The sequence below is a fragment of the Apium graveolens genome, unplaced genomic scaffold (genome assembly GCF_009905375.1).
Source record: "Apium graveolens cultivar Ventura unplaced genomic scaffold, ASM990537v1 ctg102, whole genome shotgun sequence".
NCBI classification, from domain to species: Eukaryota; Viridiplantae; Streptophyta; class Magnoliopsida; order Apiales; family Apiaceae; genus Apium; species Apium graveolens.
In genome coordinates this window covers 78,488-149,075 of record NW_027417068.1, presented here as the reverse complement: position 1 = coordinate 149,075, position 70,588 = coordinate 78,488, and the positions used below count along the sequence as shown (strand labels likewise).

The 70,588-nt window shown below is 35.0% G+C and overlaps 4 protein-coding genes across 9 annotated transcripts; 2 read left to right on the top strand and 2 right to left on the bottom strand.

Annotated features, from left to right (window-relative positions):
• The first annotated feature begins 11,985 nt into the window (after positions 1-11,985).
• On the top strand, positions 11,986-15,168 carry LOC141699680 (pentatricopeptide repeat-containing protein At1g74900, mitochondrial). Of its 5 annotated transcripts, none has more exons than XM_074503531.1 (2): positions 11,986-14,262; positions 14,917-15,168. In XM_074503531.1, the coding sequence occupies exon 1, from the start codon at positions 12,071-12,073 to the stop codon at positions 13,571-13,573; it is 1,503 nt and encodes a 500-aa protein (XP_074359632.1). In that variant the 5' UTR covers positions 11,986-12,070; the 3' UTR covers positions 13,574-14,262; positions 14,917-15,168. The 5 variants fall into 5 exon arrangements, with proteins under 5 accessions (XP_074359632.1, XP_074359636.1, XP_074359635.1 ...); XM_074503535.1 differs by lacking the exon at positions 14,917-15,168 and having other exon boundaries at positions 11,986-13,840; positions 14,027-14,902; XM_074503534.1 differs by lacking the exon at positions 14,917-15,168 and having other exon boundaries at positions 11,986-13,840; positions 14,022-14,902.
• A 1,645-nt stretch (positions 15,169-16,813) lies between these two features.
• On the top strand, positions 16,814-20,003 carry LOC141699673 (E2F transcription factor-like E2FE). 2 transcript variants are annotated; one of them, XM_074503523.1, is made up of 11 exons: positions 16,814-16,987; positions 17,078-17,145; positions 17,343-17,395; positions 17,479-17,556; positions 17,673-17,726; positions 17,859-17,973; positions 18,156-18,220; positions 18,312-18,384; positions 18,473-18,534; positions 18,615-19,020; positions 19,279-20,003. In XM_074503523.1, the coding sequence occupies exons 1-11, from the start codon at positions 16,881-16,883 to the stop codon at positions 19,371-19,373; spliced, it is 1,176 nt and encodes a 391-aa protein (XP_074359624.1). In that variant the 5' UTR covers positions 16,814-16,880; the 3' UTR covers positions 19,374-20,003. The 2 variants fall into 2 exon arrangements, with proteins under 2 accessions (XP_074359624.1, XP_074359623.1); XM_074503522.1 differs by having other exon boundaries at positions 18,461-18,534.
• Positions 20,004-20,585: 582 nt separating this feature from the next.
• LOC141699677 (uncharacterized) lies at positions 20,586-26,320 on the bottom strand. The gene is made up of 15 exons (XM_074503527.1): positions 25,794-26,320; positions 25,469-25,566; positions 25,245-25,345; positions 25,065-25,143; positions 24,864-24,924; positions 24,651-24,697; positions 24,445-24,537; positions 24,253-24,343; positions 23,602-23,650; positions 22,415-22,531; positions 22,187-22,334; positions 21,468-21,560; positions 21,321-21,389; positions 20,973-21,015; positions 20,586-20,875 (listed from the first exon to the last, which is right to left on the bottom strand). Exons 1-15 carry the CDS (start codon positions 25,849-25,851, stop codon positions 20,775-20,777), a joined length of 1,248 nt encoding a protein of 415 aa, XP_074359628.1. The 5' UTR covers positions 25,852-26,320; the 3' UTR covers positions 20,586-20,774.
• Positions 26,321-28,315: 1,995 nt separating this feature from the next.
• LOC141699676 (aminoaldehyde dehydrogenase 2, peroxisomal) lies at positions 28,316-35,012 on the bottom strand. Its single transcript, XM_074503526.1, has 15 exons — positions 34,793-35,012; positions 34,236-34,378; positions 33,716-33,796; positions 33,487-33,635; positions 32,698-32,790; positions 32,485-32,608; positions 32,308-32,373; positions 32,146-32,212; positions 31,917-31,993; positions 31,070-31,183; positions 29,783-29,860; positions 29,545-29,696; positions 29,359-29,419; positions 29,093-29,199; positions 28,316-28,620 (listed from the first exon to the last, which is right to left on the bottom strand). Exons 1-15 carry the CDS (start codon positions 34,905-34,907, stop codon positions 28,530-28,532), a joined length of 1,518 nt encoding a protein of 505 aa, XP_074359627.1. The 5' UTR covers positions 34,908-35,012; the 3' UTR covers positions 28,316-28,529.
• Positions 35,013-70,588: the final 35,576 nt, after the last annotated feature.

Below are 70,588 nucleotides of genomic sequence, written 5' to 3'. Positions count from 1 at the left end.
AAATCCTGGATGGGTAGAGGTCATAGTCAAGGTAGAGGTCTCTCATCAAAAAAGCTGAAATCACAAGTCACAGGACAAGTTCTGCTACTGGTAAAAGGATAAGTTCTGATGAACTTTTAGATCTTGATGAAGAAATGTCAAGACAGTTATTTCTTCAGGAAAATCCAGGAATGGACTTGGAGAGTTTAATGGAAGAAGAAGCCAGACTTAAATCAGAAAAAGTCATGTCTAAATCTGAAGCTTCTGGTAAAAAGACACTTCCAAAACTCAAAGGCATTGTGATAAAAGAAAGGACAAATACTGAAGCAACAATGGCTAATTCACAACCGCAGATATATCCAAGATCCAAGGGTAAAGAAAAAGTTGGTGAACCTATCAAGGTTTATGTGCCTCCTGTGAATGAAGAAATTACTGATGAAAAGGATGATCTTGCTCTGACTTCAAGAAAAGTTTTTAAGACAACCTCTGACATGACTCAAGTTGTTCAGAGTCAAGAGACAGTAATTTCTGATATTTCGAAGAAGCAAGTAACCTCTGACATAGCTCAAGTTAACTTGATATCAGAAGATAAATCAAAGAAACTCCTACCAGGATTCACTAAAGCAAAACAGACTCAACCTTTGAAGACTTCTACAAGTGGTTTTGAAGCAAGAGTGGTTACTGGAAATGAAGCAAGAGATAAAACTGGATTGGGAAGTGCTGATGAAAGAAGAATACAGAACACTACCAATGATCCAACTTCCTTGAGTGAACCGGGTATTGGAGCAACTCCTGAGAGATTGAATCAACTGGAATCTGTACAAATGGTTTACCATACCTACTTGAAAGAACACATCTTGTTGTACTTCATGACAGATGGTAGGGTTTATCATATAAGGCAAAATGTCATTCCATTGAAGTATTTTGAAGAACTGGAGCATGTACTATTCTTACTTCAAGTGAATGACAAATTAACAGAAAGTGCTGCAAACTATTTGAAGGATCAGATTCAGAGACAGAAAAGGCTTTATTCTGTTAAGTCTGACAACACATATCTTCCAAAGTACAGAGATCACAAGGGTGATATAGTTGAAATGAAGCCCAACACTGCTAAGATTATAACTACCTTTCTGGGTTACAGGGCTGTGGAATTCAATCTTGAGTCTGATAAGGCATATTTGATCCTACTGGATCAGGATATAAGAAAAGTTAAGATTAATGATCTCAGGGCTGCAATCTTTCAAATTGGTGAAGATACTGCAGAACTTAAAGATGCTAAAAGGAGGATGATTGATGAACTCAGATATGTTGAGAGATGTTTGTTGAAGAACTATCTCTGAACAACTCCTGACATCGGAGAGATCAGAAGATGAAGCCAAGTCAAGATCTACAACTGCTTAAATTCTGATATTTGTACAGACTGAAGTTGTTATCAGAAGTTAAAGATTGGTAAAGCTTTAAGGACTGTAAGTTATAGTTATCTTGTCTAAATCTCATGCATTTGTACTTAGTGTTTTTGACATCATCAAATATTTGTTAAACTTGTATATTATGCTAATTTACAAGTTGGGGGAGATTGTTAGATATATTTGATAATGTCATGGCTAATATGATTTATGTTTAGTTTTCAGATCTTACTTAAACAGAATAAATCAGTACTTACTGGAAGTCAGGACTTAAGGATATCATTACTTATATTATCAGGAGATAATCATCAGGATATGGATATCAGAACTTAAGTACTGAAGGACGTTCAGATAAGGACAACAGCTGATTAAAGGAAAGAAGATTGAGACAAATATAAGAAGAGATATGCATGAAGAAGGAATTCTATGAAGAATAGAATACTTGGAAGAAAAGATATGTGATTGATATATTTTAGGAAGCAGAATTATATTCCATATCAATTAGCAATTATCTTGTAATTGTGTAGTATATAAACACAGACATAGGATTTACACTATAAGTGTTATCATTATCGAAAATATTATTCATTGTAACCTTAGCAGCTCTCGTGATATTTGTTCATCACTGAGAGGTAACAGTTCCATACTGTAACAGAGTTTATTGTTTCAATAAAGTTTATTTTCTGTTACTTGAGTTATTAAAGTTCGATTTGATTGTACTTTACATTGTATTCACCCCCTCTACGATGTGTGTGTGACCTAACAACCCTGCCGGAGAATTGGAGAAGAAAATATCGAGTGACGGTTTTCATGTATGAAAAAATTGAATGCTCGTGTAAGAAGTTTGAACATTCCGGGATGATTTGTAAACACATAATCCGTTATCTTGACAAAAACAAAAAATCAAGATACCGGAAAATCTCATCATGGGTAGGTGGACAATGAACGACAACAAAATTGCGGGGCCTCTTCCATATGCTCCTCCCGGTATTGGTAATGATGGTGCATCACAACCATTAAGGTATGGTGCATTGTGCAAATCTTTTCAAGATTTAGCTGCTTCCGGTAGTTGTTCTATTTCACGGTATAAATACTTAATGGGTGTGATTGATAGAGAGAAGAGATACTTGAAAGATGCTTTTGCGGATGAAGAGCGTAGAGAAAGAACCCATGAGGCGAAAACTCAAGAGAACTACCAACATGATCCAATATTTGATCCTCCAACGACGAAAACTAAAGGAAGGAAGAAAACAAAAAGATATAAAAGTGGAATTGAGACGACAACTTCAAAGATCAAGATCAAGCCTCGAAAGTGCAATTATTGTGGGGCGATCGGAGGAGAACATGATGCAAGAAACTGTCCCCTAAGGGAGGAGCATGATCGAAGAACTTTTAAGGTTTTAACCTAACAATTGTTGACAAGTAGTACATTAGTTCTTTTTACGTTATTTAAATTTACACATAATATTAATGTTGCTTATTAATGTTATTTTTTAACAAAAATATTATCCAACTCTTATTATTAATATTAATATTGTTTAAAATATTTTCAACACCAAAACTCTTATTATCCAACTTAAAATATTGTAAGAGAATTGTGACAGAGCACCCAGCAATGAGACATGGCTAGAGGTCTCACTGCGGCAATGACTCATTGATGGGTACTCTGCTCCATCCAAAACTCACTGCCTTTTTTTGTTAACAAAAGTGAGTTTAGTAATATTAATATTTTTAAAATATTTTCCAACACCAAAATTCTTAAAATATTTAAAATATGCAGTATTAATGTAAAAATTTGAAAAAAGTGATTTAATCAACAAAGTCAACTAGATATTAAATTAGTCAATGCGAACTAGTGACGGATAACTCAATGGATAATCCTTTTGATTATCCGACGAATGCTCTCCCGCAATGATTCAATGCTGAGGTCTTCCGCAATGATTATTCGACAGATGACTCTCCCGCAATGATTCAATGCTGAGGTCTCCGACGGATGAGGATTTATATCACTCGACGGATAATCATTTTGATTATCCGACGGATAATCCTTTTGATTATCCGACGGATGACTCTCCCGCAATGATTCAATGCTTAGGTCTCCGACGGATGAGGATTTATATCACTCGACGGATAATCCTTTTGATTATCCGACGGATGACTCTCCCGCAATGATTCAATGCTGAAGTCTGTGACCAGTTTTCTGCAGAAAACTGACAAGCAACCTAGTGCTTGCCAGTTTTCTGCAGAAAACTGGTCACAGACCTTTATATTGCTAACATCAACATTGCGGGTGATTTACATAGTTTAAGAAAAAAAACGGCATGGTTCCGTTTATTTTTATAACGTACCAACCTGTTTCAACTAAATCTAAATCAACCAACCAATCAACATCAAATCTAAATGCAACATCAATCCAATAAAAATAATCATAATCAATAACAAAGAAAACACCGGAACAAATCCAAAATATAAACTATAGTCCCCTGTTCCTCTGCTGGATCCCATAGTCACTTATCCGTCTAGCGAGCCCTTTTAAAAGCTCCCAAGCTATGCGATACCGGAATGTCCAAATACCCAATACAGGCTCCCAAACATCATCTCTCAACGATATTCCATTAAGTATAGCATCTATGTACTTGCACACGTACACGCCAATCATGGGTATTGGACTGCATCGGTCGTTCCTGTACGAAATGAACCTTCAACTTATGTCCATCAAATCTGGAAGGATCCAAGTAATGCAACGTAGCTGGCACTATGCACTCCTAGAAAGGTTTGGTTTCATATAATTAGTAACCGACAATGACAAGTATATGTAAATTGACTAGTAATTACGAAGAACATAGAATACCATGACATATATATATCGAGAGTAAATACTCTTAAGACTATCCCCCCATTCAGCTAGAGGATCAATTAAAAGGAGCTTCTGTTGTTTAATGTCCAGAATGAACAAAAACCAGTGAGCATCATTACAGCAAGGGTAGAAAGCAAAGTCACAATCCAATATTGATGGCCCAATCCGCTGGACTGCATATGAATTATATAAACTATGCAGACCGGCCAACTGCACATCTAAAAGTTCAGCTTCGGGATGGGCCTGCAACATTGAAACAATTATAAAAGATCAAATGAACTACAAAATCAAAGAGTTATCAATTATCATTAACTTAGTAACACATGAACTAAAAAGTACTTTTTGTTTTACCTTCAAGTTATTGCAATAATCTTTTAACAGCAGTTGCACGAAAAAGCTGAAGTTAAAGAAGAACTTCTTAGTCGTGGGCTCCAGACCCGAGATGGACTCCCTAACCTTCAACAACTCTATGTAGGCATCCACGACATTGCTGTCTAAATCACATTCGGGCTTTAAGGTTTGGACATAATCCCAAGTAAGCTCAGCAGTGCCTCTATGATCTCTCCAAATAAAATCATTCTTATTACCCCACCAGTGCTTGTATAGCCAAAAAATCTTCCTTTTTTTCAATGGCCTCGTCATATCAGCATGTCGCCCAGGACCACCCCGCCTCAGTTTATCCTTCAACTTGTCTTCCTCAGTGTCCATCTGCAAATACATTTCAAGAGAATCAAATCAAACACATATTCAAAATACGTACTGCAAGAATCAAACATAAAAAATGGAATGATTCAACATACGTACATCAAGAATCATCCTCAAACTATCAGGAATAACACCACTACGAATACCGAATTTCACCATGCCACCTACAAGTGGAGTCAACTCAGTAGCAGGAGTCAACTCAGAACTCCCAGAAGTGCGTCGGTAGTAGGAGTAACAGGGGTAGCAGTAGTAGCAACCTACAAATGCATTGAGTATCAAACATTATATACACCTCTAAATCTAAAGAGTTAGACTACTTGAATAACATACTCGAATATGTATAAGACACACAATAGTAAAAAAAAGTAAAGCTCTAAAACTAAAGAGTAGTACCTCAGACTGAACAACATCAGACTGAACAACAGGGGGGCGGATAGGGGGGTCGACTGTGAAGCAGAGGGAGCAGTAGCAGCAACCTATAAATGCATTGAGTATCAAACATTATATACACCTCTAAAACTAAGGAGTTAGACTACTCGAATAACATACTCAAATATGTATAAGACACACAATAGTAAAAAAAAAAGTAAAGCTCTAAAACTAAAGAGTAGTAGCTCAGACTGAACAACATCAGACTGAACAACAGGGGGGGCGGATAGGGGGGTCGACTGTGAAGCAGGGGTAGCAGTAGCAGCAACCTACAAATGCATTGAGTATCAAACATTATATACACCTCTAAAACTAAAGAGTTAGACTACTCGAATAACATACTCGAATATGTATAAGACACACAATAGTAAAAAAAGTAAAGTTCTAAAACTAAAGAGTAGTACCTTAGACTGAACAAAATCAGACTGAACAACAGGGGGGAGGATAGGGGGGTCGACTGTGAAGCAGGGGGAGCAGTAGCAGCAACCTATAAATGCATTGAGTATCAAACATTATATACATCTTAAAACTAAAGAGTTAGACTACGCGAATAACATGCTCGAATATGAATAAGTACCTCAATCTGAACAAGATGAGAGACATGTACAGGGATAGCCGCAACATTAGGGACTACAGTCTCATCCTACATTAGATGTCAATAACTCGATCAAACTACATATAATTCGGTGTAGTAGACTACTCGAATAACTTACTCGAGTAAGTACCTGACGAGGACGTTTACTGGCTGCCTGTGTAGGTGAATCATGAGAATCAGAAGCAAACTCTTGCAATAACACGATAAGATAACGATCATACACACATTCACATTCAATATAGTAGACTGGATTTTAGAATGACTTAAATGAAACGCACCTCACGTGTACGTTTATGTGGTGAAGGAGGAGCACTTGGATCAATATGCATATCCTGTGCACGTGAGGGTCTATCAAAATTGGGTCTACTGAATGCAGGACCCCTCCACTCAGTGTTGACTCGATCATGAGGAATCAGAAACTCAGGAATGCACTCATAGAACCAGTCTGGGGGATCATGGTTGTGAATAACATGCAATGTCCTCATCCCACAGTCAAGCTACACAAATCATTAACTATTAATCATCTACCTAAACACCCTATAAAAATGCAACAATGAAATAAATGAATACATGATTCAAATATTAATTTAAACTCTAAAACATACCGCATCAACCATGTCCTGCTGAGAGTACCAGTCACACGGCACTATCTTGCGTGAATCAACACCCACAAAACGAGCAATCCTCAGCTTACTATGGGTCCTATGCCAATACATATAGTGGTCAATGCTCACATACTGCCCCTCTCCAACGGGCTCTATCTGGCCATCAAGATAAGCATACCACTCATCCCGATACTGTCTCACAGTAGTCATATGCCGGTCCCTCTGCCAACGAGATAACCTGTCCCTCCGCAGAGCAGACATATCAATAGGATCATCTGGAATATGCTGCAGCATACCGAACTGTCTCAAGACTCTGTCCGACATGACATACTCGACAATCTCGAAGCAAATAAGTGGAATACGGCCGAGACTCATATACGAAGCATCCATCAGCTCGACATCATACTGCTCCTCAGAATAGTCCACCGCATCAAAGAATAATCGATAAGGCTCCCATGTCAGCCAACTCATCTCAAATCGGTCAAAATCCCCTCGGTACTGACCTATAAGCAAAACAATAAGGGAACATATGAAATTGGATAGTTCAAAAGCATGCAAATGTTTATTCGAAGGAGAGTTCAAATAGTAAATATGCAAAAAAGAACAGTACATATATGGTGGTGAAGGTTCTCCCTCCGATCAGGGTTCGGCTCAGCCCATGCCAAAGCCCTCGGCCAAACAAGCTCCACCCCAGGTGCAATCTTAGGAGCACCAGGTAACAACCTCTCGTGTGCCCACAACATTAGTAGCATCGTGCATCCATTAAGTGCTGTTGCACTCTTATGAGCAGCCTTGGTCAAACCTCTAAACAAATAGCTCAATACGGCAACTCCCCATGCATACGATTTAATCCGAGGTGAATCCTGGATGAGTTGTAAGTACCTGCGACAAAGGAAATACAGAGTAAGTAAGAATACAGGGCAAAATAAGGGCATGATAATAAATGAGAATACAAGAATTATAGTGTCAAATTGAAAATAAATGAGAATACAGGGCTTCATATGCAAAATCAACAAAAAAGGACAAGTGAAGGACTAAGATGCTATAAACAAAAATTTAAAAACTGAAATGCAACAAATACAAGTAAATACCTCGGATGCACGGTATATCGACTCGATGAAGGAAACAATATGCCCTCAATGATGTATAAAAGATAAGCTCGTATGTAAACCACAAGATCCTCTTCTAGCCCCCCTCTGGTAGCTCCGCATATCGTTCCCTTAATTTGTAAAGCTTGACCCCGTCCCTATACATATCTTTACGCCCCACCTCATCCAATCTTGCATCCTGCCATTCCCTCATCCAATACGCCTTCGGAGCGTCAAGCTCCCTATGAGTAACTGGACGACCCTTAACAGGGAGGCCCATAATCATGTATACATCCTCGAGGGTGATGGTCAACTCACCAAATGGAAAGTGAAATGTGTTAGTCTCTAGCCTCCACCTGCAATTGCATTCATACACAAACATCACAAACATTGCCAGTGACGATTCAAATAAATGAGAAAATTGATTACAAATTAGTACATTTCCACTAAGGCCGTTATCAAACGAATATCGTTTTGAGGAACTGAACGATTGTTCATGAAAGCCGAGAAACCCCATTGGCTCAGCAACTCACGCTGGGGATCCGAAAGTATCCACTGCTGATGATTAGTTGTGTACTGCCGTACATCCAGCTTATCCTGCACACATCCCGCCCATATGGCAGTACTAATATGATCATCCTGCATCGTCAGGAGTGATCCAACAATAGGCCCGCACTCATTCTCCATAGTAACTGTAAAGTGCACAATAAAAAATACTATATAAACCCAACTTAAACATGAAACATTTATAGAACCGTTATTTTCTATTTTAAGTCCTACCGAAAAATCGGCATGACTCATTCGTTTATAAGCTAGCCACAACCAATCAAATATTTTATGTGTGAGAGGAGTGCAGAGTAAATCACTTCGTGTACCCCACAAATTCGAAACAACAGTAAAACCATCAAATACACATAAAACTCTTTAGCAATAAAAAAAACATAACTCGAAATTCAATAATAACAAATTCTCATCTACCCTTTTAGCAACCAACCAAGCATAAAATTGCAAACATATAAACACCCAAGAAATGAAATACAGTAAACAATAATCTTGATAATTATACCTAAAGAACAACCACATTCAACCTAATATAACATCATTTATCATAAAAACACATGAAATTAAAGCATTGAGAATTAAAGACCGGGGAAAAACAAAGGAAGCAGTATTCAAGCCCCTGTTCCAGACAAATGATTCACTTATATCTAGGGCTCATTGCGGAAGCAACAATGGGTCATTGCGGTAGTATGTAACTATGTGTATGTATACGTGTATGTATACGTGTGTGTAGATGATGAGAATCATACCTGAGTAGCTGAATCACCGGAGTAGATGTTGAAATCGCTCGAAATCGCCTGAAATCGCCGGAGTAGATGAGAATTAGGTTTTTGTTATTATGAAATTAGGGATTTCAGGAAGAAACGGGTTAAACCCGGGTCTCGTCTTCCGCAATGACTCATTGCGGGGGTTGCAATGGGTCATTGCGGAGGACGGGGTTATTCTGTAATTTCGCGAATTTTAAGTAATAGTTTGTTAAAATAAAGAATTTATTAATAGAAATATATAAATACAAAATAAAAATATAACAACCAAATAATAAATATATTAGGAATTTATGCATCAATTAAAATTATTTATATATTTATTATCTATTATTTTATAATTATTTAAAAATAAAACTAAATTATTTGCAGCAATGAAGTATTGCGCAAGCCGCATTGAGTCAAAGCTGGTGAGCTCCCGCAATGTAACAATGCGTAACCCGCATTGAAGCAAAGCTGCTATGCTTCCGCAATGTAACAATGTGGCAGGTGGTTATCAGAACCACCTGTGGCTGTGGAAGGGCACCCTATATATATATATATATTGTCTGCTTACATGTTCTTAACTCTTTAGTAAGTGACTATTCGTTGCTCCGTTTTTGTTGTGTAACGTATCTTATATTGTTTGGTTCGTGTGCTCGAATATTTGTTTTGAAAATCGTAAGTGTGATAGTGATATGTGATTGATAAGGAATGAATTAAAAGAAAATCCCCAGTCTTAGTCATGTATAAGAATTAGAACCCGATCACTAAGTAGTGTGATACATAAAAATTAGAACTAATTCGCGCACATTCCGGAACCCATCGATACCTTGTCAAGCTTCGATTTCACTTGACGAGGGACGTAAACTAGCCCCCTATTGAATAAGAATTAGAACCTGGTCACTTGGGAAGTGTGACATAAAGTGTTAGATTTCGGTCACTGACAAAGTGTGGATAAAGTGTGATTTAGCACTATGGGACTAAATATAAGAATTTGTTATTAAGAATTTTGATTATGTGGATTATAGAATGTGTCGTGTGCCTCGTTTTGATAATAGTTATTGATTATATTGTGTGTATCTTTGTTCACCTTGTTATCGAATATATGTGTGATTTTATGTGATCTGTGTTATGTGTCCATGTTTAAATTGTGTTTCAAAAAACTTAAAAAATATTATTTGAGCCGTTGGACGGTAGTTACTTGTTGATTTTCGCAGCTCATCCTTTCAATTTCCAAGTTCGATGTAAGAGTTAGAGTTGGATAGCATTCAAGTTTGAGGACTTAGTATTTGAGTAGATTGACTTTTGGACTTCCGCTTTTAGCTGCGTTTTTGTAGTAGTCAACTCTGTAAAAGAATTTTGAATTAGTAAATTGTATTTTGTATTAGTTTCGATTTAGAATTAATAGTCCGGAAATGCAGGCTGTTACAGTATATACAAAGGATAATTTACATCGATAATAGTTGTAGAAGATGAAGTCGCCATTGGAGACGATACTGGTGAAGCTTGATCTGAATTACTAGGATCTGGACTTGAATTGAGTACAGCGGAATACGATCGAGTACGAGTTATTCATGAATTAGAGATCATACCTCTAAATCATCAAACAATGATTCTGATACCATGACAAAATGTGAAAAAATATGTACACGATTGTAGATCTGTATCTTGTAGAAAACGATAGTAAACCAATTATGTAAAATGTTGAGTTCAATATGTAATGTAATTCTGTTACATTAGAGCATCTCCAATAGAGGTTGCCAAATTTTATGTGGCATGACACCCGTGGTTGCCAACCTATTGGAGTTGTATGGTTGCCAAGAGGTTGCATACCAAGGTTGTCAAAACTTGGCAACTTCCTAAAATGGTTAAAATACATATATAAATGCAAAAAGTTTATATCAATAATACCTTTTTTAGTTTATGAGTCATTTACCATTTAATTTAAGGGGCCACATAGGCAACAATTAGAGATTGCTAAGTATTGTAGTAAAATGTTGCCAAATTAATATAAAATTGAGTGAAAATAAAATATTACTCCCTCCGTTCCAACCATTTCTTTACACTTTTCTTTTTGGGATGTCCCTTCCAATTCTTTACATTTCAAAATTTTCCAAAAGTAGTTAAATTTTTATAATATAAAAAGTAAACTCATCCACTACTTACCTCCACTATACCCACTTTATATATAAAATATTAATCAATCCCACCACTTTACTCACTTTTTAAACTTTCCACCACTACTTTATCATTTTTCTTAACCTCCGTGCCCAAACCAAATGTAAACAAATGGTTGGGACGGAGGGAGTAATATATATGATGATTTGGCAAAGTTGACAACTAGCTTGACAACCCTTATTGGAGATGCTCTTAGAAATGAGAATAATATTCCACTTATATTCTAAACTCCATCTATTTTGTAATTAACTTTGCAAGCTCGTGACAGCTTATTCTATTATCTTGATCCACACCACATGTATGTTGACTTGAGTTGTACATACTGACTTGTATATTGAGTAACACTTTCCAAACTCCGGGCTTAGTTTACGGACTCCGCAAATTCAGTAATATAATGAAAATTGAAAAATCACAAAGCTCGATTGTACCTGAGACAACAGAGGATAAACTCTTAACCAATTAAGCTATCCAACCGTGCTCAATTCTTAAAGCAATTTAATAGCAAACACTCACGAAATATTAGTATAGTGATTGAATTCTTGTCATCAAAATATGCTGTGTAATTTAATTATAAAAAAAGACCTTGATAGCAATCCAATGACTTTGGGAATCAAGTAAATTTCAAGCTAGAAGATAAAATCAAAAAACTATTCATGTTATCACAACATTCAAATCCGACAAATTCAAATAAAAAATCCAAATCCAACAATATTTTAGATATTTTAGTATCCATGTACAGAATTATAAATCAAATATTTAGTTTTCATTGTGAACCCCCATAATATAAATTAAAATATATAAATCATTATAAATTAAAATTAATTATAATCGATTTTAGTCTCAACTCACCTGTAAACTGCCAAATTCGAACACTTCAACCGTCAAACAGAACATCCCACAGTTCCATGTCCAAAACACAACATGTTGTTACCTAAACACAACAGATTCCTCAAACACCCAAAACTCCTCACCTCCCACTTCATCCCACTCTCTCTTCACGCGCCACCATCCCATTATTTCACCACCACATCACCACCCTCTCCCCCACCACCACCACCACAAGACCTAACTATAACAAACCTCATCCTCACCACAGACTCAAAAGCCCTACCTCAAACCCTACAAGCCCACAACATAAACTGGACTCAAGACTTGGTCCACAAAACCCTCAAACGCCTCTGGAACCACGGCCCAAAAGCCCTTCAATTCTTCAACATCTTGGACCGCCACCACTCTTACACTCACTCAGCTACTGCATTTGATCATGCTATTGACATTGCTGCTAGGTTAAGAGACTACAAGGCTTTGTGGATTTTAATGACCCGAATGAAGACCCGAATGCTTGGCCCCAACCCGAAGACTTTTGCTATTGTGATTGAGAGATTGGTGGCTGCTGGTAAGCCTGATAGAGCTGTTAAAGTATTTTTGTCAATGCATGATCATGGTGTTATTCAGGATTTGCATTGTTTTAATATGTTTCTTGATGTTTTGTGTAAGTCGAGACGCGTTGAAATGGCGTATAATTTGTTTAAGGCTTTTAGGGGGAGGTTTAGGGTTGATACTATTACTTATAATGTGCTTGTTAATGGGTTTTGTTTGATTAAGAGGACGCCGAGAGGGTTGGAGATTATGAGGGAGATGGTTGAGAGAGGTGTGGAACCGAGTCTTGGTACATATAATACGATGCTTAAGGGGTTTTTTAGGGCGGGCCAAGTGAAGGAAGCTTGGGGGTTTTTTTTGGAGATGAAGAAGAGGAAATGTGAGATTGATGTTGTTACGTATACGACTGTGGTTCATGGATTGGGAGTTGTTGGGGAGGTTAAGAGAGCACGGAAGGTTTTTGATGAGATGATTGATGCGGGGGTGCTTCCGTCTGTTGCAACTTATAATGCTTTTATTCAGATTTTGTGTAAGAAAGATTGTGTTGAGAATGCTACGTTGGTGTTTGATGAGATGGTGAAGAAGGGGTATGTGCCGAATTCAACGACTTATGGTGTGTTGATTAGAGGGTGGTGCCATGTAGGGAAGATGGATAGGGCGATGGAGTATATGGATAGAATGAAGAGTGACGAGTGTGAACCAAATGTGCAGACATATAATGTTGTCATTCGATATTATTGTGATGATGGTGAACTCGAAAAGGCGTTGGAAGTGTTTGAGCGGATGGGTGGAGGTGAGTGCTTGCCTAATTTGGATACTTATAATGTACTAATAAGTGCAATGTTTGTCAGGAAAACGGCAGATGATTTATTGGTAGCTGGGAAGTTGTTGATTGAAATGGTCGATAGAGGGTTCCTGCCTCGAAAATTTATGTACAACAGGGTGTTGAATGGCCTTCTGTTAACAGGTCATCAAGAGTTTGCCAAAGAGATTCTTAGATTGCATAGTACATCAGGCCGTCTGCCTCGGCATTTCAGACTGTAAAGCCTATCAATGGTCTTAGCTCCTGAACCTTGTGAACTGGCTTCAATCGATTGCGTGTTGCACAGCTTTGTGTCCTTTAATCAACAATGTGTGACACTGGTATAAATAGTCCTACACGTTAATGGCTTAATTTTTTGCTGTTGTCAGTGACATTTTGTTCGAGTAACAACTCTCAAGACAAAATGTTGGCAGCTTCATCGACTTGAGTTGGCTAAATTGAGAGCAGAAGAACTGCAGAAGAAATATAAAATTTTCCCTCTCAGACAGGTTTGCCATGAGACTTAGACACTGTCATCAAATTTTCCCAAACTCTGTAAAGCTCCGATATGGGGGAAGAGACATCTAAACATATTGAAGTTATATATAAGTTTATTTGATCATATGTTATTTAGTCAGAAAGGCTCATTAGGGTGTCTCAAATACATGGCTCATTATAGCGAATTTGCAGTGCAGGATCTGTTTAAAAGTTATGCATCCGACATAATCTTCATGATTAGTTTTGCAATATGGGAGATGATATTTCCAGGTTGTTGACTGTCACATGGCATCTGACATGGTCAGCCACCCTCAATTCAAACATCAAAACCACTCAAAGTTTCAAGATTTAACACAACACAATTACAAACAGGAGCTTCAAACAGCCAAAGGATCTACCAATTACTGCACGAAGTGTAGGTTGTCATACAGAGGTTAGTAACAATAATCAAAACTTGCTTTATGTTGAACTTTAAAGTCTATTTCGGTAAATAATCTGATATCTAGTCTTTTGTATGCTAAGGTTGTAAAGCAAGCATATTACTACAGATAAGGATGGGCAGGAGCAAGAGTCAAAGGGACTCAATGCTCCTATATAATTGTTCAAAGATGGATGCATTGTGGTACTAAAGATGAACATAAAGACAAAATAGTCACATTGTTGTGGAATTCTTCTTTGCTACCTGTTGTGTTGTCTACTTGAAAAAGAAAGATTTGGACTGCTGATGTTGAAGTAAAGTCATTATTAGGTTTTCATAATATAAATTAAATAGGCCGAGTGTTCTTAATTTAGGTATATAAATATGCCAGAGGTGAATCATGCAAATGACTGAAGTTAATATCCTCCTAGCTTTTGGGACTTCAATATAGAATAGTGTTGATTTCATGAAATTACTATAGTAATAGATATTTTGACTGTTGTGACAGCGTTAATAGACCATCAATTCTGGAACAAAACAACAAAAGATTAAAGATTAGACATGCAGCACTCAACTTCTTTGATCGTCAACAATTTGGTATCTAGATTATAAACTCTAATTTAGAAAACTCAACTTTTGACTTCAATGTTCATAAATGTGTTGTATCAGGTGAATCGAAAGAACCCTTCGTCCTCACGCTTACACTAAGCATCCTTCAAGAGAAGAAAGGCCACATGTGTCTTTTTCATTGTAGCGAGTGGGAGGCTGATGGAGAGTCTCAAAGTTGACAACAGCTGCATGCTTTTGAGCCATCAATTTAACAAGAAAATTGTTTACGGTCCAATGAATCCGTTTTATTTTCTTTCCTTTGGCAGTTGATATTCACTGTTACTACTTCACACAGAACTTATTTGTTTTCAACACTAAATCGCTAATTACTTTCTTTGTTTTAAGAAGCTAGAAAATATCTATTGATGGTTTTTGCATTCTGTCTTTGCATTTTACTAGGTTTATAAAATTTGAACATCTGTAATAATTTTTTTATTCTGTTAGCCAAAATGATATTCGTGTTGCCAAGGGTGCCAAATTTATTTGTTAGGTTTTCGGCAATGAGTCATGTACCTTGTTGCCTGAACCAAAAATTGAAATTTCCTTTGTTTGTTTTAACTCTTAGCCAAGGGAGAATTTGTGATGGGTGGAGGTTTGCTTGCAACTAAATCATTTCCTCACCCTAGTATAATTTCTGGTGATATGGATCTCAGAGCATTTCTAATTACATATTTTGAAAAAGAAGAGCAGATGTTGACCTGGGAGTGAGTAAGAGATAAGGGCATTTCTTGCTGTCCTTATTGCTTGAGCCAAATGTATTTGGTTTTGCTTATGTAATGAGTGCGACCATTTGTGCAAAGGAACAAAGGCTAAAAAATAAATTTTAATAATTTTTTAAACTCTTGCAAATAAAAAAACAGAGTAGTAGATAAGTGACTGATTATGTGAATAATTTGAATGGAAAACTGTAAAATTTACATGGGTATTAAAAATAGCCCCTTGAAAAGTTAGTAATCATTCGATTTGAATATTTTTTTGAAAAACATTCACTTTCTTCGGTTTAGATTCTAAAAAATTCATTAATTTTTTTTGATATTTTAATAAAGATTTTAAGAAGTTTTTTAATTTTATTATATTCAATCAAGATTTCATTTTATACTTTAAATATCCAGAAATATATGATTAAGACCACATAATATCCGATAACATTTTTTAGATTTAGTCGGATAATACAATTTTAAGTACATATCATACTTTTTGGAATCTGAACAAAATCCATAAAAAAAAATAATGTCAAAAAACTATCACACTTCACGTTCCTACGTCGGATTGCGAAAAAATCAACTTAAAATTGTAATCAAATCATAATATTTTGAAATGTACACTCGTCAAATGAAATGATTAGAAAGAGAATATAGACACCAAAATTAAATAATGAAGACAAAGTAAAATTGGGAAAAAAATTGAATTCAAAACATAATTTTTTTGATAACCCTGAAAAGCTAAAATTTATTTATTTATTTTAAAATAAACGAGAGTGTCAGAGTATTTGGGTTAAGGGAGATGTGTTTGAAATAAATAAAAAGTGAAACTTGGCACGTGGGGGGAGGAGTCAGCTGCATGCAACAAGGCAGATAAGGTAAATTAATTTAAACACAGTTGAGCGCGTATATGAATTTACCCTTTTTTAAATTAAATAAAGGGGAGTAAAAAACACAAAGACAGGTAAAAAGGGGGTGAATGGGCGGTAGAAAATTAGAATTTGAAATTTCAAAGAGGCGGAAACGCTCGCATTATTATCCCTCCCTAAACTCCATCACCGCGCCAACCTCAACAACCCCTAATCTCTCCCTCTTTCTTAACGGCACCACCCCCAAATCTCTCTCTCTCTCTCTCTCTCTCTCTCTCTCTCTCTCTCTCTCTCTCTCTCTCTCTCTCTCTCTCTCTCTCTCTCCTCTCTCTCTCTCTCTCTCTCCTCTCTCTCTCTCTCTCTCTCTCTCTCTCTCTCTCCCCCATCTCGCTCTCTCCCCCATCTCGCTCTCTCTCTCTCTCTCGCGAATTTGAATAGATCTGTAGGTGTAGAAATGGCGCTGGTTTCATCGAATTCAAAAGATTCATCTTCATTCCCTTCTGGATCCAGAGAATCCAATTACTGCCGCAAACAGAAATCTCTCGGCCTCTTATGCTCAAAGTAATCTCTCTCCCCCCCCCTCCCTCTATATCCACAACATCCTCAATTTAATTCTATATGCATCTGATTTTTTTTTGAATTTTATTATAGTTTCTTGAGCTTGTATGACCGAGACGGTATCGATACTATTGGACTTGATGATGCTGCTGCCCGTCTAGGTATTCTTCCTGATACCCCCTTTCTTTATTTTGTTTCTCCATTTTATTTTTAATTAAATTAATTCAGAATCTTTTTTTTTTTGATTTTTTTACTATAATTGGCGAGGCCTTATGTGTTGAATTCTCGAATTATTGTGTATATGTGAATTGTTTTGGATATTGCATTGATTTTTTTTATGCAATTGGTGATATTTTAGGTGTTGAGAGGCGAAGGATCTATGATATTGTTAATGTTCTTGAAAGCATCGGTGTAAGATCTATCGTTCCTCGCCTTTTCTTCCGTTTATGTTGTTTAGTTTAGGGGAATTTTCTGATTTTTATACTGATATGCAGCTGCTTACAAAGAAGGCCAAGAATCGTTATTCATGGAAAGGGTTTGGAATCATTCCGAAAACTCTACAGCTGCTTAAGGTGTTTACTTTATCCAACTTGTGCTATTTTTAAAGAACTTGATTATTGAAATTGTGCAATTTAGCTATTAGTTTATTTTACGATTGGGTGATTGTTAATTTGTTATAATTTACCAGCAAGAAGGTCTGAAAGAAAGCTATACCTCCTTTGAAGATCCTTTACCCTTCAAGGTGTGTTGGTTTTTCGTGTCTTCGAGCTTCAGAGAAATGCTTTTTATCTGTTAATGTAGAACTTTCAATTTCAATTTTGTGATTCTGGCAATATTTTGTAGCATTGTTATGTTAGTTTTGAATATGTCATAGATTTTAGAAGAGGAAGTAGATGAGAAGATGCAAACTTCCAATAATTCAAGTCAGAATGATAAGTCAAATGCAAGTTCTGCCTCTAAAGTTTCAGGTTTAGGAGCATCTAAATCTGGTATGTCTTTGTTTTTTTTCCTTATTATTATTACAATTTACAATTGTACCTCGGCATTTGTATTGTTAAATTCATATGACCTACAAGCATGTTGTCATTGAGAACTCACTTATTATAGCTTTTATGGGTAAATATATGTTTCACTGAGTTCTTGGCTTAGTTTTCGGTTTTAATCTCTGCAGAGAGGAAGGAGAAATCATTGGGATTGCTGACACAGAATTTTGTTAAGCTCTTCCTGTGTTCAGATGTATGCTAGCTTTTCCAAATTCATTTATTCTATATGTTTTGTGGGTATTTGTGTGTCTAACCAGCTTGATTACTTTCTTTTTTCGTTTTAGGTGGAGATGATCTCACTGGATGAAGCTGCAAAGATTTTGCTTGGAGATGCTCATGATCTGTCACTGATGAGAAGTAATGATTTTTCTCTGTGCCCCTCAAATATCATAAGTTTTACAAAGAACTCTTTAACTAATGTTCTCTTCTTAAGACAATTCTACAGCTAAAGTTAGACGGCTCTATGATATTGCAAATGTTTTGTCTTCCATGAACTTTATTGAGAAGGTAAGACTTTAGTTTACTGTTCTCTGGAATATGTTCAAAAACTACTTTTTGTTTAAATTCTAACTTAATAAATAATGCAGACTCATCACCCTGAGACAAGGAAACCTGCCTTCAGGTGGCTGGGAATGAAAGGAAGATCTCAAGTGTCATTAACTAACGATCTGATTCTTGAGAGCAAGAAACGGACATTTGGTACTGAGCTCACAAACTCTAGTCTCAAAAGATGCAGGATGACTCCATCAGTTAAAGCAATTACTGATCAGGCAAGGATGACACCATCACAAACACGATCTGACTGCATGACTGTCAAAAAGGTTGATGCAAGTGACTTAGAAAAAGGATCAATACAGAATGTCCAGAACTATCACTTTGGTCCATTTGCTCCTATAAGTGTGCCTAAAGCGAAACCTTCAAGCAATAACCGGAAGCAGATCCATGATTGGGAAAGTCTTGCCATAACACACAGTCCTCAGTATCATAACCAAGGTATTGCTTCATTCTCTGATGCATCATTTCAATGTCTTTGAATTATTGTTGACTCCAATGGCGATTCAGACAAAAATTGGCATGCCACATGTAAATTGACTTCAGCTTTGAGACTACTAACGCCACAAAAATAGTCTCTAATGCAGCAACTAATATTTTAACTTCAACAAAATGTACAGTGTTTTTAATTTGTATTCTGTTCTAATTTAGAGCAATTTATACTGATAGGAGACTACTATCTTTTGATGTTTCTTTCAGCTTTGAGAGATCTATTTGGTCATTATATGGAAGCGTGGAATTCTTGGTATTCTGAAGTAGCTGGTGGGAAGAATCCAATACAACTACAGTCCTAATTGCTGTATCTGCTGCTAGAAACTCCAATCCGTATTAGAAGAACACAGGTGCCTACATTATTCTTTCTGTTGAAGATGACAAAGAAGAGATGGAAAGATGTTGGATGCATATGCTCTATGTATCAGCTTCAAATGGCCATCCTCTAGATACTATGAATTGTAATATCTTACATCATTCATCTGCTTCCGTTCACTGTCATAATACACCCCATGTAGGATTTTTCTGCTTTCTTCTACTTTTAACAAATTAGTTGGGATTTTAGAAATTTATACATGCTTGGAAGCCTCAAGCAGTCAGACTTTACATGAACAATTAAATGTCTCTAACATCTTTGTTGCATATATGGTAGCTTTACTTGGTGAACATCATAACCATAGGGTGTCAAGTTCTAGTCGTGTTGCTAATGCCTAGACCTTCCAGGAGCCCAGGACCCATGGCCATAAACAACAATAAATCTTGCTCAAACCTTCATATTGGCCTTCAACATTAGACTATGTGCCTATACTTATAAACTTTTAATCCATCAGTATAGTCTTGGTTACTAGTGATTGTCTAGTTTTTACATCATACTAGGGATTCTCTTAAATTTTTGTGTTTGTGCTGTATATTAAATTCCATTTCTTTTGCCATTCTACTGGTTTCCTTAACAAATCTCGTCACATATATTTTGACACTCTTGCTTAAATTTAAGAGTAAACTATTCTTCTCTTCTGCATTTTCATTGTTTCATATCTTATTGCAACCAAAAGGAGCATTATATCTGTGACGGCAAATCTCCAGAAAGTTTAAAAAAAATTGCGCAACCTGAAATGCTGCACATGGTAATGCAGATTGTATTGTTGACCGATTAATTATTTAATTCTTGCGTAATCAAGGTTAAACTATAGTTGGGAAGTGCACTATTTTCAGATCCAAGTAAACGACTCTGGTAAAAAAAAGAACCTCCTTATGATGCCTTATCAAGTTTTAGTTGGCCACATATTCTCCAACTTCCCCTCTTCATTGCTTTCCTTTCCTCTTAGACTAAGATTTAAACTGAAACAACTCTCTTGCATACTTTTAACAACTGATTTCAGAATCACTTAAACTACAAAATCGTAAAAGGCTTTGTTTGTCGTATTCAGTACAAGAGCTCATTGCTGTCCGACAAACAGAAAGCTATCAATTAATGACATAATAAGTGAAGATGGGACAGGCTAAAAGAATCAAACTTGATATAAATAAGAAGCATTTTATTAACCTTTAGAAAAAGTGGTTTACAGAAGGGAAACCCCAAAATTACAACAGTGTTTATGCTGCGTTCGGTAGCACATAGTAACAATGTTCTAGATCTTTACAAATAAATAAACGAATAATGACAGGGTAGATACAGTGGAATTTCCTCCTATTTGGCTTTCCGGTTACAGTATTATTTCTTCTTGAACGCTTATGTTAAGAGTTTTGTTCGGAAGAACAATGCTATTGACCACAACGACTTCATCTTCAACATGAACAGCTTCACCTGGATTAATGAATATTATCCCAGATATGAGTTTAAGACGCTTTTTAAAAAATATAAGTCTGTCAAAAATTAACACGAGAAGGCATCAAGAAAGTACCAAGTATTGTAATTCCAAGCTTCGCTCTATAATCTCCTTCTCCCTGAAACCAATTTGGCAAGATATTTAAGTAAAAGCTTTTCATAGCATATTAAGAATCCAATTGTGTAACAAGTTCTGTTTTTATGATGATTGAACCTAGCAGACAGTGGCTGCTGTCAGAACTTAATGAAAGTGAAATGCTATATGCAAGGCATATAACAAAGGTCAAGAAAGTCTATGGAAAGACAGATATAAATTCAGATCTCTCCTAGTTTGAGTTCGATATAATCTAAAATGAGTCCGTAGTTAAACATCCATATTATCTCGTCGAAAGCAACAACAATTGATATAATACTACAGATTTACCTGGACACGAGACCACTTTCCTACAGAAGATTTCCACCCGACAATTGCATGAATAACAACTGCATTTTCCTATAGAACAAAATTAAAAAAAATATTGAAATTCTGTGCCAACTCTTTATATGCTATGTAAGTAATTCAGTCACACACCTTAATCTCCACATCATCCAGAATGATACAACTTACGAGCCTGGCACCAGCTCCTATCCGAGCATTGGCAGAAATTGAGACATTGGGACCAATCTGCTTAGAATTTGTAAAACAATCAATATTTCTGTAGAACATGACAGGATAAGAAAGGCACAAGACGTTGAGACTAATCTGTTCAGAAATTTGTGATACACAAAATCAGGTTAACTAAAAATATCATCTTGAGGCCGCATAGGGTTCTCAAACTAGTGACCAGGCACTTATTATACAAGATAAAACTCTAAAGTAGAAATAGTCATGGAGAATGGTAGAAACCAGAAAATTAGAAAAGATGTCTGTATAGATTAACATACTACACTTCACATGTCATTTAATGGGTGCATGAGACATTTGAGTTATCCTACAACATTCAACTGATTATGAAGAACTATCTTACTTGCCTAATCTTTTTTCTTGACATGCCATCATTAGTCAGCATTATTTATATATCCTCTCAGGATTAAATAAATTTCAACAACCCAACCAAAAGTAGATTCCAGTCTTAGGGTCGAGGAAATTTTATTATAAAGCTGGCACATACTTCTTGATATTATGCTCGAGTAAGAATGCCAAAAGGAATAAATCTATCAAGCACTTCATCTGATAATTTAAGACAGGAACTAACTAACAATTAACATGCAAGTTTAATGCTAGTCAGAAACAAAGTGGAAAAGAACAACCTTAGAACTTGGATGAATTTTTGCTGATGGATGCACATAAACATCACCAACAATGGTGGCATTTTTTGTACCATCTCCACTTGCCAAAAGATGGGGGGAGTTATGTCGGAATTGGTAAAGATACAAGGACGAGCATTTTAACGACATACTGCAGTCAATGGAAAAAGAAATCAGATTATTCCCCATGACAAAGAAAAAATCTTCTAAACCACTGGAAATTTAGAATACCCGGGAGTTTTGATCTGTTCCCAGAAGTCCAATGTTTCATATGTATATAATTGTTTTTTCCCTGCTAGAGGTGATAGGATATCTTGATCTAATCTCACAAAATCTGATGGAAGGCTCCTGTAAATGCACTTGTGTCAGGAAATTAATTTTAGAGTTTTTCCTTAATTGCCATAGAAGCTACAGCATAATCCTACAATGCAACAAGTAACAAGATGAAGGCTAATTTGTAAGAGATTAATTTTCAAAGAGTAAAGACTAGTCACTAGTTCAACTGGGTTTTGATAGTAAAGGAATTGTTTATTGCGCCTCATGATATATGTTTGTTCAGTTGTATATGTTTTCGGAAGCTCAAGTGCAATGGCTAATAGTCAACTGAGGCATAAAAAAATGTTCATTAAGTTCTACGTCAAGCACAGCCACTTCGTCTGCATGGTCTGAGGTTAGGATACAACCAATTAGACACTTAGAATAGTACAGATTACTTGAGGAATATCTGAGAGACGAACTTCAACACTTAATTGTTTTTATACTGGACTAGAAAACCTAAATGCTCAGATCCCTCATTATATATTAGTTTGGCGATTAAACCAAGAATCAAGCTTAGTTCAGAATGAAAGGAGGAGCACGAAAGCACATGCTACGAATTACTAAGCATCGCATTATGCTGTTCTATAATATCCAGGCAACACCCACTACTGACACTGCGTTGGTAATTTCTATCTAATCTTCATGAAACTTGCGCTACTAGAGTACTAGAATCTCCAATGCCAGACACGTTCATAACTACATACCTATTTTTTGAGACATCATAGTTTCTACTTCAAAAGATGCAGCAAATGGAAAATAATAGCATTTCACACTTTCAGAGTATAATTATGAAAAACTATAGAAGTTGAGCTGCAAACACTACTGTATACAGAAAGTATTATTAGTTTATTATCATATAGCCTGTAGACAATAATTTCTAAAAATTAAAAGTCTTTATCTCTTTGGGATAACACATATTTTAAAATAGCATGCTCATACTTCTAGCAAAAGGTTACTATTTATACTCTATCACTTAATGGTACCAAAGAATGCACAAAAAATGTCCGTGAAATCGTTCGATTGAGAATTAAATAAAAAGTACACCTATAAATACAAAAAAGGAGAACTTAAAAAAGTTGTTGAATGAGTAGAAATTCGACCTTGTTGCTGACTGCAGAGCTTCAAAGCTGGACAAACGTCTGAGATTAGCTGCAAATGGTGAAACTTTAAATTGCATGATAAGAAATGGCAATAAAGTGCTGCTAGATTTCCTTACCCACATTTCTGAAAGACCCTTCCCCTTGTCTCCTACATTCAACATAACTAAATTTTCCTGATAGGTAAGTTAATTCCTAAATAAGGGTTTTGAATCCGGAAAATCAGCCCTCAAAGTCCTGGTCATTTTACTCAACCCAAGCATCAGTTTGTATACATATTGCAAATAATCAATAACAAGGCAGAAGGATTTCTAATGTCAAAAGTACCCATGTCACAGTCACTAAAGGAAAGTTAAAGTGAGGAAAATTATACTTTCAGATGGTTCAAGTTAAGAGAATAACTTCCCATTTTACATTAAGCAATATGTTTGTGGATGTACAAATACAACATCCAGCCATGTGATACTCTTCAAAAGTTATACCATAGAAGTAAAACCAATTTCCACAATACAAAATCCGCAAGATCTGTTAATATTAAGGTCCAATAATCTTATGATCAGTAATTGCTTTTCAGAGAATCATATATATAGTCTACAGAAATGTCTAAAATGTGAGACAATTGTAGCATTTATCAATAAGGTCCAAATGACTGACCTCTTTCTTTTCTTTGCGAAGAAACATTTTGAATGGCAGTGAATATTTCTGGTGTAAATACATAAACCCCACAATTTATTCGATCACTCACCTGCAATTCATTAAAAACTAGACAATAACCAAAATTGCATGCAATAAATCATTGATTGGATATTGAATGCTAGAAGATGTTTTTTTAGGTTATATACATACAAATGTTTCTGGCTTTTCTGTATAGTGCAACAATTCATTGGTTGTAGCATCAGCCACCAACTCCCCAAACTCATTGGCTGTCTCAGGGGAAACCTGTGCATAGAAATAGGGGGTCACCTTAACGTAGGTGCTAAAACAAAGGCAGAAAGTCCTCTGCTAAAAGCCTAAAACATATTAATCAGACGTTTTCCAAACAGCTTTCTGACCTTGATTACTAGGATTGTTCCAATCCCACCGTATCTTTTATGGGCCTCTGCAGAAGTTCAAGAAAATTTGTGAATTCTAAATCTTCAATACGAAAATGGATATCATCTACCAATTCTAAATTAAATTACAATTGTTCACATAGTATTTCTACTGAAGTTGGAATGGCAAGCTCAGATCAGGAAAATAAGCAAATTCTAAGAAAGACGGGTTACCGAGCATCTCCGGCAGTGGAAAACTGCAGCAAACATCACAGTTCAGCAGGAAAATGTGCGACTGCGACAAAAGCACTTACATCAGTCAATTGGCAGTTCGGAAATTTAGATGAATAATCTAATTTTTCCTATAGTTTTATAAAAACAGCACAGAATTAAAAACTAACAAGATCTGAAGAGATATAGCTTTGAGAACTATACCGGGTTGTCTTCCATTAGTAGATCTCTAAACTTATAAAGTCCGCCAGCTGAACCATGTGGCTTGTCCTCCCTCAAGTATCTAAGGACAAAATATCAACAAAGAAACTTCAGACATTAAAATTCTATGATCAGTTTAACACTTAGAGCCCACATTGGAAATTGAGTAGTTAAAGAACTTACCTAACAGGCACTTTCAGCTCATTCGAGATTGAGGAAACATACAAGGCAAATTCGCGCTCTTCATAAAAACCAACTAGATAGATCTGTGCAAGGTTTGGAATCTACAATGGGGACAAGTGCAATATAATGCACATAAGCACTAATCATAATCATCCCAAGAAATTAAAAGAGCCACAATTTTCAATCAGAACAATTGGTAAATTGAAAAGTAGCATGATACATACTTTTTTACAAGCAGAAATTGGATGATGAACCATAGGCTGCCCTGCCAATGGAAAGAGTGGCTTTGCAAGATTCAACGACAATGGCCGAAATCTAGTACCTGAACATACATGGGAATCAACATCTTTACACAAAATTCAACAAAGGGTATAACTAAAAAATGCAAATCAGAAATGGGAAATACACTAGAAATAATTTTCCATCCAAAAAGATCAAATTTTGATTCAAATTAAATAATTCTATCACATAAAAAAACCCAAATTTAAGTATGACAAAGAAAGAACATGTGATCTCTATAGGGTTGAATTAAGAAGGATGAAAACATACCTTTAGTTGGACCACCCACCATGATCACAGCAACAACCTTCTCATCTGAACTCACCATAATTCTCACAAATACAAAAACACAGATCTCTCAAAAATGGCAGTAAATCATAAAACTACAAACTGATATGTGTGTGTGTCAAGTCCTGTGATTCTCAAGAATGGGCTTATAAGTAAGGCTTGGAGTGTGTTTGTAAAAAGAGGATGATGATGGGTGAGAGAGAGAGAGAGAGAGAGAGAGAGAGAGAGATCTAATGAGGAGGGGGAACAGTAAGAATTGAGGATCAGAAATAATTGGTACGGGGTAAAGTGTTTAGACAGGCAAAACGAGCATGTGCATGTAAGTATCACATTTATGTACTAGTATTAGTATATCCATTCTCTCCTGTTGTATTTTTTTTGTCGGTTGCTGTTAAAAAAACACATATACATACATACACTTATATCTGGATATGTATGTATGTGCTCACAGGGAAGAACAAAGAAGCTTCCATGCAACTTAGCTTTCATCTCCCATTCAAACCTATCCTCTTCAACTCATTCAGATCGACACGTCATAATTTACACAATATTTATTTGTTGCTTTTTTGCATATATAGAAAAATACATGGCCACTATTTAGTAGAATGGCCTTTTATGTAAGTATACCGGGAGTGGCGTGTAACACGATTCTATTAGCTAGGTGTATGTGATAACTAGAGAAAAAATGACAAAAATAGCCGATTTTTGAAAAATTTAACAAAAATAGCCGTTCTGAAAAAAGTGGCCAATTTTGGCCGATTGAATACTCCACTGTCAGTTGGGAATCTCAATTTGTATAGGATACTCCACTGGTAGTTGGGTATTTCATATATGGGATACTCCACTGCCAGTTGAGTATCTTGTATAAAGTGGATACTCCACTGACAGTTGGGTATCCCATCGGCTAAAGTTGGCAAACTTTTCAGAAACTGGTTATTTTTGTCAATTTTGTGTAAAAATAGGCTAAATTTGTCCTTCACCCATAACTAGACACCACAAATTGCAAAAATCGTCCGCATTGTCACATATCGTGTCATAAAATACAGTTTTTAATTTTTCGTGTTATAATTACAGTTTGAGTTTTTGACAAACTATACGATACGATGCGATTTTCGGTCAGACATTTTAACATTGCGGTTTAAACCGCACCACACCGTAATTTCATATATATATATATATAGATATATTAATATATTATAAATTTATTTTTTGTTACTATAGTTTTTTATTCTAAATGCTAACTTACAAATTACAAATTATCGACATTTTTTTATTTTTAACCAAAAAAACATATTATTTTTAGCTTACTTACGGGCTAAATATTTTGAATAAATAAACCGCACAAACCGTACCACGCCGCATTGCATTTTCGTGATGTGGTTTATGTCGTTTTTTATGTTACACGGTGCGGATGCGAGTGTGATTTGGAAAATTTGACATGCGGTTTGAAGAAAAAGCCGCACCGTCCGCATCGCGATTACCCCTAATTATTACTCCCACACTCCCACTCATTTTTTTACGATTTTTTCTCAAAACATATTTTAAGGTTACTATAAATTATAGTTCCTTAATTTCTTAAAAAAAATTGTTTTGTATAAAAATTTGAATCTTATACTTTTATTTAGAAGAAAAAATTTATAAAAAAATTAGACAACAACATTTTATAAAAAATTTAAATTATGTGTCGAACCCCTGGCCCCCGTCCCTCAGTATAAAAAATCGGGTGGGATGAGAAGTATTATATTCAGACAGAAAGGGCTGAGAATAATAATTAGACTTTACGAATGATTACATCTTTTTATCCTTAAAACTCATGATACTTGTTGTTTATCCTAGATTAAGTGCAAGTATACACAACATTAGTTAAGATATTAAAAATTATATAAAAATTTAAGTTTAAGATCTGGATATTTTAAGGTAACTTTAATTTTATAATCAGGATTAGAATCATATATTAAGAACTATATTGACGAAGAAGTATATTCATGAGCTTATTTTCAGAATATTCCTTTATCTCAATTCACACCAGCATGTTACTGGGGATATATCTATAGCCAGCTACACCAAACTTTCAACGCACAATACAAACAACATTATGACAAAACTAGCCCTGAAAAAATATGAGCGTATAACTTATAAACCCGTAACAGCTTATCGCTTATCGGGGAGTGTTTGTCGAACCAACTTATAAGCTGAATTTCTAACTTATAAGCTGATAAGTTGAATGTTAATAAAGAAGTAATTTTTCTTAACTTATTTTAATTTTTCATTTTTTATTAACTTTAGATTTAAAAAATATGTTTTAAAATGTTAATCTAATTTAAAATTCACTAATTAAGATAATTATATTTAAAAATTATTTATATTAGCCCATTTAAGAAAAAAAAATCTGACTTATAAGTAAAATTATCCAAACGTTTATTTAACTTATAAGTATTCATCTACTTATCACTTATAAGTCACTTAAATTATTGAATTTAAGTGATAAGTTACTTATTTTAAGATTTCTCAAACGGACACATTAATTTATTGATGACAAACTTATAAATCCAGTATCAATACAATTGGTTTAAAGATAGTACACAACATAATTAAAATTAAGCTGATGTTAGCTCTCTGTAAGGGCAATACTGTGACTAAAGGAACGCTAGGGGGTGAAGTGGTGATCAGTACTAGGATTCGTGCACCGTGGTGGTTCATCCTTACCCTGTAGAATCTTTAGAGCTTTGATGGTGACTGATACCATCCCCACGGTTCATCGGATATGTAGTGTGTGACCTGTTTCACGCTAAGGTAGTTATCAAGTCCCCTGCAAGATAGATGTAGTATTCATATCAGAAGCAATGATGAATGGGCGGATATGTCGACCCAGTTAACTGTTAATAAATTAACACAACTAAACAAGGACCATCCTTCATAGAAAAGCTTAAATTCAATTTAGAATTCAGAAACAATGTCTAAATATATGTTCGTAACTGTAACTAAGGACAGAATGTCCAAGTCCCGGACTCAAATAAACAGGATATGCGTGTATTCCTAAAATTTATGTGCAAAATGAGTTATTTCTCCTATCAAGCTACTAATAGTTACTGATTGTTGAAATAGAATGGAAATCATTTAAGAGAAGTATTGTACCAAGATGTAAAGGTTCAGTAGTAAAGCATTTACTAGAGTCAACAGACTAGAAGAAAAAATTGGATCATTTAGAGGAAATTTTGGGTTGATCATATTCTACGTGTTTTATAGATATAGTAAAAGAACGGTAGAGATCTTTATATTACCATTCTCCTAATTCACGTCCAAAACCACTACGCTTTTTCCCACCCCAGGGAGCTTGACAGAAGCAAGGCTGGGAGCAGTTAATCCACACAATCCCTGATTGTAGAGCCTGCAAGAAAGGCAACACATTCAACATTTAAAGAGCTTGATGATTATCCATAAATCTGTTATTGTTTTTTTTTGTGCACAGACGGATCATAAAGCTACAAATTTGGGGTTTTCTAATACTATTTAGAGTTATTCTAAGAAGAGAAGTCATGAAGCTAACCTTTGAAACACGCTCACATCTTTCTAGATCGTTGGATATAACAGCACCTCCCAAGCCATAACTACAATTTTTTATTAAAACGTTCTTTCAGCTTCAAGTAAGATGACTCTCAAGAAATAAACAGGTGATATATATACACTAAAAATTAATAAATAATGCACAAGGAGAGAGAGGGAGATAGTTCACCGAGTATCATTTGCTAGTTCAATAGCTTCATCTTCGGTTTTAAATGTTTTTACACAAAGAACGGGTCCAAAGACTTCTTCTCTCCATATTTGCATGCAAGTGGTAACATCACTTATAATTGTTGGCTCAATGAAGTAACCTTTCTCCAAATGCTGCCATTATTCAGCAAGTCAATTGTAGTGTCACAACTCACAATATATTGAATTATAGAACAGTAAAGCCTCTCACGGATACATACCTTAGGCCGTTCCCCACCAGACAAAATAGTTGCTCCTTCTTTCTTAGCTGTTGATATAAACTGCATCACCTTTTCATACTGAAACGTAGGATACACCACAAAACTTTAATCATATATTTTGCACTATGGGTAAATAGAATTAGACATAGCAGCGGCATATGAACTTTGCTGCAAGTAATCATAGGTATCATATGCTCTTTTCAGGCTCCTAGTATTGTACTCAGCCATTTCTCATTGTAAAATTGTACTACAAATTACCTTACTAAGATAAACTGTCAGGGAAGTATTTGAAATTTTTAAAATTAAATTTGCAGTCTTCGGAAAATAGGAATATTTCAAAATCCACAGATGGAATAGCAATCTGATAAGCGTCCTAAAATTGACATAATATGCTTTGCTAATCTTAACAAATAAAGTACTGATACCATGACATGAGGGCCTTCTAGCTACAGCCTATCATTGTAAACGGTGTGCAAAAATAATTCATAGCTTTACCCTAGTCAGGAATTATTATCTCGAAAAGTTTCAGAAATGAGAAGACATGCAAAGACCTGTTATCAACATATTGTTTGAAGATACTGGCATGGGAGGGGAAAAGGTAGGTAGGCAGTGGCGGAGCCAGGGTATAACATGAGGGTGTGCTAATATTATTTTATTTATTGCTAAATGCAAAGTTGTCTTTTTTTTTAACAATGAAATTGTAAATTGTTCGGGATTAGTACTGTCCGTAAACATCAAATTTAGTTATCCTGATCTGGAAATATTAATAAATTCAAAAGTTACATTTTCATTGCTGCTTAATTTACCTATCTCTTAACATGCATATGTATTTGTATGTACATATACAAGTCATTATAATTTATACTGTTATTTATTATTGGCTTTAAACTAGTAGATTTCTAGTTACTCTAACTAGCTTTTTGTTGGAACAGCCAAGGGTCAAAATATAGAAGTATAAATACACGATTTTATGTATTATTTGTAGAAGAAAAAAGAGAGCAAAAAGGATCACAAGAACATAAGATATAGAAGTCATATTTACTTCATCCAAAAAGGTTTTATAAGAAAAATGATTATAGAATATTTGAAGTTCACATATGCAGTACTTTGCAGATAGTCAGGGTGGGGGTAGGCACACTCTCCCCTATTGTGAATCTGCCCTGTAGGCAGGTGACCGCCTTTAATGAGCATATTTGAACACAACAAAATGAAATACACACGGGAAACGATTCCATAAAATCTAAAACATCAAGATATACATATTTTTGACTGAAACAAGTTTTGTACCTGTCCACCACTAACAACAGGCCCAAGCCTACATCCTTCCTCTAAGGGATCTGAAATCTTAATATTTTTTGTCCACTTCACGAGTCTGTCTAAAAATTTTCCAGCAATGTTTTCCTGCAATATAATAATTAATTGTAAACTTCAACTTTTTCAAGATGATGATAAAGATATATAACCAAGAAATAATAGCAAAGAGACACTCTACTATCTTAACTACTTTGGTGTGTCCAATGACAAAAAGTAAAATTATTCACATTTAATCTCATTTGGGCCATGAATGTGCTCAGCAGCAGGATGAGTACATGTCTCTAACCATGTTGCCATCTTTATAATAGTATTCCCAATCAATAAAATTGATGCCTTTTACCCAAAAAATCATGTAAACACATACAAACAGACGTAACATGAAATATCTGATAATGTACATTCTGTGATTAGAAATTCATTCCACCGTAAGAACTACAAAATGATCAAAAAGAAGAGAAAGGAGAAATTTGTCAACCAAGTTAGCATATTGACAACTTAAACTGCAGTTCATCTATAAAAACAAGTTCCTGCACCGGGTTTCTTATTGCGTATACTAGTTCCCATAACTAGCGATTAGACTTTATTTTTAAGGTGCTTTAAAAAATGTATATGCTAGTATAACGACACTCACATTTACTGTATCTTGTGCTATTCCAATGCTAAATTAGATATAGCTATTTCATGAAGAAAAATTTAACATGTATATACACACACTTTATAAGAATGAGAGGCAAGAAATGGTGAAAGGATAATGGAAAACATTCATAAGTATATGCATATAATGCATGCCTGACGTGTAAAGTTAATTATGCGTACTTACATGCACCAACAGCCGTGAGGTTGCACTGCAAATCTGACCGTTGGTCCAAAAACAACCAAAAGCTGTCCACTCAGCAGCTGTTAAAAAGCAAATAAGGTACATTTAGAATGTTGACTCAAACCGTAGAAACTAAGTTTTTAATTTTTTTTAATTTAAGGCTTTATCAATCAAAAATATATATATAGTATAAAAGATAGAACATAGAATTGTTAACTTCAGAAGAGACAACCTTTATCCAAGTCGACATCCTCAAAAACAATTATTGGACTTTTGCCACCAAGCTCGAGTGTCACAGGCTGCGGAAAGGAACACAAATTAGTATGACAATGAAGACTCCTTTGATCGATTTAACCTATTCCATGTGCAGAATAATTGTGAACCCATGACATACCTTTACTTGCTGTGCTGCAGCAGTCATGATCTTACTTCCTGTAGCAGTACTTCCAGTAAATGCAATCTGTACATAAACAAAATAGTTTCAATCTAAGAAAACTTTGAGCTCCATAAAAGCATGGTAAACGGGCATAAACAAGAGCATATGTGCAATGATAAAAACAAACAGCCTAACCTTGTCGACATTAGGATGAGATGCCAGCGGAGCTCCAGCCTCTGAGCCTAAACCAGTAACAATATTAAGAATGCCAGGAGGAAGTCCAACATCTTTACACACTTGCCCCAACTCCAAACAGGTACTGAGAATGAATATTACAAGTTATGAACAAGATATTTATAGCTTCAAATAGGGAAAAGCAAAAAAGTATATAAATGATAAAGTACTTACAGGGATGCCAATTCAGAGGGCTTAAGTATCGCAGCACAGCCAGCTGCCAAAGCAGGAGCGACCTTCCACGTAGCCATCAGCATAGGGTAATTCCTTATGGCATTAATGACAAGTAATCACATGTTAAAATTAGATGTAGTTTACGACATTTGTTCAGAGTTCTTGAAACAAAAATTCTACAGGAATATATTACTTCTGAAAACCATTAACATGATAATGCAGACAACATTCATCTTAATCTCAAACTAAGGCCTGGCAAGATGGTTTAAATACCATCAACATGAACCAGTTATCCGTTACCTGGGTTGTTTATCCATTATTCTCTAAATGGTTTTGTACACCAACCCAGATGACATAAAGAATGGCGTGGGTCGATATGTGTAAATAAAAAACAAGGGGACAATAAACCTATATCATTGCATATACCATAAGCATACTTCAAAGTGCACCCACCTATAGTGCAATACAATGTTTTATATACATCAAATTACCGATAAAGGCGGCACTTTTTCAGAGCATAAAAATTTATTAACAATGAACAAAGGGGGAATTTGACTTTTCAGACATGTCTTGCAATAGCAAATATAGATAGAAGAATTATTCATGTATTTCAACAGTGCGTCCTTAGTTATTTTCTACCAATTCTATTACAAACTTTAGGCAACGAGAAAAGTGTGGGTGTATTGTTTTCTTTTTCGTATTTAAAGAACACACAGCAGAGTGCAAACGGAATATAGAATAAAAAATAAAAAATTAAGTGACTGTTAATACTATCATGACATCACATACCATGGAGTAATTAAGCCAACAACACCAATTGGTTCTTTTAGGGTATAAGACTTAAATGTTTCCATTGGGAGAGTTATAGGAGTCTTTTGTTTTCCATCCAAAGCTTCTGCAAGATCCGCGTTGTACTCGAAACATGCAGCAACATCATCCTGAATGACATAAAAACGATCAAAATATGCAATATAGCTTATCCCGTGTATATAGTAAACTATACATCATACAGACTTACGATATCCCAAGCTGCTTCATCAAGTGGTTTCCCACTATCTAAAGATTCGATTTTTGCGAGTTCCGTTTTCCTCTCTGTTATCTGCATGCAATTTGAACAAATACTCAGAATTTGTACAAAAAACAAATCAAGAAAGTCTCATGGACAGGTTGTGACAAGGTCGATCCTCTTAACTACAACTCTGATGAAAATATATAGTTCTTTGAATCCAGATAAATAAAGCGCAGCCAATTCCCACGACCAAACACCAAAAGGCTTACTCTTCATACAACGAGGCATTAGCGCAATCTTTATAAGATTTTAAATTGGCCAAGTTTATTTTACGTAATGATGATCTCTAAGTACGGAACTGTCAACCAAGCAATCAACATCCTCTCACGCATTGAATTCACGAAAGGAAAATATTTTAACCAGACTAAAACATACTAATACTATTAAAAAGCTTCAGCTTCACCAATCACCCTATCAAATTAATGAAGTAGGATTCGAATAATGCCCTTATATCAAGAAAAGCAAATACCTTGGCAGCAATAGCACGCAAGTACTTAGCACGATGTGCACCGGTGGCAGACGCCCAATCCTTCCCCTTATTCCTGGCAAGGGCTTTTCGAGCAGCTTCAACAGCAAGATCGACATCTTCCGATGTAGCTGCCGGTATATCCCCTAAATTAAGTTATGAAACATAGATCAGAATCACAATCACCAAAATTAATCTTAATTAATAAGCACTTAATCAGTATTTCTAATCATCAGCTGCAACTAGGATTTTAACTCATCCTAAGATATCAATTTTTATAAGAAACAGTAAATCAACAATTAAATCAAGAATAAAACAGTACAATTAAGTGCAATAGAAGCTCAAATTTGTAAAACTCCAATTATATGCGGGAGAGAGAGTGAGAGATGGGGGAGAGAGACAGAGAGGGAGAGGGAGATGGCAGAGCAGCAGAGAGAGAGTGGGAGAGAGGGAGGGAGAGAGATGGGGGGAGAGATGGGAGAGGGAGAGATGGCAGAGAGAGAGAGAGAGAGAGAGTGGTAGGGAGAGAGAGAGAGAGAGAGAGAGAGAGAGAGAGGTACCAATGATCTGCTCAGTAGCGGGATTGATGACAGAGAGACGATTATTGCGAACAGGAACTCTCCAATCTCCATCAATGAAGAGCTGCCTAACTGGAATATTCATTGCTGCTGCCATGTATGCAATCTTCTTCTTCTTCTTCTTCTTCTTCTCCTTTCAATCAGTTTTCTTGTTGATTCACTTTGTCTTGCTAGCTATCTTGTGATCACTCTACTGTATATTATATGCTGCTTCAGTATCCGAGATCAGATATTATAGGATTATTTAATTTAATTAGTAATGTACATTATATTACAACACATAAATATGGTATTTACTTATATTATAATTGAACAAAGAGATTCGGTCCGCATTATTGGCCGACAATATATATTTAAAAATGTTACTATTTAAATAGGGAAGATAAATCAATCCAAGGCACGCCTCCCAACTTTTATTTATTTCAAAGAAACTATAGAATTTGTTACATTTAATTTATATTATATTAAATAAATTAGATTTGATATCCTAGTGGAGGTGGGTTTGAAAGAACGGTTATCAAATTAAATTTTAAATAAGTTGTGTTTATTTCTAATTAATACAAAATAGTAATATTTCATTTTATTTAGTTTTAAAAATTATAAATTAACATTAATACTTTAATTCTTAATTACTTATATTAATTATTTTTTATTTGTAAGTTGTATAACAACTTAAATTTGAAATATGTAATATATAAAAGTTTGATTTAATTAATAAATTAAAAATATATAAATTAAATATATTTCATTACAGCACCGAATCCAACACGTGATATTAGAAATGATTTCTCAACCTCATATCAGTTTAACCCGATTTTTTATTCTAAACTCATACCGTCTTCTGAAACAAACTACAACAGTGGTGGGTGTATGATTAAGCTGACTAGATTTCAACTTTCGAATCCTTGTGTAGTTCACTATTCAACACCTACTTCCTGCGTGTTTCGTTAACATTTTTTGCTAGAACCAGTAGATTAGTGTTGTAAAAAATAATTAAAATGCAACTATAAAACTCAAAATAACATGTCACCTGACAGAAACCATATCTACTAGAACTCGAGTTTAAAAAGCAAACTCACAAAGAGGTTCTTTATGTTAAAAAACAGAAATTTATCATAAATATTTAATTTTTTATAATATTTTGCCATATAAGGATGCCAGATAGTTGCATACAGGTTGAAAATGATTGCATACGAGATTGCAAAGTTGCATTTTAAGGTTGCACAGTATTTTTTGTAAAAGAAATTGCTATCTCGGTTATTTTTGAAAAAATTCCTAAAAAATTAAAATATTTTTAAAGGAAATTAAAAAATCTAAATATATAAATAATTATTAAATTGAAGTAAAATTTCTGACAGACCCATATATGCATTAAGACTCATAAATTAAATTTACCAATAAATTTGATAGAAATTCTAAGCGTCTAGGATTACACATCTAATAGTTACATCGTTGGAAAAAAGTGGGAGTTACCATTATTTTCTTCTTTTTCTATTTTCCTAAATGAAAGCGCACAGAGTCAAAGCCCCGTTGAAAGAAGGGGGGCATTTGTTTATGGGTTAGAGAGCCCATTAAGAGTATCTTGAATGCATAATATTATTTTGTGATTTTTACATAAAAAATATCCTATTTTTACATTAAACTATAATTCACACACTGAATTGTACAATTGATAGGATATAAAACCGTCACTGAATCCGGGTCTAGACCACTTAGTCAAGATCTGGGTGGGTTCACCTTCACTACGCCAACCCGGATTATAGGTCACTTAGTCCGAAACCAGATATGTCCAGCTCCCGCTCGATCAAGGACCAAGTTCATGTACGTCTCGGGATCAAGCATCCTCGCACCCCCTATCCCAGAAAGCCCAACTAAAGCACACCACGTGAGACACAAGCCCAGACACGTGACTATGACAGCGATTAATGGTCAATAACGGGAAAAATCAAGGTAAGTGTTAGAGCATCCTTGAAACAATTCTCAGCAATCCTTATGGGGACACGTGTAAGGCATTCATTTAAATCAGGCGTCCTCCGCTCCCAGCAATGAATGACCATGATTGAAAGGTAACAACCCTTAAACCCTACCATTAGACTATAAATAATTCAAGAAAGAGAGGTTTAGAAGTAATCACTCTCTTCTACACACTACCATACCACACACAACCAACTTATATTTCTACATTCATCTTTTAAAAACGAGTTATTACTCTCATATCGGAGACGCCACGGGACTCGAACCCCCCTTCGATGTTGTTTTGCAAAAACTCAACCGCAGCTACACGCGAAAAAGTTTTTAGGCGCGATGTCGGAAGGACAAGACTGTAAATTGAAATTATCATAGGAAAATTGGACTTTTTATGAAAATACTTAGGGGCTTTTTACTTCATTAATTTTCTAGAAAACTTTTCTTAGAAAATAGAAAATTTTGAATATGTATTCAACTTGCATATTTTCAAAAATGAAAACTAGAAAAATGAAAAACATGATTTTCTGATTTATAACTAGGAATGGGAAAATTCTGAAAAACAGTTTTTTATTGTTTTCTAATGTAAAAAAACAGAAAACACCCATGTTCTAATCTAATATCCACGTTCTAACCCTAATATACACACTTCACTACCTTTTTATATAAGATATGCATAATATATTATTATATTGCTTTTTTTTATGGAAATACATGAATATTATTAATAGTTTTACAATTAATATTATTAATATTAATACATTTGTTTTAAAATAAAGACAAAACAAACTCACATAAGATGTAAATGTTTTATATTAATAAAGTAATCACAAATAAATTGTTAACATAATAATACATAAAAGTTGATATATAATACAAATATTGAAAACTATATAAATATAATTAAATAATTTAAAAACAAGTTTTCATAATATAATTTTTTTGACAATAACATTATTTATAATTATTCATTGATTACATAAAATAATTATATATTTCATATTGAGAAGTTTTATATATGTTTTCTACTTTTTTGCGTAAGTTAATTTGGAACATATTTTCTCATTTTTCAATAATTTTCTTAAAAATAGAAAAGTGAGAAAATTTTAGAAAATTGGAAAACAGAAAACTGAAAAAAATTCTGTAAGTAAACAGCCCTTTAACTTTTCATAATATTTTTGCATGGATACATATTCACAAAGCTACAAGGTTGAGATGGTTGCTTATGAGATTGCAAAGCTGCATTTCAAGATTTCACAATATTTTTGTAATCGCTATTTTGCTTATTTTTGAAAAAAAAACAAATTTTATTTTAATTTTAAAGTGAAGTTGGAAAATTCTAAATATATAAATAAATATTAAATTACATTTAAATTCCCAGCGGACATGTATATGCATTAAAACTCATAAATTAAAATCAATATACTTATATAAAGGAGAAGACGTATGCAGTAATGCCCCTAAATCCGGGGTTAGTGGATTTTGTTAGGTCACACACACACTGTAGAGGGGGTGAATACAGTATATAGTACACTCAAATCGAACTTTAAGAACTTAAGTAACAGAAAACAAACTTTATTGAAACAATAAACTCTGTTACAGTATGGAACTGTTACCTCTAAGTGATGAACAAATATCACGAGAGCTGCTAGGGTTACAATGAATAATCTTCTTTAATAATGATAACACTTATAGTGTAAACCCTATGTCTGTGTTTATATACTACACAGTTACAAGATAATCGCTAATTGATATGGAATATAATTCTGCTTCCTAAAATATATCAATCAGATATATTTTCTTCCAAGTATTCCATTCTTCACAGAATTCCTTCTTCATGCATATCTCTTCTTATGTTTATCTTGATCTTCTTTCCTTTAATCAGCTACTGTCCTTATCTGATTATCCTTCATCACTTAAGTTCTGATATCTATCTTCTGATGATTATCTCCTGATAACATACGTACTGATATCCTTAAGTCCTGACTTCCAGTATAAGTACTGATCAACAGTTAAGTACTGATTTATCCTGTTCAGTAAGATCTGAAAGCTAAACATAAAACATATTAGCCATGACATTATCAAATATATCTAACAATCTCCCCCAACTTGTAAATTAACATAATATATAAGTTTAACAGATATTTGATGATGTCAAAAACATTAAGTACAAATGCATGAGAATTAGACTAGATAACTACAACTTACAGTCCTTCAAGTTTTTACCAACTTCAACTTTTGATAACAACTTCAGTCTGTATAAATATCAGAATTTAAGCAGTTGTAGATCTTCGACTTGGCTTCTTCATTTTCTGATCTCTCTGATGTCAGGAGTTGTTCTGAGATAGTTCTTCAACAAACATTTCTCAGCATATCTTAGTTCATCAATCATTCTCCTTTTAACATCTTTAAGCTCTGCAGTATCTTCACCAGTTTGAAAGATTGCAGCTCTGAGATCATTGATCTTTGCTTTTCTCAACTCCTGATCTAGTCTTATAACATAAGCTTTGTCAGACTCTAGATTGAATTCAAGTCCCTTAATACCAAGATACGTTCTGATCTGTGCAGTATTAGGCTTCATATCAACAATATCACCATTGTGATCTCTGTACTTTGGAACATATATGCTGTCAGACTTAACAGAATAAAGCCTTTTCTGTCTCTGAATCTGTTCTTTTAAGTAGTTTGCAGCAGTCCCTGTTATTCTGTCATCCATTTGAAGTAAGAAAAGTACATGCTCCAATTCTTCAAAATACTTCAATGGAATGGCATTTTGTCTTATATGATAAACCCTACCATCTGTCATGAAATACAATATGATATATTCTTTCAATTAGGTATGGTAAACCATCTGTACAGATTCCAGTTGATTCAATCTCTCAGGAGTTGCTCCAATACCTGGTTCACTCAAGGAAGTTGGATCATTAGTAGTGTTGTGTACTCTTCTTTCATCAGCACTTCCCAATCCAGTTTTATCTCTAGCTTCCTTTCCAGTAACTACTCTTGCTTCAAAACCACTTGCAGTAGTCTTCAAAGATTGAGTCTGTTTTGCTTTAGTGAATCCTGGTAGGAGTGTCTTTGATCTATTTTCTGATATCAAGTTAACTTGAGCTCTGTCAGAGGTTACTTGCTTCTTTTGAATATCAGAACTTATAATTTCTTGACTCTGAACAACTTGAGCCATGTCAGAGGTTGTTTTAAGAACTTTTCTTGAAGTCAGAGCAAGATCATCCTTTTTATCAGTAATTTCTTCTTCCTCAGGAGGTACATAAGCCTTGATAGGTTCACCAACCTTTTCTTTATCCTTGGATCTTGGATCTATCTGTGGTTGTGATCTAGCCAACGTTGCTTCAGTATGTGTCCTTTCTTTGATCACAATGCCTTTGAGTTTTGGAAGTGACTTTTTACCAGAAGCTTCAGATTTAGATGTGACTTTCTCTGATTTAAGTCTGGCTTCTTCTTCCTTTAAACTTTCCAAGTCCATTCCTGGATTTTCTTGAAGAAATAACTGTCTTGACATTTCCTCATCAAGATCTATAAGTTCATCAGAACTTATCCTTTACCAGCAGCAGAACTTATTATTTTCCCAGTATCAGAACTTGTCCTATGACTAGCTTGTCTTGATGTAAACCTTCTACCTTGACTATGACCGCTACCCATTCCAGAGTATCCTTGATCATCATTTCCATCATCCTTTCCTTGCAGTGTCTTGTTAGGTTTGCATTTGGACTTAATTACCTTCTCCCCCTTTTTGGCATCAGCAGGTAGTAAAAAAGAGATAAGTAGTTCCACTGAGGATTGGATTTCAGTAAGTTGAGATTGCTGAGAAGCTTGATTTGTCAGAATGTCATCAATCTGAGCTTGTTGTTTCTCTTGAGTTTTCTCAATATAAGCAATCCTGTCAATGGTAGGTTGAAAGAACTTTTTCTTATCAATTTTCCAAACTTGTTCTTGTTTGATAAAGTTCTCCTGAATCTTGTGTAGCTCTGCATGAATAGTTGAATGAAGACCTTGTAGATGTTTAGTACTCAATGTAGTGACTCTAAGCTGGGTTTTAAAATCATCAGAATTTAACATTTCATCAGCTTTAGTCAGGTGCTCAGCAAGATGTAATACATTTGGAACACATGAAACTGAGTTCCATTCCTTAGTCCACTCCTGACCTGCAGGAGTTTCACTCCAAGGTACTGGTGCATCCCTGATAACAAACTCCTTTACCAGTTCAGACTTAGGAAGAGTCGGTTGAGGAGTATGTCCTGAAGGACCTGCTTCATCAGCATCTACAGTTGGAGCAGCTTCACCAGTATCTCCAGCATTTGCAGCATCAGAACTTAAAGAATCAGTATCTTCTGATAAGACAACAGTGTGAGTAGCAATGGAGGCTTCAACATCCTCTAATTGCTGATCTAATACTAAGTTCTGATCAACAGCCATATCCTGATGCTCACCTAAAGTCTGATCATCAGCATCTTGATGCAGAGAAGGTGTTGTTGATAACTCTGGAGTTTGAACAGCATCAGTAACAGGTGTTGTGGAAGGATTATTTGTTGTTGGAGCTTCTAAAAGAAATACTTCAGACACAACCAAGTGTTGAACCTCAATATCAGCACTTGTGCCTGGATCAACAAGAGACACAGATGGTGAGTTAGCCTTGTCAGATACAGCTTCCTGAGATGGAGTTAATGGAGAAGAAGTGACTGGAGCAAATTCCTTGTCTTGTGAGATCAGAGATTCCTGATCCCCTTCCTTAGCTGCTTCCTCTTCATCATCTGAAACTGGCTTTTGTGCCCTCTGTTTCTTGTACTTCCTTGTTGATGTGGATTCCTTGGGAGTTTCAGGAACTATCATTCGTCTAAGCCTCTTGAGAAGCCTAGAACCCCCAATTTCAGAATCCTTCTGAGAAACCTCTTTCTCAGCTTCAGAAATAACAGGTTCTCGAGAAGAAACCTGTTCCTCAGAATCAGATTCATCTCTCAATACAATCCTCCTTCTCTTTTGAGATGTTTGAGGAATAGTTTTTGTCCTCTTTGGCTTGGAGGATGAGTGTTTAACAGTCTGTGAAGTAGAGAGATAGGATTTGAGATAATTCCTGAGGGTAGGTTGAGTAGAATGAGTGGTAGGTGCTGAGGATGATGGTTTTTTGGTGTTTGTGGTTGGTTGGAAATCAAAGTAAACAGATCTATAAGTATCAGGATCAACATTTACTAGGATCTGTTTTACAGACTGAGGAATCTGTAATGGTCTAACCACTTTTTTCTTTGTATCAGCATTTATCAGATCATTAAAGTATCGTTTTGCAACTCTAAAAGGTGGGGTTGAGGAACTGACTAATTGAGGTTCATCAGTACAAAAAGTATATAGAAGTTGACAGAATCTAGCAAAATAGACAATATTGCTATTCTCTGTCATCCTATCCCCAATAAAACCAATTATTCCAGTTGCAAAATCAAAATGAGTTTGATGAATAATAGCATACCCTATGTGCTGACTCAGAATTGGGATAACATCAAAATTTGAACATTTGTTCCCAAAAGCTTTGGTGATGCAGTCAAAGAAGAAACTCCATTCTCTTCTGATATTAGCCCTTTTTAACTGCCCAAGCTTTGCCAAACTCTTTTCATATCCCAAATCAGCCATTAACTGCTGAAGTGCTGATTCCTCTGGAGTTGAAAAAGTACAATTTTCTGGGAGATGTAGAGCTTTGCGTATTGTACCAAGAGTGACTACATAAGATGAATCACCCACTTCAAAAACAATATTGGGAGTGCCATGTTTACCACCATCATCAAAGTGCCCAGTTCGCCAAAACGTCAGAACTTGTTGACTCGAAAAGACTTCAGGCTGTGTTAATGCGTACCCAATCTCACTGTGTGCAAGAAGATCTTGCACAAAATGCAATTCAGATGGAGCTTCAGCATGATCAAGAATTGCAGCATAGTTGTTTGGAACAAACTTAGCTCCATCAATGATTAAATCCTTTGGTGCCATGTAAAAAAAAATAAGATTCAAGTATGCCTGTTAGGTGTTTGAGATAATATCTGTATGAAAAACCAACGTGAGAAAGAAGTAGAAGGAGAGTAAAAGTAAGGAGAGAGATAAAGTATAAAGAAAATAAAAGATTAAAGAAATCTTCTCTCTGTTGTACTTATACTCTGAACAAAAATGTTACCGTTGGACACCTGTCAGACATGCAGTAATAACGGACAGTTACTGGGCTCGAGAAAACAGGAATCATTACTTACCCAGTTGCCTATTTTCAAGGAAAAACCGTTCCATTTATCAAGAGAAACAGTTTTAATTTAAAATTTAAATCATTAGCACTGATTGAATTATTTTTCACTGCATTATTGAAATTCTGAAAATACATCACATGAAAATGACCAAGATAAATTAGATATGTAAGTGCTGAAAATGAATCAGAACTTAATATAAAACAAAAATTATATGGTCATCAGAATATCAATCAGGATTTATCAACACAAGATAAAATAACTCAGAGACAAAATCTTGATGTAAAAACAATTTTCATTAATATATCAAGACAATACATTTATGAAATGGAAATTACATCAATACTTATACAAGATTTTTCCTAAGCTTCTAATCCTAACATCAACAGCCTTAGTCCTAGCTAAGAAGCCTGACAAAGCTGATGATGAAGAAAAACAGGAAGAAGACAAGATTAAATCATTTCTTCTTCTTCCTACTCTCGACAAACAGAATGGCGAGTCGGATGATTCGCTCTTGCTGGCGGAGACGCTGAAGATGAAGTTCTCTTCGAACGGCCATCAGATCACGTTTGATAACCTCTGGAAATTGAATCCAGAGATTGTGAGGAATGTTGGTGATAGGGTATGGAGTTGGAATTCCATTCACAAAGACATGAACAGTCTCATCACCATAATTGTAGAACCAGCCAAATTCAGCCATTTGTGATGATAAGTGAAAAACGAGAGTGATTTTGTGATAAAAGTGTGATGGGAAAGCTGATGTAAAGTGGTTGCTTATATAGACAAGAGAATGCCAGGAGACGCAAAGAAATTGAATGCTGAAAGGTAGAATTAATTCTACCTCGTCTCCCTAGACTTTGAAAAAGAATAACAGTCATTGGAAAGAGGAATCATGGTTTAAACCGCACAAGACACAAGAAACAGTGGACTGTTCAAGGATGAATACCATTAATCCTAATCATAGTGACTATTAATCTTCCACTTCAACATATTCTAGTACGAACTGAGACTGTTATCAAATTTTATTCACAGATAAGCCAAGTAAAGGATTAGACTGAGAAATCAGAAGTTAGACCTATACCAGAACTTAACAGTCATCAGAACATAATTTCTTAACTCGAAAAAGGAATGCCCATCTTAGTAAATCCTCATACAAGTTCTGAGTTAAAGATGTCAGAACTTAATCATCAGATCGTGTAACTAGAACTTGTCCTCAGAATTTGTGCAATAATGACACAATGACTGTTTATCTAAAATAACATAGACCACCACAGAAATTTTCATCATTCAGATGGAGTGATTAGTGTGTGCATTAAGCTAAATAACAGACAAAGAGTAAAGTCTGATTCACTTCAGTACATCTTAGAAATAAGGCATAACTAAAATTTTGCTAAAGAGCTGTCATTGTCCTGAAACCTACTGATGAATGAGTTTATGCTTGAGTCCATCTCAACTGTTTTGTGCTAATTTTATGCATCTTTTGAAATTCTATTTTACAGTGGCTTCTCAGTGTAAGTGAGTCACGACTGTTTATCAGAATTTATGCTATTATCAGAGTATTTCTCCAGTAATCATAGAGTGTGAAAAGTCACCAAGAAAATATTTTGCTTTTCTAATGCATATTTACTTAATACCAGCAATGCACTTGGGTCGTCCCTTCCACATTTTTACTCTAGATCTCAAAGGAGTACCTGATTTTATTCTTTGATCTTTTTGCTTTTTCTTTTGATAAGTGAGGTTTATCAGCACTAAGTACATTCAGCAGTTTTACTAGTATCAGAACTTAGCAGATGAGTAGCATTATTCTAATTTGTGACTTAGTAATAAGATATACAAAGTAAACTTAACTAAGCTCAATTATCAGAATTTGCTAGTGTCATAAGATTTCCACTGAAATAATTACTTCTTACATGGAATCATTTGTTTATTGAAGACTACTAGGTCAGTATCTAGCACAGTTATCCTCATAGGATTGAATAGGTACTAGAACAGACATATCACTTATCAGAGTTTAGAAATATATATCAGACAAAAGTCAGTACTTAAAGACATTTATCAATTAAGCACAGAATATACAATGAGATTAATTCTGTAAATACTGAGCATAAAGTCTGATAACACAGAACAAGTCTAAGCAGATTTAGAGAAAGAACCTGAAACCATTCCAAGTTCATTTACCCATCTTGTAAAAGTAGCTTCACACAGTGGTTTTGTGAAGATATCTGCCAGTTGTTGATCTGTGGGAACAAAATGCAATTCCACTGTACCTTCATCCACATGTTCCCTGATGAAGTGGTACCTGATGCTGATGTGCTTTGTCATAGAGTGTTGAACTGGATTACCTGTCATAGCAATAGCACTTTGATTATCACAGTAAATAGGGATTTTGAAATATGTTAACCCATAATCCAGTAACTGATTCTTCATCCAAAGAATCTGTGCACAACAGCTTCCTGCAACAATATACTCTGCTTCTGCAGTTGATGTGAAAATTGACTTTTGTTTCTTGCTGTACCAAGAAACCAATCTGCCTCCAAGAAATTGGCAGCTTCCACTTGTGCTTTTCCTGTCAATTTTGCACCCTGCAAAATCTGCATCTGAGTAACCTATTAGTTTAAAATCCGATTCTCTAGGATACCATAATCCCAGAGCAGCTGTTCCTTTAAGATACTTAAAGATTCTTTTTACAGCTGTTAAGTGAGGTTCTCTTGGATCTGCTTGAAATCTTGCACAAAGACAGGTAGCATACATGATATCAGGTCTACTAGCAGTTACATAGAGTAGAGAGCCAATCATACCTCTGTAGTCAGTAATATCTACTGATTTACCGGTATCCTTATCCAGTTTTGTAGCAGTGGCCATTGGAGTGGATGCACTTGTACAATCTTGCATTCCAAATTTCTTCAGCAAGTTTCTGGTGTACTTGGTTTGACAAATAAAAGTGCCTTCCTCATTCTGCTTGACTTGAAGGCCCAGAAAATAGCTAAGTTCCCCCATCATACTCATCTGATATCTTGACTGCATTAGTTTGGCAAACTTCTTGCAAAGTTTGTCATTTGTAGATCCAAAAATGATATCATCAACATAAATCTGGACCAGAAGTAAGTCATTTCCATGGTTGAGGTAGAACAGTTTTTTGTCTATTGTCCCTCTGTTGAATCCACTTTCCAGAAGAAACTGAGCTAAAGTCTCATACCATGCTCTAGGAGCTTGCTTAAGTCCATAAAGTGCTTTATCAAGCCTGTAGACATAATCTGGATGTTTGGTATCTACAAAACCTGGAGGTTGTTCAACATATACCTCTTCCTCCAATTCTCCATTGAGAAAAACACTTTTCACATTCATTTGAAAGACAGTAAACTTTTTGTGAGCAGCATAAGCCAAAAATATCCTTATGACTTCTAACCTAGCAACTGGTGCAAATGTTTCATCATAATCAATTCCCTCCTGTTGAGAATATCCTTTTGCAACCAGCCTTGCCTTATTTCTTGTAATTATGCCATCACTGTCAGTTTTGTTTCTGAATACCCACTTTGTACCAACAACAGATCTATTCTTTGGTCTTGGCACTAGGGTCCAGACTTTGTTTCTTTCAAATTCATTCAACTATTCCTGCATTGCTTGCACCTAATCAGCATCTTAAAGAGCTTCTTCCACTTTCTTTGGCTCAGTCTGAGAGAGAAAAGAATTGTAAAGACATTCATTTGAAGTACCTGTTCTAGTTCTGACACCTGCATCAGGATTTCCAATTATCAAATCAGGTGTATGTGATTTTATCCACTTCCTTGCAGATGGAAGGTTTTCTCTAGAAATGGATGCTCCCCCATGATCCATGCTATCTTCATTTTCATTTTCTGATGCTCCCCCTGAAACTATGCTCTCTGAGTTGGATTCTTCAGTATTTAGATTTTCAGCACTATCAGAACTTGGCTTATCAGAACTTGACGAATCAGAACTTGAAGAGCCAGATGCATGTTCTGATGTTTCTTGAGATGTGGTAGGATCTTGAGTATGCTCCCCCTGCATAGGTGCATCTTCCTTTGACGTAGTCACCACAGTTTCAATAACATCAGAGTTTAATCCATCAGAGTTTACAGTATCAGGACTTAGACTATCAGGATTTTCAGTATCAGAATTTGAGTCTTCATTTTCAAATCTCAGCTGATCATGGTCAATGAAATATTCAAGACCAGTAATCTTCTTGTCATCAAAAGAGACATTGATAGATTCCATGACCACTTTTGTTCTCAAATTATAGACTCTGAAGGCTTTTGTGGAAAGTGGATATCCAACAAAGATTCCTTCATCAGCTTTTAGATCAAACTTTGATAGCTGTTCAGGATGAGTCTTGAGAACAAAACACTTGCATCCAAATACATGAAAATATTTCAGATTTGGCTTCTTTTTCTTCACCATCTTATATGGTGTTTTTCCATGCTTGTTAATGAGTGTTGCATTTTGAGTAAAACAAGCAGTCTGCACAGCTTCAGCCCAGAAATAGGTTGAAAGCTTTGCTTCTTCAAGCATTGTACGTGCAGCTTCAATGAGAGTTCTATTCTTCCTTTCAACAACTCCATTTTGCTGTGGAGTTCCAGGAGCAGAAAATTCCTGCTTTATTCCATGGCTTTTGCAGAACTCTTCCATTATCAAATTCTTGAACTCGGTGCCATTATCACTCCTTAAAATTTTCACAGAATCTTTGACCATTTTATCCAGCTGTTTGACATGATCAATCAAGATAGATGCAGTTTCACTTTTTGTGTGCAAGAAATACACCCATGTGTATCTGGTGAACTCATCCACTATGACCAACGCATACTTCTTCTTTGCAATAGACATGACATTTACTGGACCAAATAGATCAACATGTATTAGATGATAAGGCTCAAGAATTGATGATCCAGTCTTGCTCTTGAATGAAGATTTTCTTTGTTTGGCTTTCTGACATGAATCACAAAGACCATCAGGAGCAAATACTGTGTTTGGCAATCCTCTCACAAGATCTTTCTTGACCAGTTCATTTATATTGTTGAAATTTAAATGAGAGAGTTTCTTATGCCAATTTCAGCTTTCTTCAATTGATGCTCTACTCATTAGACAGATTGCAGAACCATCAGTACTTGTTGAAAGCTTAGCTTCATAAATGTTACCACGCCTGTATCCTTTCAGAACAACTTTGCCTTTAGATTTACTCATAATTTCACAGTGTTCTTCAAAGAAATCAACATGATAACCTCTGTCACAGATTTGACTTATACTCAGTAGGTTGTGTTTAAGTTCTGAGACCAGAGCTACTTGTTTAATTATGACATTTCCAAGATTGATATTGCCATATCCCAATGTTTTTCCAATGTTGCCATCTCCATAAGAAACACTTGGGCCAGCTTTCTCCACAAAGTCTGATAGCAGGGCCTTATTTCCAGTCATATGTCCTGAACATCCACTGTCCAGAACCAGAATATTTTTCCTGTTGCCCTGCAATCACAAAGACCACTAATTATTAGTTTTAAGGACCCAGACTTGCTTGGATCCTTTGGCCTTATTATGTTTGTTAACATTTGCAGCGGATTTAGCATCAGAGTTTATGTTAACATTTTTCTTATCAGAACTTACACTATCAGACTTTGAATCAGAATTTACACTAGAAGGAACAATGGAAACTTTCTTCAAAGAAGGTTTTATTTGATAATAATCATAGTACAAACTATGCTATTCCTTACAAGTATAAATAGAATGCCATAAACTACCACAATAAAAACAAGGATTTTGTGGTTTGTATCTAACAGACTGACTCTTAACTCCTGATTTTGAAGGTAAGGAGTTAATATTCTTATTCTTCCTGCAAAAAGAAGCCAGATGGTTAGAACTTCCACAGTTATGACATGTTTTCCTAGGAGCATCAGGAACAGGTTTATAATCATTGCTTTTATTCACACCTTCCTTTCCATTCCTATTTTTCCTAGGTGATTTTACCTTGTTTGCATTCTTGACATCTTTCAGCTTATACTTAAGCTGCTTCTTTGTCATTAAGCCTATGTTCACTTCAGCTGTCTTTTCCTGTTTTAGTTTGTCAGAAGTTAATTCCTCTTTAACTTCTGATTTCTCATTTTCAGACTTTACAGTTACAAACTTAACAGGTTTAAACTTTGGCTTTTGCTTAACAACAGGCTTAATTTCTTCAGTTCCTTTATCATTCTTATCTTATCCATAACCTAAGCCCTCTTTCCAGTTTCCACTACTTAGCAAATTTTGAGTTGTTTTGCCAGAGTTAGTCCAAGTCCTGATAATATCTCTTTCCTTTTCTAACTCAGTTTTTAGAGATTTATTTAATTTTAGCACTTCATTCCTAACATAAAAAGCATCATCTCTATCCTTCTGAGTTTGATGGAACATGACTAACTCTTTTTCTAAGAAATCATTTCTTTTCTTATATGCAAGATTTTCAGAAGTTAATTTTTCACATGTTAAAGTTTGATCTCTATAGCTAACAAACATGGTTTTAAGATATCTTCTCAACTCATTAATATCATCAGTATGAAAAGCATAAGTAGTCTGAGGTACCTTTGTTTCAGCAGCTTCAGAACTGCTCTCAGCACTTTCTTTATCAGCATTTTCCATCAATGCATAGTTCTCCTCACTTTCAGAGTCTGAGGTGTCTGTCCAGCTTTTCTGTTTTGTGACAAGAGCCTTGCCTTTGTCACCCTTTACCTTCTTGCAGTTAGGAGATATGTGGCCTTTCTCACCACAGTTATAGCATTTAACATTGGTGTAATCTCCTCTGTCAGAATTTCCTCCTCTGCCTTCAGATCTTCTGAAATTCTTCTTATCAGAACTTATGCCTTTCCTGGAAAACTTCTTTCCCTTCCTGAACTTCCTGTATGCAATCTTTGTGATTCCTTTCACCATAAGAGCACACAGCTTCATCATCTCCTCATCAGCATCAGTCTCAGGCAAGCTTTCAGAATCTGAGTCATCATTACTCTCAGAACTTGATGACTCAGTATCAGACTTTATGAAAAGAACTTTACCCTTGTCTTTCTTTGAGGAAGCTGCTTTGGGGAATTCTTCTTCAGCCTTAAGAGCAACTGTCCTTGACTTTCCTCCTTTCCTCTTGCTTCTTTGTTCCATCTCCAGCTCATGAGTCTTGAGCATTCCATAGATTTCATCAAGAGTTATTTCATCAAGATTGTAGTTGTCTCTTATTGTCGTTGCCTTCAAATCCCAGCATTCAGGAAGAGCTAACAGGAACTTAAGGTTTGAATCTTCAAGATCATACTCTTTATCAACCAATGACAAATCATTCAAAAGTTTGACAAATCTATCATATAAATCATTCAATGACTCATTAGCCTTTGAGTCAAAGTGTTCATACTCTTGAGTGAGTATTGTCTTCCTGTTCTTCTTAATTGTGTTAGTTCCCTGACACCTTGTTTCTAGAGCATCCCATATCTCCTTAGCAGTCTTGCAGTTGATTACCCTGTTTGACATTACATTATCAATGGCACTATGCAGTAAGTGTCGTACCTTAGCATCCTTAGCAATTGATGCTATGTCTTCAGCAGTATAATCACTCTTCTCCTTTGGTACGGTCTTTGCTGCTTCACCTGCAACTGCAACAGCGAGCTTGATTGGTTTGTGAGGGCCTTCCTTGATTCTATCAAGGTATTCTGGATCTGTTGCTTCCAGGAACATGGTCATCCTTACCTTCCATATGGGATATTCAGATGGTCTCAGTATGGGAACTCTGATGGTCTCATACCGACTCTGAATTTGTGTCTTTGGTGGTTCCTCAGTTGTGCTAGGCTTAGTTGGAGTTTCTGTGTCCGACATGATTGTGTTTGGATCTTTAACTGTATGTGTGTTAACAGAGTAGCTCTGATACCAATTGTTATGTCACACACACACTGTAGAGGGGGTGAATACAGTGTATAGTACACTCAAATCGAACTTTAAGAACTTAAGTAACAGAAAACAAACTTTATTGAAACAATAAACGCTGTTACAGTATGGAACTGTTACCTCTCAGTGATGAACAAATATCACGAGAGCTGCTAGGGTTACAATGAATAATCTTCTTTAATAATGATAACACTTATAGTGTAAACCCTATGTCTGTGTTTATATACTACACAGTTACAAGATAATCGCTAATTGATATGGAATATAATTCTGCTTCCTAAAATATATCAATCAGATATCTTTTCTTCCAAGTATTCCATTCTTCACAGAATTCCTTCTTCATGCATATCTCTTCTTATGTTTATCTTGATCTTCTTTCCTTTAATCAGCTACTGTCCTTATCTGATAATCCTTCAGCACTTAAGTTCTGATATCTATCTTCTGATGATTATCTCCTGATAACATACGTACTGATATCCTTAAGTCCTGACTTCCAGTATAAGTACTGATCAACAGTTAAGTACTGATTTATCATGTTCAGTAAGATCTGAAAGCTAAACATAAAACATATTAGCCATGACATTATCAAATATATCTAACAGATTTGGTCATCATAATGAAACCTCAATCCAAAACAACATGTTTAATAATAAACAAATGCCGGCAAACGATATTTAGCATCTATGACCCCAAACTAATCCAAAATCTTTTAAGGTTACAGTTCCAGAAACAAGAATTCCAAATTTCACAAATAATATTTTTTCTCTTTTTTTTAAAACTTAAATTGTGTGTGGGTCTAATTTATCATAATTTGATCTGAAATATGCCCTTACTTGGATAAATATAGGCTTTTGGAAAAGTAGCTATTTGAGCATTTTTGAGTTCTACAAGCAATTGAGTGTCCTTTGGAATAACTAGATTGACCCTATCAATGATGAAATCCAATTCAAATGCTCTCTTGGATTGAAGTTCTGAGAGATAGACCTGTAAACACCTATCTAAACCATAGTCATTGACAACTATTCTTTTCTCTATGAAGTTCCCATTCTTTACCAGCACCACTCTCAGAAAGTTAATGTTGTTGCGCAAAATTCTTTTGTAGGTGATGTAGTTATTATGAAGAGAGACTCTCAGCACAGTGAGTAGTTCATTGAACTCTTTATTTTGACAAGATCCTTCTGCAACTTTTTGGAGTCTGTCTTTACTGACATCTTGAGTAATTTTAATTTATCTTAATTTGATCTGAACCATAAAAGAGAATGGGTATATTGTTTTATCTCTCCATTGATGGTTAATAAAAGATTAAGTCAGTATGTGTTCTTGTTTCATTTATTTGCTTAGATTCAATACTTGATCTTGTGACAAAAGTAAATCATTGAAGTCTCCCCAAATACACCAGGGAAGCTGAGAAACAATTCTTAGTTGACGAATCAAGTCCCATGAATCTCTTCTACGAGCTCAATCTGGATATCCGTAAAAATATGTTAAACGCCAATGGTGTACGCCAATGGTCTGTATTGTTTGCTGAGAATACTACATCTATGTGATTCCGAGAGTATCTCGTAACTTGGCACTCTACTTGTCTCTTCCACATAATTGATAAATCTTCATTACAACCTAAACGATCAACTGAAAATCAATTATCAAAACCAAACTTTATTCATATTAAAAAAAGAAAGTTGGGTTTACGATCTTTTAACAAATCGTGTAGCACACGAATTGTCCGAGGGTTCCCCAATCCTCAACAATTCCAACCGAGACACTATTTCATATTATCACGTAACCATGACACTGCCACAATTTTTTATAACTTTTTTTATATTTATAGCATTTACCGTCCCAAGTCCGATCTCTCTTAAGCTACTGATATTGAAAAACATTGTCCTTCAAATATCATGATTGCATGGTATTAGCTATATATGTATTGGAAATGGACTAGTTCATATTACATTTATAATCCGTATAATAATTCATAAACAATCATGTTTAACAGGTCCAATACAATACTACATACCAGTATGAAAAGAATTACATAAACTTGGTTGCAACACTAGAACAGTACTTGCCATGCTAGCTCTGAAGTCGGAACCAGTAACCATGCATTTTCGGCAGAAAGTAAAAACTAAAATTAAAAGAATTACTTGGTGGACGACTTATTAGCTCTGGCTTGATACTTTTCTTTGATCCACCTGCTGCAAACGAAAGTGGCCTTCTTCATTTTTTGGTAACCGATTGACGCCGCAGCTTTAGTCTTCTCTAGCCCTTCTCCAACTTTCTTCCCATATTTGGTGCCTCTGCTGTCATGACCAACATGACTATTACTCAGAAACTGGTCCGGATGATCATTTGAGTCCCACTGATCCGCCCATGCTTTGTCGTACGATCCTTTTCGCTCCATTTTAATGTGCGATTGTATGGTTTGATTTATGTTTTGCCTGTGCCTAGCTTGTAATAGATTTATAGAATAAAAGAGGAAGAATTGAAAAATAAGTTGTAAGTTTTGGAAAATGGCAAAGACCAGTGAGAAGGTTCTTGTATTTGTCAATGCTGACGTTCGTGCTAAGTTGTTAACGGGGGGGGGGGGGGCTTTGCGTTCTGGAGAGAAAGTGGTCAATGAGGTAGAATGTACATTGTCAACATTTGACCATTCATACCACCTTTTTCACGGATGTCATGCCTTACATAATATAATTGTTTACGTGAGAGCATTTATACATCCTTATATATTAGTAAAACACCATTTGTTTTCAAATTTAATTTCGTATATTTATTTTTAAATACTTTAGTTTATATATTTGACAAATAAGTATATAACAAATCGCAAGATAACGAAAGTCAAAGTCACAAAATTATATCATTGTCGGTATTAAAGGCGCAATATTAAAAGTTTGGTTGTCCTTGATCACTCAATCGTTAGATCAAACTGATGAGATCGTTGCATATAATCTTAAAAAATATTATATAAGAAATACAAGGTTCGAATCCTACAAACAATATATTAAAATCATAATTTATAATATGTAATGATAAAAATAACCGCGATACATTGTAAAATTATTATACTAGGGGTGTAAGGTTCAAATCCCAGTAACAATATATTAAAATTATATTTTATAATATATAATGATAAAAATAATTGTGCATCGCACGGGTTATATATACTAATATTATATAATATGTATAAGGGGATATTATCCAAATTTTTGATAGTTATGGTCCATATACTACTAATTTAATATGGACCATTAGATCTTTAATCAAATTGATCATAGATGTTGGATCTAAAATAAAAAAATATTTTATAAACAACGATAAGTAGGATTCTAAATTGAATATAATTTCCTACTCTTCCAATGACTTAAACCAAAAACAAGAAGGTATTCCTAAACTGAATATAATAATAATGTAAAATTCGTAATTATTTTTCATATTCAAATTCTGAATTATATTTGATGCACAAAATTTTTAAACCATCACTGAATTAAACATTACTTCGTGAGTTTCACGTGGGTTGTATAATCGTTAAAATCGGATTTATAGAACTTAAGATAGAGCCAAAATAAAATCAAACGAACGTCAGTATTTTTGTTTGTACTGTACTCTAGTTTAATTTCTTTAACTATTTTAAATTAAAATATATTTGTTAAAAAAAACTAAAAAAATTCTTATATTACATGCCAAAATATTAAAAATTGCCCGCAAGGGTTGGCTCAGTTGGTTAAAAAAAAAAACTATCCTCTTGGTCCATAGGTTCGAATCCCACATGAGGAGAATTTATGATTATGTCTCCTGAGTCAGAAGTCTGTCGCTTAAATGCGGTTTACCTTGGTTCACGTGATTTGCAGGCTATTGCGTGAGCCCGTAGGGTTTACCCAGTGCGCACCCGAAAGGTAGCGGCTACGAGTTACCTACGATTAAAAAAAATATTAAAAATTTGATTAAGTTTATATATTTGACAAATAAGTATATAACAAATCGCAAGATAACGAATTAGTCAAAGTCACAAAATAGATAGAAAAGAGATCAACCTTGTACTTTGAGATAGGAAAATCTAGAGTAACACCATTCAATAAAAAACTTTGCACAAAATAACGTGGGTCAAGTTTTAATTATAATATCCCACTATTTTACCCCATTTTGTCATAATTATTTTATAATTTTTTGTGACTAATTGTGTGTATGTAGCAACTAGCATTATTATTATATTTTTAATCACACGTATTTGTAATTAAATTATAAAATTCAGCCTTTTAAAACATAAATTATCTTTTAATTTAAATTTCCTGATTTCAAAGAGGAGGCTCATACCTTTTAACTGGCCCAAAATTCAGAGAATTAATATTATATACACATGTATTTTATAGAAAATTGAAAAATATCATGAACGTGTCCTTTTATTTGTCTAGAAGCGGGTTTTAGTATGTGATATATTAAAATTTTACAAAGTTAGATTTTTTTCTTTATTTTCAAGTGACACTTTTACAATTTTGTAAGTTAGGATTAAGATTTTATAGTATAACTTTACTTACATTAATAATACATTGTTTGGTTTAGAGTTATTTAGTTTACTATTATTATCTTATTCTTAAACTAATTCAATTTTTTTTATATAATGATTTCGTCAATATTTATGTACTTATCATATTTAATGGGATCACATACAAGTACGGGTCTAGTTTTAGATTTCTATTTTGTCAAATATTAATTACTTTAACATTGATCTGATATCATATTTATTACTCCATCCGTCTCAATTTATCTGTCTTTTTTGACTTTTGATGGTCAAATTGACTCAACTTTGACCGTAAATAAAAACCCATACTTTTATTATTTTGAAAAATTAAAATATACATATAAAAGTAGATTAAACATACTTTTTAATGATATAAATTTTGTAAGTATTTTTGATATTATACTATATGAAATTTTCGGTCAAAATTGGGTCAACTTGACCGTAAAAAGTCAAATAAGACAGGTAATTTGAGACGGAGGGAGTAGTAAATTTAATTGACATTATCGTGTTATATTATATTAAAGAAAAAAAGATGTGGACCCATTTTTTCAATTTCATCATGGCCCCTTATGTTATGGAGCGGCCTTATGGCTGATTTTAACATTTTATTTCTTTAGATCCCAAGGAGCTCTGGCTAGGGTTACAAATTAACCGACGTTCTAGGAATCGATTGGTTTAATTGAACTCGGTTTACTCGTTTTCTTAAACGAGCCGGTCTTAAACATGAAAATGTGATCAGATAAATAAACGAGTTGAGCCGAGCTTTTTGTCTGTTCGACTCGGACTCTGCTCATTTAGCTCGGACTCAGCTTGAATTCGGCTCGAACTTAGTAATTCGACTCGGCTCGGATAAAGTTTGTATATATTACAAATAATAAATATTATTAATCACTTAAATATTTTTATTATTACATTTTTCATCATTTATTAATAATTTAATTATTTCAGATTTTTTGTTTATTTTTCTAAATTTAACACTTAATTTTTTCGTAAGGAAACTATCAAACATTGTTATCATTATATATTCATCTCCAATTATTCATATTTTCATAAACACGATTAAATAACTTGTATTTACATAAACCAAATTTAAGTAACATATCTAAATATAATAAAATTTTGACATTGACAGTTTAAAAAGTTGTGTACGATTCCTAAAGTTATGAATGTCTCAATAATGTAAAATAAAATTGAATATATTCTTAAACTTGTCGTGAAAAATTAAAATCATATAGATTAAGAAATAAGTTTAGGTGAATGTGCGTAAATAATTGTATGATATTTGATCTCGATAAAACTTATAAAACTATAAATTATACTTTATGGTTGGTCGGTTGAAAAATATATGCAAATTATAAGTGGACGACTCGACTCAGCTCGAGTTTGGATCAGCTCGGTTGTTCGTGAATAAACTCGTGTTCGGCTCGGGTTTGACTCAGGTATAAACGAGTCGGGCTTGAACATAACTTTCAGCTCGGTTATTAAACTCTGTTCGGCTCGATTTTTTTTAGAAAAAAGTTAAGCTCGGCTCGACTGGGACAGCACTCGACTCGACTATGTTCGTCAACCGCACTAGCTCTTGCATAACTTATGTTGGAACAATTCTGCTGCTAGCTAATCAACTGTATATGTTTAAAACGAATAAATGTAAAGATGTGCTCAATATGAGCGTTATTTTATTTCATGAACTGCAAAGTACATAAATAGGAACATGCAACAGAACTGCTAAAAACTAGTACACCACTTGACCATTTCTTACTACAACTCTTTTATTCAAACGACTACAAACTAAACTCCTAAAAGGTCTCCATGATGCACACGACCCTGAAGACTAAATCAGCAACTAAATTTGAATTAAAACATCAACCAAAAACTAAATAAAATGATTAAATAAATTTAGATTAAAACTAACAAATCTCCTCATTAACCTGAATTTGTCTGAACTCCAGCTTTCACACCCAACAACGACCTCATTTTCTCGAACTTTACTGTGGTGAGTGCTTTTGTGAGACAATATGACCTTTGTTCTCCAGTGCCAATGTGTTTGATCACAACATCCCCCTTCTCGACGCATTCTCGTATGAAATGGTAGCGTATGTCAATATGTTTGCTTCGTCCGTGAAATACAGGATTCTTAGCAAGGTCAATCGCGGATTTATTGTTTATGAATAATGTCACTGGACCCATACCCTGACCTGTTATCCGCGTGAGTAAGTTCTTCAACCATATGGCTTGACAAGATGTTGTCGTAGCTGCCATGAATTCCGCTTCACAAGACGATAAAGCAACACACCTCTGTTTTTTAGAAACCTACATAATTAAACTCTCATTTAAGTAAAATACCACGCCTCCTATACTTTTTCGATCCTCCACATGACCAACAAGGTCGCTATCAGAGTAACCGAACAACATGTTATTCTGACAATGTTGTGTGTACACCGGTCCAAGGTCAATCGTGCCTTTAACATACCTTAATATGCGTTTTGCAGCGTTCTAGTGCATCATCATGGGTCTCTCCATGAATCTACTCAGAATTCCAACTGAGTACGCTAAATCAGGCTGCGTGTGCACTAAGTAACGCAAACCTCCTATCAAGCTTTTGAATTCTTTAGCATCGACTTGAACTCCATCTTCATCTTTGTGAATAATTTCTTTGGGATCCATTGGGTATTTTGTTGGATGACAATCAACCATACCAGCCTTCTCAAGTACCTTTTTCGCATAACCAGTTTGCTTCAGCTGTATATATCCCTTTCCTTGTTCCACTTCGATCCCCAAGTAATATGCCAACTTACCCAAATAGCTCATATCAAATCTGTTGCTCATCTAAGTTTTGAACTCGTTAATGACCTACAAATTAGAGCCCGTTACCAGTATATCGTCAACATATACGGTGACTATTAGCACCTCAGTACCCATCTTTCTTGTATATACCGCCTGCTCGTATGGGCATTTTATGAACCCCATATCCTCCAAACTTTTGCTTAATTTAGAATACCATGCGCGTGGTGCCTGTCGCAGTCCTTATAATGCATTCAACAATCTATAAACCAAGTGTTCTTTATATCGCTTCACAAATTCTTCTGGTTGTACGACATATACTTCCTCCTATATTTCCCCATTTAAGAATGTTGTTTTGACGTCTAAATGGTGAACTTCCCAATTATTTTTGGCTGCAAGTGCGAGTAATAAACGAATGGTTTCGATACGAGTCACTGAAGCAAACACCTCTTCAAAGTCCACACCTTATTTTGAACATACCCTTTTGCAACAATTCTAGCCTTATACTTGATAACGTTCCCATTCGCATCTCGTTTAATCTTGTAAATCCATTTTAAATCAGTGGGTTTTCTTCCCGGAGGCCGTTGAACCAGTTCCCAGGTCTTGTTTCTCTCCACGACATCCATTTATGCCTTCATTGCTTTTCTCCATTCACCTATCTTAGCAGTTTGATTGAAATTGGAAGGCTCATCTACCCCCATTAACAAGAGTTCTTTAAAGAACCGATAATCTCTTCAACGGACATCGTCTCATCCAAATTGCTCGATTAAGGAAGCAATTTGAAGGAACTTATTTGGAACATCCCGCAAAAGTTTCTTAACCACATATGATTCCTCAACGGCTTCCCCAAGAGCTCGAATATTTGTGACTACACTACTAGAAAAACGGGATCAGACATCGGTTCAGAACCGATGTTAAAAAAAATCTGAACCGATGTCTTCGCGTGTGATGTTAAATGTCATTAGCTTTTGACATCGGTTAACAGCCGATGTCTATTACAGTGCTATACATCGGTTTTAAGATTAAATATGATGTCTTTGCAACAAATTTCAGCTTATATTACATTATTTTAAGGTGAATATGAGTATATTATGAGGTATTTATCCATTAAAACATGAAACCTACAAGCTCTAAAAGCCATTTATTAAAATTCTTTCGAACAAACCGATGTGAAATGCTAGATCAGACATCGGTTAGATAAGTTGGTCGATGTGAAATGTTTAATCAGACATCGGTTAAATTAGCCCCCGATGTGAAATGATGGATAAGACATGGGTGTTCTTCACGAAAACGATGTTAAATCTTTTTGTTTAACATCAGTCAGTTTCTCTAACTGATGTTATTTGACTTAAAATACATTGAGTTTCTTTTCAGAACCGATGTCAAATGACTATTTCACATCAGTTTTTTTAGTTCTTTTTCATTTAATATTATTTTACCTGATGTCTTTCTTATATTTTTTACATCGTTTTATATTTACCAATGTGATGTTAATATTTTGTATATTGCATGCCATCCTGATACTGTTCACATCCAATGAACCAATTACATTTACAAACAAAAAAAATACCAAACAATGCAATATAAACATAAGCTACCATTATCTGCAATAGAATTCAATTGCAAGTTCATGAATCACATCAATACAAAGAGTTTCTACATAAATCTCACGAAAGTATACTAACTATCAAGCATATCAATGGCTCACATAAGACTTCGTGAGCAGTTATTCTCTGTTTAGGAGACCTGTCAAGCATCTTCCTTATTAGATCTTTTGCACCGTCTGAAATCGATGGCCATGGTTCAGATTTAAAATCTATATTTCCTTTCAAAATCGCTCTGAAGATTCCAGAGTCGGTTTCTGCCAAAAATTATACGAACAAAGAGGAATATCATCAACTGCCACAATTACTACACACAGGTAAAAACTCTTAAGCTCAACATGTGATACTTTTAACTCCTAATACCTGCCCAGAAAGGAGGAACTCCACATAGTAAAATATATAGAATAACGCCAGCACTCCATACGTCAACTTCAGGTCCATAATATTTATGCAACGCCTCAGGCGCAACATAATAAGGACTTCCAACAACTTCTGTAAGATACTGACCTGGTTACAAGAAAAACATGCTGAGTATAGAAATAGTAAGTAATAATTACTTTATAATGTCTTACCTAGTAAAAGAAGGACTCAGATCACAGATATTAAGATGGATCATGTTATAGCATACTGTCAATTTGAATGAGATAGTCTGAAACTTAACAGGTGTCTTGTTTCTAATTCTGTGAATAATATTACATCTCAAAAAATTAGGAATAGAATTTTGTCTTCTTAATTCATCGCTATTGTAAAAACTAACACTGTTAAGGTTAGCAGCTGTTTGAGTACATTGACATGACCCAATCTTGCCACATATATGTCACTAGAACTTTCCTTGATTACTGAAGCATTACAAATCTTCCTTAAGATAGGAGCAAAACAATCTCAGGCCATATTTGTAAAGAATTTTCTCTCTCACCAGTAAGATATGCCAGAACATGTGCCACACACTTAGGTAGAAATTAATTCCTCTGAAAGTTTTGGTGTCACTGTCAAAGTCACATCGCCAAATGATTCTTCTTGCTGTACATCAACAAGGCCGCTATTCTTTAAAACCTGAGGTAAACGATAGATATCAGACATAACCTTTTCGAAACATTAAAATTAATACTTGAAACTCATAATTCCCAACGATTACCAAATCAATTTACTGATAAGTAGTTGACTTCAAAGCACAATGACTTACAAGTGTCTCAAAGACCATTCGAGCACATACTCTTCTTCTTTTTTTTTCCAAGATCGCATTCAAGCTGATATTTATTACAAGTGTCTCAGAGATAGAGATGTATGGGTGTGTGAGTAAAGGGAGAAGGGGGAAATAATTTTTCAACTTTTTTGTTACGGGGGAAAATTTGGGTACTCAGCGGGGGAACTGAAATATTTATTTAGTCATTTTTTAGAAATGGTTATAGATAACGGTTAGCATAAATAACCGATGTTGAAGTGAAAAACATTAATTTGTTATTATTTTAAAATTGAACATAGACAACGGCTACTATGTAAAACCGATGTTAAACAGGCTTTTAACATCGCTTTTTTCTAAACCGATGTTAAACAGGCTTTTAACATCGGGTGCATTATATGCCGATGTCTAAGCACCGATGTCGTATCTACTATTTCTAGTAGTACTATCCCATTTAGTTTCAGATAGAACTCATCCAATGAATCTGACTCCTTCATGATCATTGCTTCAAACTAAGCTTTAAGTGTTTGAACTCGTGCTGTCTTTACACGATCCGCTCCCTAACTCATGGTTTTCACAGCCTCCCATGTATATTTGGCATTTGTCTTCTCTGTCAATGCCAACAGCACATCATCCGGTACCCCTTGGTATATGGTTGCAATTGTTGTTTTATCCACCTTGTCATCTACTGCTCCTGAACCCTTTAGCTCAATAGCTTTCCACACGCCCTGAGCCTGCATAAACACTCGCATTTTCAGTGCCCACGCTGTATAATTCCCCTTTTAACACATGGGATAACTCAGGCCTATAGAGCCATCTTTACTTTTCCCCGTATCCGTTCCTGACATGCTTCTAGGCATACACTTTGGCATACAGAGGTTCTCCTTGTTCTGATACCAAATTGTGGGAACAATTTAGTTGCTAGCTAATCAACTTTATATGTTTAAAACGAATAAATGTAAAGATGTGCTCAAAATTAGCGTTATTTTATTTCATGAACCTGCAAAATATATAAATAGGAACATGTAACAGAACTGCTAAAAACTAGTACACCACCTAACCACTTCCTACCACAACTCTTTTATTTAAACGACTACAAACTAAATTCCTAAAAGGTCTTCATGATGCACATGATCCTAAATCAGCAACTAAATTTGAATTAAAACATTAACCAAAAACTAAATAAAATGATTCAGCTTATACAAGCAAAAACAATTTTCGATCGAGATACTTTAGCTGTCTTTAAATTTCTCACTGAACTTGTTGTATGAGCCCACTTTGTTCAATAATTAACAATAATTAAAGACAGACTAGCTACATGATAATGCAAAATCCAAACAGTCATCTGTGCTGGTGGGTACTACTTGAAACTACTTCCCAAATCCAAAGCCTGCTCGTTTCATCAGAGCACATATTACGCTGTCCAATCCACTCCAAACTAATAATCTTGAGCAGGCCTTTCAAATTTTACGAAAATAGTCTTTCTACTCTTGCGGGGGAGGTACATTTCCATATTTCTTTTTTCTATAGAATTATATCCTTAGCCACTTGTTTCTGATGTCGGAGAATTATAGAATGGTCAAACATGGATTGATTAGGCAGAGGATTGATATATAATAATTATTATTCTGCAGATTTTGGAATTAAAGTAAAAGACAACCAGAATCTTTTGTCCTAGCTCCACTATAATTTTATAATCAACCAGTAAAAGTGCATGCGTGGAAATGCATTTCACCATGTCTATGTTCCGTTTCTCAGTACCCTCAACTCTTTTTACCTTTGGAATCGTTTATATTAGTTATTTTCTTGTTTCATGCATCTCATTCACCAACATCTCATAAACTACATAAACTTTGCCAAGTTCCGAGGTTTCATTTATTTTATTTAAAAATATTTTAAAAAAGTAGCCCCAGAAGTATTAAAATGATTATCAAAATTTATTCCCAATTTTTGTTCACAAATCATGTCACTTTCATGATTTAAGATCAGTGTATTTAGCACTTTTATACAAAAAAAATTGCAAACTAATTACAAATATAATTGGTTAGTTATGAGCTGGTCGGAAATGATACTAATTCTCGTAATCGACCAACTTGTGATATTATTTATGACCGATTTTGATGGCCGGACGTTATTTCGGTCAGTTATAATCTATCTCTTCCGACTATTTGTGTTGGTGGAAAATGAGTTGATCAGAAATGTCCAATTTTCTTGCAGTGTATTGGCAAATTTTCAATTCAAATCACTTAAACCTAAAACCTAAAACCTCTTTTAGACAGAAGGCTGCATTAATAATTTATAATATTTTATGATATTAAAGATATATATAATATTGTTGTATATAATACATGTCAATATAAATTTTTTTTTAGCTGACAACTTTCAAAATATTAAATAAATTATTATTGGAATTTTATTGATTTTCTGTATCCATTTAGAACCCACTCTCCTAGATAATAATATGTCTTCCATCTTCCAATAATTCATTCAGTATAAGGCATTCTGGGCTTTGGTAAATGTACAGTATATGCAAGGGTTTGATTCCTTCCCTTGATTCGTGCGGACATTCTTTCTGTCATTCAGTGATATTCCTCTGACATTCTTTCGTTGAGCCTTGCACTCTAGCTTTCATATTCATATGCATATTATATTATGCATGTCCTCGGAACTTTATATCCTTTATTGCCCTATAAAGCTTCAGCATTGCTGCAAACTCCCACGCCTACTGTTTTTCTTAAATTATTCACTCGGTTTTTTTATCAAGCTTGTTGACCACAGCCATTCAAAATTCTATCATCATGCTTAGAAGAAGGGTCTGTATGCTAACTGCTAACTTCATTGAGTTTGCATCTTTTAATGATTAAATTGTTGTGCATAGCCGAGTTTATTATATTTATGATTAAAAAATCAATAAAAATGCTGTAACTCATGAAATTTGGTAATTATTATGTATTATATTTATCCTTTTTAAGCTTACATCAAAATGATACAGAGAATAGAATAAGACATAGAATAAGACATGTAATAACTGTATCACTTTTTGTTCTGGAGTGAATGAAATTAAATAAAATAACCATATTAAAGGAAAAATGGACTTAGGAAAGAAGATTTGAGAAACATGTACGAGTAATAAACATAAGGCTCGAGTACAAAACGAGTATAAGGGAAATGTTGTTATAAATGAAATGGAACACGGTTAATTTCTTTTTAACATTTAGGCATATTTTAGATTCAAATTTCTATTCTATTCTTCTTCATTCATTAATCCAACCCAAACACAATATTGAAAATAATTAATTAAGTATTTAGTAATAAATAGGCATGGCAAATCGGATAGCTGGATCGGTTTTGGATCGGATCAAGTGTTAGATTATGATATATTTGGAGATTATTCGGATTTGATCGGATATAATTCGGTTCGGGTCTAATTCAGATTAAAATTGAATAAAATTCGGTTTGAAATGGGATGAGACTTAAAAAATGACTTTTTATTAAATACAATATTTTTAATATAATTTAATATGCTCTTAAAAAAATGATTAAATAATTATGTTATCATAAACATAAAATTATTTTTAACTATGAATTTTATGTAATTCGGGTCATATATTTGATTTGGATAATGTATTATTCGGTTTTGATCTGTTTTTAGTTATAATCGGATCTAGTATTTCGGATCATTTTCGGTTAAATTTTCGGTTCAGGTAATTTGAGGATTGATTTAAATTGGTTTTCAGATAATAACCGAATTATATAATTTTAATTTCGGATCGAATCTCAATTTCATGAATTTCGCTTGAGTTATTCGGATCCACACTCATAATGACAGGTCTAGTATTAAATCTATACTATACTATAATAATCAGAATGAAGTATAATTTGGTTCAACGGTTATTCCATAATTTTGGTTATTAAAATAAATAAATAAATAGTATTATATATCCGCTAAATTACTGAATTATTAAAAAACTACACACATAATCTACTTATCTTACTAAACTACAATTACAACTTATCCTACTATTAAAAAAATAAATAAATAGTGTTATATATTCGCTAAAATACTAAATTGTTAAACTACTAGATATAGTACGACAACGGGTTATCATATTATTTTTTTTATAAATTTATTATTATTATTATATATTTATATAAATATTTTAAATTATAATATGACGGGATAGATAAAAAAATTAATATTAACGATTTTTTTTTAGTATTAACGAAAACATGTGCATCGCACAAGATTTAAGTCAGTAATAACATAATATATAAACCTAATATTATTGGTAAAGATGGATATATAGATACACATCTGGAGAGTGAGATAGTTTGGGTATATAAACACATGGGAGGCAGATAGCATGAAAGAGAAGGGCAAAATGATGATGATGTTGTGGTTAAACTTGCCACACCACCATCATTACACCCTGAGCCCTACTCTTTTCCTTTTCATTCCCCAGCCTCTCATCATATATAATTATCTTCCTCCACTACTCCAAACATGATTAATAAGATACAAAATACCAACAAACTAGGGTACGTTGTTTCCAAATCAAACACAGATCCTGGTTTGATGATCAAGTGAGTGATGAGAAGCTACCTAGCTGTTTGTGGATCTCTCTGCTCATTCGTTTAATTGTCTTTCGTGTGGGGAATCAAGCATCTCGGTCCGATTAATTACTTCCTTAAGTTCTTCGTAAATTAAGTTGCTTTGTGATTGTTCATCATGAGTTTTAAGTTAAGTTTATGTATACCAGCTACATGTAGCTTTTATTGATTATGTGACCTGATCTGCTTGCTGGTTCAGGTCTATTTGTGCTGATATTTTAGTTCCTTTCTGTAGAAATTATAAACAGGCGTGATTAAACCTTTTTCGATCTTCTTTATTAATATGAATCCATATTTTCTATAATTTCATTAGATATTAAAATCTACATGATCCTGCAATATGAGTTTTAATTACTCAGTCGTCAGATTGTTTATCTTCTGTTTAATGCATGATTAAGGTGAATATTACTCCACTTTAGTTTCAAATTAATTTTCTTTCAAGCACATCAGGATTCCTTGTAACCTCGGTGTGTAGCTCATTGGATACCTCGATCTCTTCTTCCATTGTTCTATCTTAACAAGAGATTAAGATTTGGAGTATGAGTGTAGTCATGATGTGTGAAAATTACCATTTATGTTATGGTTCTTACAAAAAAATTGAATCAATATTATAATGTGCACATCATCATGATGTCGTAATTAACTCAAGAGTATCTTCATAATTAGCCTAAAAGAAATCAAGGTATGTGCAAGACTTTAGTCTACTAGACTTAATTAATTTCTGATAAGAAAATATTGTGTAGAAACAAAGAAGCACAGTCTGTATTCTAGAGAATCTCCGATGCTAATATGCAAAATGGTTGGCTATAATTACTAGTTATGCAACCAGTTGGTTTAATAATACATTAGTGAAGATCAACTTAATGGTTAGGCAGAAATTAGGGAGAAATCGAAGTACATTACAACCTCGATAATTGAATATTTGATAAATCAATAATCTTTTTGACCTCAATAAATGAGTAATCTCGATTAATAAATAAAATATTTTAGTTTCAAGAATATTCATTTATCGAGATTTAACTGTACACCAAATTGAAAATTATATTTTTCTGGTTTTGATGGCTACTAATTTCGAAATTTTAAGATTAGACCGTGTTAGAGGCACATCACTCTTAGGCCCATAATATATATTTGGGCCGATGTCAAGGAGAGTGGGGCAGGCCGAAATAAGAGCAGCCCAGCTACGAAGGCACCGCACCCTCCCAAAATAGGCGAAGACGTGAACTCCTAACCACAACGTCCTCATTCCATTCTTATCGGAATCACCCGAAGACCCCGGGGATGCAACGTTAACATGGTTCGGGTTATATACATGAAGTATTGCTTCAATACACACACCAAGAATAATTAACTTATTCTCACACTTTAATCCTGCAGACTAGCACTAAACAGGATAAATACTGCATCGTGGCTATCGATTATATGACTAAATGGGTCGAAGCCCGTCCATTGGCCACCATAATCGAAGAGGCGGCAAAGAAATTTATGCTAGAACAAGTAATAATGAGGTCTGGAATCCCCAAGATGTGTGTTTCGGACAATGGCACTCACTTTATTGGAAATATATTTAGAACTTTCTTGCACCACCTGGGGATCCAACAGAAATTCAACTCTATGGGTCATCCTCAAGGAAATGGGGCGATTGAGGCCGTAAACAAGATCATCTTTAATGGCATCAAGAAAAGACTGGGAGAAGCCTAGGGCCTTTGGGCTGAAGAGTTGTTGTGGGTCTTATGGGTCTACCGGACGGCACATAGATCGTCCACAGGCGAAACACCTTTCAGACTGTCCTATGGGACATATGATATTCTCCCAGTTGAAGTAGGCCTGGACTCTTATCGAATCGAAGTGTTTAATATTGAAAGCAATGGGGTCGGCTTAAGGGCTAACATAGACCTCCTAGAAGAAGAAAGGGAATCAGTCCACCAGAGAAACTCAAGTACCAACTTCAGGTTGCCCAGTACTATCATTCGAGCGTAAAAAAATGTAGTTTCTTCGCCGGTGACCTAGTATTGAGGGAGTTAGCAACATCAATGCCTACTAAACAGGGAAAATTTCAGCCTAATTGAGAATGCCCATACTATGTGGCCGAAGTGGTTAGGACTGGAACGTACAAGTTGAAGACTTTGGTAGGCGAACCCATCAAAAATACTTGGCACGCTTCCAAACTCCATAAATTTTTCCAGTAAGCTTGCTCAAAGCCCTATTAGTTGTTATTTCAACGTATTTACTTCTGTCATTTACTTCAGTAGTGCAATTTCAATTCCCTAAAGGCAAGGCATGTATAACATTGTACGAATTTCCATTTTCAATGAAAAATTCCATGTTCTTTCCATTTTGTTCTTAATTAGTATTGAACGATAATTACCCAGTCCAACTGATAAGTTTTAAGGAAACGATTGTTGGTCCTTCGGATCGGGGCAGCGAATTGGCCTACAAGTTACATATCCGAAGATACCACACTTTTCCCTTAAAACTGGGGGTAACAAAGCCGAATATAAAAATAAACTTGAAAAATTTACTAAGGCCCAAAAGATACCGAAGAAGTAAATAGATTTTTAAAAAATTTACTGAGGCCCTAAAGAGATCGAAGAAGTAAATAGATTTTTCAAAAATTTACTAAGGCCCAAAAGAGGCCGAAGAAGTAAATAGATTTTTCAAAAAATTATTAAGGCCCAAAAGAGGCCGAAGAAGTAAATAGATTTTTCAAAAATTTACTAAGGCCCAAAAGCGGCCGAAGATGTAAATAATTTTTTCAAAAATTTACTGAGGCTAAAAAACGGCTGAAGAAGTAAATAGATTTTTCAAAATTTTACTAAGGCCCAAAAGAGGCCGAAGAAGTAAATAGATTTTAAAAAAATTTACTAAGGCCCAAAAGAGGCCGAAGAATTAAATAGATTTTTCAAAAATTTACTGAGGCTCAAAAGCGGCCGAAGATGTAAATAAATTTTTCAAAAAATTATTGAGGCCCAAAAACGGTTGAAGAAGTAAATAATTTTAAAAAAAATTACTAAGGCCCAAAAGAGGCGGAAGAAATAAATAAAATTTTCAAAAATTTACTGAGGCCCAAAAACGGCCGAAGAAGTAAATAATTTTTTTTTAAATTTACTAAGGCCCAAAAGAGGCCGAATAAGTAAATAGATTTTTCAAAAATTTACTAAGGCGCAAAAGCGGTCGAAAAGGTAAATAATTTTTTCAAAAATTAATTGAGGCCTAAAAAGGGCTGAATAAGTAAATAAAATTTTCAAATATTTACTAAGGCTCAAAAGCGTCCGAAGAAGTAAATATATTTTTCAAAAATTTACTAAGGCCCAAAACAGTCCGAAGAAGTAAATAGATTTTTTAAAAATTTACTGAGGCCCAAAAATGACTGAAGAAGTAAATAAAATTCCAATAATTTATCAAGGCCCGAAAAGAGACCGAAGATGTAGTAAAACCTTCTAAAAACTTATCAAGAAAAAATTATACTAAGGGGCAACAAAAGATGCATAAATTCGACCACAAATTAAATAATAAAAAGCCCGAAGGCAACATTGTCATAGCCCGAAGGCAATAAGTTTACATTTGTAAATAATTAAACTAGTCTGAGAGATTTTCATCAGGACCAGAGAAGAAGACGAGGGCCTCGTCATCGACGACTTTACCGACATGGTCCTCCATGCAATCATCAAGTAACACCTTGTAGTCCCAACCCCTGTCGTTTTCCCGCATGACAACTTCATCGAAACCCATTTGTAAACATCGTTCCTCCGTCAGCGCCATCACATTCTTGTCTTTATGAAGTGCTTTCTTAGAGGCTTTCAGTTGAGCATCTCGACGTTCCACCTTCTTCTGAAGACGAGAGAGCTCCTCTTCTAGGTTCCTCTTATCAGTGGCAAGAGCTGAAACGTGGCTCTACGATGTATCCTGAAGCCTCTGCTCACGGCTCAACTCCTCTTCGATCTTAATCGCCCGGGCCTCGACAAGGTTCACGGCCTTCATTCGTGCCTGCATATCTTGAACCTTGTTAGTGACAGCCGCCGCCTAAGTAACAGCCTGAAAAAAGCACAAGGTGGAATCAAATAAAGGAACGAGGGAAGCTTAGGAAAAAGAACTACCCTAAAAGCCAAAAAGGGAAACGTACCATATAAAGTTGAGCTATAAGCTCAGTGCAAGCATCAGAAGGGTCCACGATAGTATAGACCAGCTGATCCTTAGGAAGCATGAGACCGCGGCAAAGATCGGGGCCGACCTTCCTAGCCGAAATTGGAGCTCTTGAGACGACATAGTCCGAAGAGAGTACTCCCAACTTAAGAGAGTATGTCTAAATGACGGCCCCGTCCCCCGCACGGACTAGCTTCCTCGGATCGGCCAGCTGATCCGAAAGGACTGTACTAGTTTTGTCGGTAACCTCCAGAGAAGCTGTTAGCGAAAGAGGTGTAGCATTAAGAGGAACCCTATTGTCGGCCCCCTCCGGTCGACCAGTTTCATCGGCAGCCTTCTTCGCCTCATCCCTACTCAACTCTTCGGTTTTTCTCCTTTTCATTTCCATGATATCCTGACGAGTAGACACTGCAATAACCAAAAATAAAAAGAGGATGTTAAAATTTTAAATCAAGGGGGGAATTTATTTAGATAAGTAAATGACAGGAAGTAAAATAATATAAAAAAAGGACAAGGCAATGTTACCACTACCCCATAAGGCAAACAACCGACCCTTTTCCCGACAACTGGTTATCGGCAGCTTCGGGACATTCAGATATGCCAATTTTTTATAGTTCATGGCCTCTTCAGGCTCCAAATCTGGCATTAATAGGAAAGATGAGTCGACCTCGCGCCAAACCCCAAACTCTACCAAGTATATGTCGGAGATGTAACATCAATGAGTGTGGCTCTTCTTGTTGCTGGAGTTGGTGAAACACCAATTCTCCCGGCCCGATCTTCGGCCTATGGTGTAAAAGCCCGCACTCTTTTCGTCTTCTCGGAAGTCATAGTGAAACTAAAATAACCTAGACG

Bases quoted from the DNA above. Each gene is read 5' to 3' on its own strand.
- LOC141699680 (XM_074503531.1), top strand. From the start codon at position 12,071: ATGTTGTTACCTAAACACAACAGATTCCTCAAACACCCAAAACTCCTC.
- LOC141699673 (XM_074503522.1), top strand. From the start codon at position 16,881: ATGGCGCTGGTTTCATCGAATTCAAAAGATTCATCTTCATTCCCTTCT. The intron at 16,988-17,077 runs GTAATCTCTCTC...ATTTTATTATAG, and splicing joins CTCGGCCTCTTATGCTCAAA to TTTCTTGAGCTTGTATGACC. The intron at 17,146-17,342 runs GTATTCTTCCTG...GTGATATTTTAG, and splicing joins TGATGCTGCTGCCCGTCTAG to GTGTTGAGAGGCGAAGGATC.
- LOC141699677 (XM_074503527.1), bottom strand. From the start codon at position 25,851: ATGGTGAGTTCAGATGAGAAGGTTGTTGCTGTGATCATGGTGGGTGGT. The intron at 24,344-24,444 runs GTATGTATATAA...AATGAATTGCAG, and splicing joins CAGAAAAGCCAGAAACATTT to GTGAGTGATCGAATAAATTG. The intron at 21,561-22,186 runs GTTGTTCTTTTC...AATTCTAAGCAG, and splicing joins AAATTCATCCAAGTTCTAAG to ATTGGTCCCAATGTCTCAAT.
- LOC141699676 (XM_074503526.1), bottom strand. From the start codon at position 34,907: ATGGCAGCAGCAATGAATATTCCAGTTAGGCAGCTCTTCATTGATGGA. The intron at 33,797-34,235 runs GTATTTGCTTTT...AATTGCATGCAG, and splicing joins TGCGTGCTATTGCTGCCAAG to ATAACAGAGAGGAAAACGGA. The intron at 29,697-29,782 runs GTATGTATCCGT...GAATAATGGCAG, and splicing joins CTGGTGGGGAACGGCCTAAG to CATTTGGAGAAAGGTTACTT.